The sequence below is a fragment of the Musca autumnalis genome, unplaced genomic scaffold, assembly GCF_047663935.1.
Source record: "Musca autumnalis isolate F117 unplaced genomic scaffold, ASM4766393v1 scaffold_2, whole genome shotgun sequence".
Lineage (NCBI taxonomy): Eukaryota > Metazoa > Arthropoda > Insecta > Diptera > Muscidae > Musca > Musca autumnalis.
The window spans coordinates 89,252,620-89,317,423 of record NW_027411755.1 but is presented as its reverse complement, the minus strand read 5'-3'; the positions used below and the strand labels follow the sequence as shown (position 1 = coordinate 89,317,423).

Sequence of the window (64,804 nt, the reverse complement as noted above, 5' to 3'; positions counted from 1 at the left end):
TCTTGTTTTTCAATTTGGCTAAAGTAATGGAATTCCAGGGTGGCCCTGAAGAACGTTGGGGTAAAGTTTTGGGAACGGATTTTGCAATACAATCGTAAAGAATTGAGTAAAATGTATTTATTTGGATGTCAAAATCTTGATTAGATAAAATAACAGACCAGTCAACAGTTGAGAGTAAGGAATTCAACTTGCAATAATCGGTCTTCGCAAAGCAATACTGACGATTTGGCATTGAAATAATTCTACGCGACATAATTGACTTTATAATTCTCAATTCAATTGTGGGATGAAAGCGGTCTTCGGGTTGCGTTAGAGGGTCGCATGAGTTAATTGACACATCTAAGGGATTGTTGACAAAAACTAAATCCAAAAGCTTACCAGAAATATTGAAAATATTATTTACTTGTGACAATCCAAGATCATACATAGAATCAACGAAATCTTTTGAAGAACTATTTAATGTACGGGGAATTAAACAATTCATATCTGTAGCAATGTCCCAATGAATTGTAGGGCTATTAAAATCACCGAGGGCAATCAGAGTATCACATGCTTTCGACGAGCTAAAAGCTAATCTAATAGCAGTTGCGTGTTTTACATAAACATCAATATTTGAATTGGGAGGGATGTATGAACATGTTAGAAATATGGAAGAGTTACCAATTCGAATTTTTACTGCAACAAATTCAATATCAGAAACTAAGGATAAAATTATTTCTTCTGTAGCAAAATCGGAAGAAACTGCAATAAGTACCCCACCTCCAGTTTTCTTTGAGGTATCGGATCGATCGCGTCTGAAAATATTATACTTTTTACACAATATTTCGGAATTAAAGATGTTTTTCTTAAGCCATGTTTCGGTGAATACAAGAATATTATAATTGAAATCAAAACTATCTATATATAATGAAGTTAATTTAGTATTCAATCCTCTTACATTTTGATAGATTACATTTAAGTGTTTCAAAGATGGAAAGTTAATTAGTTTTTTGAGGGATTTGATAGCGGAGGTAAAACGGCGGCATTAGTAGTAGGGCGATCTTTGTAGATATACTCTAGAATTATTGCTTTCGATGGCCAGAATTCAGGCTTCACAACGGTTTCAAATATTTCTTCAGGGACAATTACCCTAAATGATACTTTTCTTCTCTTCGTTGCATAATTGAATTTGAAAACTTGGATGTCGATATCATGATTAAATTTGGACTTAACATATTCAGTTACTTGCTCAGGAGTAGTTTCAGAAGCAAAACGGGCGGCAAAAATAGTTTTCATATTAGGTACGACTTTTAATGTGTTATTCAACGATTTTGAGGGAGTAAAATATGGAGTAGTTGATGGCGGGAGGTGTTGCTTTTGTTTCAATGGCGTTTTTGTTGCAGTTGGTCCAGGTATTTGATTTGACCCAGAAGGTATAGCATCACTTGGTCTCGATGGAGTTTGAGATACATTTTCAAGTTGTCTAGACTGAGATATTGCGGTTTCAGTGCTATTTGGTAATTGCGTTTTTGAAGGAGTTTGAATAATAATTTGAGGGGTTGAGACAGGATCAATCATAGAAACAACAGATGTTTTTTTTCTCTTACGAGTATCCGAAGGAGATTGAAGAAATTGTTCTAAACATGATGATTTATCAAAAAACTCCTTATACTTGGAAAACTTTTCAGTAATGGATATTAGATCATTTTGTAATGTAGTAAATTCAGTACGTGTTTTCCTAAAGAATGAATAAAATTCCACATCATAAATTTTACATTGTCTACAGCACCAATGAAGCCCTTTATCTTCTCTTAGGTTGTCCACTGTTCGAGCAGCAAGTTCAACACAACTAGCATGATAGCAGGAAAAACAGATCCAACATGTCACCATCGGCTCTTTAAAATTGGCAGGATCAATTTTACAGTTAGGCTTTGAACAAGACATATTTGTATTTTTTTGTCTTGGTAAAAATTATTCGAATTGTTGAAAATGTATTATATTATTTATTTTTTTTTTATTTTTGTTTTATTTTATTATTATTATTTTTTTTTTTTTTTTTTTGCCCACTGTAAATTGTGGTGAACAAATGGATGGTAATTATTGTGGTGAGAAGTGTTTATCTAATTCAACAACCAGGTGAAAGAAGCAGATCGAGTAATGACGGTGATGATAACACAGCAACAACAGATGACAGAGTGACGTTTATTCGTGTATGTGTATAGGAGTAGTTTTGCTTACTTTGTTTTGTTTGCTTTGTTTACTCACAAAAACAAATATAATGCAAATTTACAGCCAATTGTCGTAGGTAATTTCACAAATTCACTGCGTTTGCCGTCAATATGTGTACAAAACGAATGGTTATTCGATTTCTGCGATTATTGTAGAGTCAATTACTGATTTTATTATTGCTTAAAAAGCGAATTATTTAGGAACTTTTCAGAGCGAGTTTCAAACACGTCCGAACAGAACAATTTTACCACAGGTACGTCCTTGTCTCCTGATTACAAAAATATACAGTTTTTCAGTTTTTTATGTTGTCAAAGTCAGCTGTGTGGTTATTTTCAAGGCAATGTTGCGCTAGTGCTGTTGTTTGTTTTCTTTTCTGTATGTCATTGTTGTGTTCATTTGCTCTCGTACTTAAGCTTCGTTTTGTCGTCCCAATGTATAGTCTGCCGCATTTTTCTTCTTCATTTCCTTTACATGTTATCTCGTAAACAATCGCTTTGTTCCAGAACCTGCAAGAATCTAATATTTTTTACTACGATAACAATTTTTCCTTTATGTTATCGGAAAAAATAGTAAAAATTAGTAGATTCTTGCAGTTCTGGAACAAACCTAATGTTATTTTGATCCAGTTTATCTATTTTAGATTTTGTTTTGCTATATAAAGTGGATATTGTTTTGTATGGTTTGTGTGCTAATTTGATTTCATTTTCATTTATTATTTGTCTTATTAGATTTGTTTCTGTTAGTTTTTAAGTTTGTAACGAATTTAAAAATTGTATGTTGATACCGAGTAATTTTAGTTAGGGATTTAACGAGTATATCGCTAGTTTTTCTTATTCCTAATGATCGCTAGAACTCGTATTTTGCATATTTTTAAAAAAATTCAAAAAGATAAGTTCGGATATTTTTCTCGATTATTACATATTTTTGCTTGTTATTACATATCGTCACCATAAATATCCGAAGACGTATCTCAAAAAAAAAAAAAAAAATAATAATAATAATAATAAAATAAGTTTGTGATTGAATCTAAAACTAAAACACATGCCCTTGCAAAATTTCAAGCTTCTACGTTCAAAAATAACGATCCTATTTAAGAAAAGGCATTTCGGAAAATGGAATAGCATTGCAATAATTTGGCATATATGTATGTACGCCTGTGATCTTTGTCGTGTCGTTGAGGAGACTAACACGTTTTCAATAGAACGTTGGTCGTCTGATTTAAAAAACCCGAAAGTTATATTACGAAAATGAATAAAAGTTGTAAAGATTGTATATTATGGTTATTTTCCAATATATTTTAATAATTATTGCCAAAAATTCTTTTGAAATTGATTTGTTTTTACTTGTTGTTCTGCGTTAATTCAATACATATGGTCTGTTCCAGAACTGCAAAAATCTACTAATTTTTACTACTTTTTTTGTTTTGTTCGATAACATAAAGGAACATTTTTTATCGGTGTAAAACATGTTAGATTCTTGCAGGTTTTTGTATCATATAAGAATATGCAAAATCCGAAGTCTACTAATGACATATTTTACAGTACATTTTGTATGCTTTTATTAAGCAAACACATGGCGATTATAAATATTTGCAATAATTTTGTCGTGTAGATGTCTTAAAATATGAAATTTCATAAAAATATGAAATTTCTTGAATTTTTTTTTTCAAACTCCCACACTGTTTGCTGGGGAGATTTTTCCCACAAAAAGACACATATACAGCCCTATTCTGAACGCATGGGAGTTGGGAATTTTTTCCCATTCCCACATTTTCGTATTCTGAACAAAATTTTGTGGGAGTTTTTTTCCCATTTCCCATCTCCCCTCATTCTGAATGAAGTTCGAATTGGGAATTTGTTCCCATGGGAAAAAAGTATACATTCTCTATCTTGAATTGTGGGAGAATTTTGTGTCTTTTTGTGGGAAAAATCTCCCCAGCAAACAGTGTGGGAGTTTGAAAAAAAATTTCTAGAAATTTCATATTTTTATGAAATTTCATATTTTAAGACATCTACACGATAAAATTATTGCAAATATTTATAATCGCCATGTGTTTGCTTAATAAAAGCGTACAAAATGTACTGTAAAATATGTCATTAGTAGACTTCGAATTTTGCATATTCTTATATGATACAAAAACCTGCAAGAACCTAACTGTTTTACACCGATAAAAAAATTTTCCTTTATGTTATCGAACAAAACAAGAAAAAGTAGTAAAAATTAGTAGATTTTTGCAGTTCTGGAACAGACCATATGTATTGAAATTCTCGTATTTCATGGTTGATTCTGTTAACGCAGCACAGCAAGTAAAAACAAATCAATTTCAAAAGAATTTTTGGTAATAATTATTAAAATATATTGGAAAATAACCATAATATATACAATCTTTACAACTTTTATTCATTTTCGTAATATAACCTTCGGGTTTTTTAAATCAGACGACTAACGTTCTATTGAAAACGTGTTAGTCTCCTCAACGACACGACAACGATCACACAAACGTACATACATATATGCCAAATTATTGCAATGCTACTCCATTTTCCGAATGCCTTTTCTTGAATAGGATCGTTATTTTTGAACGTAGAAGCTTGAAATTTTTCAAGGGCACGTCTTTTAGTTTTAGATTCAATCAAACGTGTTTTATTTATTTATTTATTTATTTTTTTTTTTTTTGAGATACCTCTTCGGAAATTTATGGTGACGATATGTTAACACGCAAAAATATGTAATAATTGAGAAAAATGTCCGAATTTATCTTTTTGAATTTTTTTAAATATGCAAAATACGAGTTCTAGTGATCATTAGGAATAAGTAAAACTAGCAATATACTCGTTAAATTTTTAAATTCGTTACAAACTTAAAGGTTCCGATTACTTTATACACAAAAATTATTTTTGCCTACTAATTAAAAAAATGCTTACACAAATTCGCACATTCTGAAGAAAATGTGCTTATTAGAACAACATCACACATCGCTGACTCCATTCACTTAAAAATCCATAAATCAATGCACGGTTGTTGAATTAAGTAAGCTGTGCTTTTGCTTATCTAATTCAAAAACCGCGAATTCAATGCAAATAGGCATTTTGTATTACAAAACAAAATTACAGCACCCCAAAAGTATGCTATCATAATTTGGTGTAACTAATTTCGAATTTCGAAATTTCAGCTCCCATGGTTTGTTCTTCCCACGTCGTTTAGAATATGGAAAACGTGGGAATGGGAAATTTCGCTCCCATGGGAAACAGTTCCCATGGGAATGTTCAGAATAGGGCTGATATACTTTTATACTTTTTTCCCATGGGAACAAATTCCCAATTCGAACTTCATTCAGAATGGGGGGAGATGGGAAATGGGAAAAAAACTCCCACAAAATTTTGTTCAGAATACGAAAATGTGGGAATGGGAAAAAATTCCCAACTCCCATGCGTTCAGAATAGGGCTGTATGATTTTAAGAAAATATTGTTCCCATTCCCGAAATCTGCACCTGTCCATAGTAGAAAGTCTTAAATCCCGGACGAATGCCGGCTATTTAGAGACAAATTTACAATTTAAAGAAAATATTGTTCCCATTCCCGAAATTTGCACCTGTCCATAGGAGAAAGTTTTAAGTCCCCGGACGAAGGCCGGCTATTTAGAGAAAAATTTATAATTTAAAGAAAATATTGTTCTCATTCCCGAAATTTGCACCTGTATTAAATCTCGAACGTTGTCTATCGATTTCGTATTTGAGTTAAAGGGTATTAATATAATATTCTGCGTGGGTCGGCACGGGCAAAATTGTTCAAGAAATTTTTATGAATTTACCGGCAGCGAGAAGTGGTCTTCCGTTTATAGAGGTGGTGCCAGATTGCCTTTGATACCTTACAGCCAGGTTCGTTGTTCCAGATCTGACCAGACTTCTCCCTGTATACTTGTTCTAGGAGCCGCATGAAGTGACACAAGGGTGGCTTGATCGATTTCGATGTCGTTTGACTCAGATCCGCGACGTGCCAGTTCATCCGCCTTTTCATTTCCCTCGATGTCGCAATGCCCCGGGACCCAGCACAAGGTAACGATTGATCGTAGGGCCTCCAAAGCTTTCCTGCAGTGCAAGACCGCAGCAGATTTGATTGAATGGGATCTAAGTGATTTTAGGGCCGCTTGGCTATCCACATAGATAGTCACCGGTCCAGCTATATCCCCTTCCATGTTTTTAATCAATTCTGCTGCTTTCGTGACCGCAAAGATTTCGGCTTGGAAGACGCTACAATTTTCGCTTAGCTTGTACGAGATCCGTAAGTTGAGGGTATCGCTGTAGACGCCCGCTCCTGTTCCCTTTTCCATCTTGGATCCGTCGGTATAAATCTCTATACCGGGTAGAGGTAGGGAGTTGTGGGTCCAGGCTTCTCTGTCAGGTATCCGAACTTCAATGTTTAGATTCTGAAGTGGCTTCAACACAAACAAATCACAGCACCTTAATATGGCAAAACCCCCTCACTCGCTCTTCTCTCTCTAAAATAATTTCTTAACTGTCTTTCAATCCATAGCACTTAACTATTTTTAATTACTTACTTCTTCCCTCGATACCTTCCATGCAATTTTATTTCTTTTCTTTTATCCAACCCACACTATAGGATGAACACAATTGACCATAAGGTCTCCGAGTGGAGTGGCTGTCCAAAACGACAACTGCGCGTCCTTTAACCGAACTTGTACAGCGGTACAATTAGAAAGGTAAATGCATCGTTTTAGATTCGATCAGCTGGGCTGAGGCATCTACCTTTCATGGTACAATTACTTAGGTAGATGCCTCAACCCAGCTGATCGAATCTAAAACGTCAAAAAACTTGGAATTCGCTATGAAAAATCAAAACAAAAAACCATATGATTCGGTAAGTAAGAGATAGCATGTGTTCACTTCACTGTACAAACCCAAGCAATAAAAAGAGACAACAAGAAACCATTTGGCGAAAATTTTGACAGTTAACATTACAAAAAAAGTTGCTTTGTTGTAGCAATTCGCCGATGTTTCTACCTAAGTAATTGTACCATGCTACCTTCTTAATTGTACCATGGAAAAAATGCAACGGAAATATTGGCGGGATTGTTAGGACAGTGATGCCACCTCAAGACAGTGTTGTCACTTCAGGACAGTGTTGCCACTTAACGATGGTGTTGCCACTGTAAAGTCTACCTTTCTCTAGTTAGTCTGTGTTTAGACACACAAATTTCTCGGGAAAGTAAATTGAGTTTTTGGGAGAGAGCGGAGAGGAATAAGCTCCTCAATACTCTTTCCTACCCCCTATTGCCTAAAAACTGAATTTACTTTCCCGTGTGTCTAAACACGGACTTAGTTATTTGTTTACTAAAGCTAATACTATGTTTACATTTACGAAATCCACTCGATTTCAACTGTCAATTGCATTGCTCAAACGTCAAATGAAATCCAATCGATTTCAGATGAGTTTTCATTTGACGTATACACAAAGGAATTGACAGATGAAATCAAGTGGATTTCGTAAATGTAAACATAGTATAAGTCGACCAACTGCCAAATAATTGCACTGATCTCCTCAACAATCTGGAAGGGGGAGGTCAGCAATATTTTTCCGAGACGTCGTGTGGATCTCTGTGAGTGAGTCTGGCAGGAAACTAACATCAAAGGAACCACTGCCACATTGACGGCTTCGACACCGATATCAAGGTACCTGTGGTGAAAACAAAAATTAAGAACCCAATCGTTAGCAAGTGGTAAACTTAAGGTAAATCAAGCTTATTGATAATATGTGTGTTCGTTTACTTGGCGTTTACACAAGGCAGACTGTCTGCAAATACAACTCTGATTTACTAATACATACAAACATTTGGCTAGTTGCCTCGGCACTGTCCGGTAATTTTTGTACACAGCAAACATGGACATTTTTGAACAAATGAAAAAAAAAAACTATTTCAAATAAAAAAAAAAGACAACAGAACTGGGATGCAACAAAACAAAAACAAAATATGTGAACAGAAAACAAAAAGAAATCGACGATTTTCATTCATAATTTTACAACTGTTTTTGCAGTTGTTGGGACACCTACGTCACACAGGCAAGTTTTGGGATTTTGACAATCAATACATGTACTCAACTGTCCTGTCATGTGTAAACGCAGGGTAACTCAAAATTTGTACAAATTGTTACTGGATGTTGTTCGTTTACTCTACAGTACCATGCAAAAGTACATAAGCTGCCGCGCCTGGTTGCCTTGCTTTCCTACTTAATTCCTAACGTAATAAGTCCATATTTACATAAGGCAATTTTCCTTGCGGCAATTGTCAGTTTGAAGGAGAGAGGGGTGAGGCATATGGTAACCCTTTGCCTCTCAACACCCTCTCTCATCGACAAACTGACAATTGCCGCAAGGAAAATTGCCTAATGTAAATATGGACTAATAGCCTATTTAGATATTCCTTCATTAGCCGGATTTAGCACATTATCAGGTTTTTTTTGCTAAATCCAGCCAAAATCTACCAGCTTTCCAATACAAAAATAAATCCTCGTATTGAGTGGATTTGTTTTAAATCTGGCATAAACCCTCGTATACAACTCTGTTTTTTGCAACATGTTGCTAGAAAATACAAAAAGTTGCAAGCTGCCACAAGAAACAAGGTAGATGCGTCGGTCAATTGCTACACTAAAAATAATTTAATAATAATAATTTAAAAACAGTGGTGGATATAAAATTCTTTAGTTCGACTCAAATTGTAGGGTAAACAGCTTTAGGGCCATACAGCAAATTTCTCATTTTATTTAATTTGCTAGATGGCTTTATTGACCTGTTTATCGATACAGAGTCGGCGAAAAAGGGAACTGATGAATTTGTTTGGTGACAACTGAAACTATAGTATTCCCTACCCTTCGCCCGCAACTAATCAATTTCATATCCACTTTAAAATATTTTGTTGTTATTCAAACAATTGAATTACAACAAAATATGGACTAAAGCTGAAATAAACACAAAGATGTAATAATTTAAAATGTTAAACAAGGAGGAAAAATTTAATTTGTTTTGATGTACAAAGTTGATTTTAATCAACCAAGACTAATATTTATGATGTCTAAACGATAAAATAATTCGTTTATTCATTTTAGATGGTCAAACTGCGATAAACTAATTCTTTATTTGCTCTTTATTTAGCATTAGTAGCATAATGTGCTAACATTTTCAGTATTAAACAATAAATTTGTAATTTGACGTATGTTTTTTGAGACGAATTCAATTTACAAAAAATTATTTTGAAGTATCACTTTCGATCAGATGGGGTGATGCATCTACCTTGGTAATTGTGCTATGAACAAAAATCAGCTGACTGCTAATTAAAACCTCCAAAATGTATATCTAAATGCAATGAGATTTGTACTGGTTTTATTAAATCCAGTTGAGGATTTATGGCTAGTCTAAATAAGTTATAAAAGAATAAAGAAGGCCGAGCAAATTTTATGCCAAGTTTACACCTACGCTCCAAAATCCACTGGATTTCACGAAATCCTGAAATACACCCCGTTGTTTACACTTATTTTTTTCTTGATTTCAAGCATATCACAATAATCAAGGTAGATGCATATGCGCAGCTGATCGAACATGAATTCTCAAAACAAGTTGTTGTAAAATGAATTAGTCATCAAAAATATACGACAATATAGAACTTTATAACTTTACAGCTATAGCTCTGTTCCTTTACGTGCAAGAATCTTCAAGTTTTACCACTTTTTACTCGAAAAGCGTTCCTTTACTTCAGACACCATACATTTTATATGGGAGCAGTTTACAACTTTTGCTACTTTTGCCGGTTTTACCATTTTCAAAAGTAAAGGAACAGACCAATACCTAATTTAAGTCGTGACGTACAAAAAATATTCACCTACCTACCACAACAACGCTCTCTGAGCGTCCGTATTACCCAAATACGTTAAATCCGAAATCCCATTTAAAACACAAAAACCGCGACAGAAACTTTATTAAATGTTTTCATTCGTAAAACAAACATTTTTCCTTTGCAATAAATTGTATTTCATGTTTTCTTGGGCTTTTGTTTTCAAAATACAAAACACACACATACATACATACAATAACATATCGTACGTTCTGTCAAAGTTGGAAATGTTCAACTTAAAAAAGTATACGCTCGACGTATTTCGGTAGTTCTCATAAGAATACATGTGTTCTACTTTTTTCACCTCATACGTTTTTGGAATACGGTCGTATTTAGGCATAGCAGTTATTTCGAAAATTATTGTAAAATTATCTACATATCGTATTAATTGTACATAGTAACAAATGAAAAAATGCGTTTCTAGACTGAGTTCCATAGTAGACTGAAATCACGAATTTGCTGTAGTGTGGAATTCGATCTAATAACGCCTAATTTCATGACATTTTTTAATGAAATTTATGCTAAGTTTACATTTACAAAATCCACTCGATTTCAACTGTCAATTCCATAGCTCAAACGTCAAATGAAATCTCATCTGGATTTCATTTGACGTTTAACCTATGGATTTGACAGTTGAAATCGAGTGGATTTCGTAAATGTAAACCAAGCATTACGCTAGTGTCGACCGGAACTTAATGACATATTAGGTTTTAAAAATTCCTTAGCCCATCGTTTTATAAAAACTAACTAGGCGTTTACACAAGACAGACTGTCTGCAAATACAACTCTGATTTACTAACACATACATACATTTGTCGTTTGTCTCCCAGCTGTCCACCATTTTTTCAGAGACAGTAGGCTTAACAAATTTTTGACGTTTTTGTAACAAAGAAATGAAACGATAATTGAAATGTCTTGAAAATAAAAGAATATGAACAAAAACAAAATATGTGAACAGAAAACAAAAAGAAATCGACGATTTTCATTCATAATTTTACAACTGTTTTTGCAGTTGTCTGGACGCCTACGTCACAGAGGCAAGTTTTGGGTTTTTGACAATCAATACATGTACTCAACTGTCCTGTCATGTGTAAACGCAGGGTAATACACCATCATGGTAGAACAATAAAAGGTAACAGCAATACCCAGCTGTCTGAACTGGGCTGTAATGTTAGTGTCAAATTCCATACGACATTTTATATATTTATTTCTATGTTCGATTATATTAGGGATATTTTTGAAGAAAAATTTATTCATCCGAAAAAAACTATTTCCCATAAAGACTTTTTCATATAATTGACATGTAACCTCTTCCAAGTACGAACGGCGTGCCGCACACAAAAGCAACGCTTATAGAGGCGGTACAATATTTGTTAATATGTGTGGTATTTTGTTAAACTTGAAAAAAAATAAAGCCCTAATAAACGTGTGATATTTTGTTTTCAAAAACAAAAGATTGAAACAGCTTCTCCTTTTTCGATGAATTACTAACGACACCAAAAATTTTTGCAAGAATTCTACTTTCTGCGTGAAATTATGCATTTAGTGAAATGATATGGAAACATTCAAATTGAAAATCTAAAGAGTTTTCATTCATGTTTTCCAAAATATTCAATCAAATGTGAAAAAATATTAGGTTTTTAAATTCCAATAATTTATAGACATTTCCTTATTTTTTATTTTATTTACATCAGTATTCACCAACAAATACAAATGCAACCGCTCCGTTTGTGTTGGGCACACACACGAGATTATCCCCTGCAAACCATTGGAAGATTGTTGGACGATTTTTCGACCAGATTTTTCTTCAATGCTTCTTTCCGGCGATCTTTATGCGAATTTTTATATAAAATTCACCCATGCGAGTAATTTGCCAATTGTAGACAATTCTCAAAAATTATTGTTTATAATCAATCGCTACGACAAATTACCTGTTATGCTTCTCGGCGATCTTTCCGCGCAATTGTGTTATGTTCCGCTATTGTTAGAGCAGGCGAATAATATATTATTCTTCCGAAACCCGATCACGCGATTGTTACTAAAATTTTAGATTTGGTTGCTTATAATTCTCATATACACATTCTGCATAACCTTGGTATAAATGGCACGTATTATATTATGAGTATTGACAAACATAGTACATGTCTGGGTTTTGCCAAGTGGAATTAAGAAAGGCCCGAGAAGCAGTATGAACCACTATGTCATTAAGGAATGATAGAAAAATATAACAAATCAGAAAATAAAACAAAAAGTATAAAAATCAAAGACAAAAAATGAAAGAAACAAAAACAAAGAAAAATGAAAAATAAATTTTCTTTAATTTTTTGTTTATATTTTCTTCTTCTCAAGATCTTCCAAATGATTCGTCAGCGAATCTTGGTCGCGATTTGCATTCCATAAACACTTACTTTAGGTTGGTGTTACGCAGAAGATTTTTAGGCGATATCGCCTGCGAAAAATTATTCGCCCAGGAAAATCGCGTATTATTCTTAGGCGATAGAAATGGTTTGCAGGGTCTATCCCTCTCTAGATAAACATCGTGTGCGTTGATTCATTGCTAAAACAAAGAAGCCCTGCAAACCATTTCTATCGCCTAAGAATAATACGCGATTTTCCTGGGCGAATAATTTTTCGCAGGCGATATCGCCTAAAAATCTTCTGCGTAACACCAACCTAAAGTAAGTGTTTATGGAATGCAAATCGCGACCAAGATTCGCTGACGAATCATTTGGAAGATCTTAAGAAGAAAATATAAACAAAAAATTAATGAAAATTTATTTTTCATTTTTCTTTGTTTTTTGTTTCTTTCATTTTTTGTCTTTGATTTTTATACTTTTTGTTTTATTTTCTGATTTGTTATATTTTTCTATCATTCCTTAATGACATAGTGGTTCATACTGCTTCTCGGGCCTTTCTTAATTCCACTTGGCAAAACCCAGACATGTACTATGTTTGTCAATACTCATAATATAATACGTGCCATTTATACCAAAGTTATGCAGAATGTGTATATGAGAATTATAAGCAACCAAATCTAAAATTTTAGTAACAATCGCGTGATCGGGTTTCGGAAGAATAATATATTATTCGCCTGCTCTAACAATAGCGGAACATAACACAATTGCGCGGAAAGATCGCCGAGAAGCATAACAGGTAATTTGTCGTAGCGATTGATTATAAACAATAATTTTTGAGAATTGTCTACAATTGGCAAATTACTCGCATGGGTGAATTTTATATAAAAATTCGCATAAAGATCGCCGGAAAGAAGCATTGAAGAAAAATCTGGTCGAAAAATCGTCCAACAATCTTCCAATGGTTTGCAGGGAGATGATCGGTGGTGAGAGTAACGTTCAAACTCACCACAATTGAGATTGTGTGTGTTCACACAGGCACGACTCGCGAGCCCAGTGGTGATTAACACTGGTTTACATTTACCGATGACAGTAACATTACAAACAAAAACAAGTTTCTATGTGGTTGTCGTTTAGTTGTATTTGTTGTAGTATTTATTTTTTTTATTCACCATTGATATATAGTAATGTGATATGCGATATGCATGAGGCTTTCATACACGATTACAGACCACTTCCACCAAATATTTTGGATGCTATTACTCCTACATATATACAACGATCTAACTCTGTTACATGCTGAAACTTTCATACGAAACTTTCCCATTATTTTGGCGTTCTTAGGTCGAGTTCCCCATTGCAGTAATTTCATAAAATTACTTTTGTATGGAACTCGATCTATGAACGCCAAAATAATGGGAAAGTTTCGTATGAAAGTTTTAGCGTATAACATAAGTGTAAGTAAAGAGTCTTAACTGGAAAGATGCGTCGGCGGCTTCAATCAAAATAGCAAAGAAAGCTTCAATCAACTTATTTGGAAAATTTGCCCCAAAACCCTTTCAAGTGGAGCACTCGTTGTAATTTAGCAGCTTACATTGCGATTGGTCTTTTCAACGAAGGTACAAAACAGAGATCATCAATGAGTTACGTGCCCCCGTAAAGCCCTCGGCACATACGGTCAGTTGTGCGTCGCGTTACAACAACCACATGAAAACTTCAAGAACAAACTTGGCATCACTTACACTTTTTCCATGTGGTTGTTGTTTTCAACGCTTGACGCGACGCACGACGGATCGTATGTGCCGGGGCCATAAGCCAATTGAGCACGCACAAGTATTTTGGGCCTTTTGCTTTTTAATACAATTGTTTTCTTGCACACAGTATTTTTTCCACCACCACAAAAAACAATTACGATGCATCAAGTCCGCTGCTTGTGCGTAATAAGTAAAACAAGTGTCCATCGTATTTTGCACTGTTACAAAACTCGCAATCGTAGATAGTTTGCCAAGTGACTCATCAAGTGGAAGCACACACACAACATTACAAAAAATAAACAATTCTAATTTTATTTGTTGTTGTTTCGTTTGTGTATGCTTTTCTTTATTTGCTTGGAATGTTATGTATGCTTTTGCATTTTCTTTTAACGTTTAAAAATCAGTGTTAGAAAATGATCTTAGCTCTCACTCTCTCGGAGAGCACGATACAATCGGTTGAATTACAAGGGTTGAAAACAATACTTGATGTGCAATGAGCAAACAAGTAAAGCAGAACATGTTATTACGTATTTAAAACTACTTGGCAAAGCATACGCAAGTGTCAAAAAATATCCATTTTTAAATAACTTATTTTTTGGGTGGCTAGCCACACTCGTACATATTTTGAGAATGGCAAGCAATACTTGCATTTATTTTTTAGAGTAGCAAGCCGCACATACGCTTGTTTTTTAGCATGTGGCTTATGAGTGTCAAAATCAGCTACTTACGCAGTTCTCTGGTACAAAATCATTGTTATTTTATTTGAGCTCGATCGGTGTGATCTGTGGACAAAACGCACACGAATATTCTAAAAAAATCGACCAAACACGAATTGTACTGGCAGAGAGACATGAGGCCGAGTGAACTCGTGAAGGAAGCATGTTGCGAAGGCAACACCAAATTTCCATTTTACATGCTGCATGGTCGGCGGAAGAGGTCCTGTATGGACCAGGAATAGGTGACTCCTTGCAATTTTACCAAAAATACATTTTTTATTAATTTAAACTAGGCCTGTTCAAAGGGCGCCCTTCTGCTGTCGGTGTGTGTCAATTTGCTCACGCATACAATTAAAAAAGAGAGCTTTTGTTTTTGAAATTACAACTTTCAATACACATTTTTTGGCAAAAGACAACCTAGCAAGGGCGCCCTTCTGCTGTCGGTGTGTGTCAATTTGCTCACGAACACAATTAAAAAAGAGAGCTTTTGTTTTTGAAATTACAACTTTCAATACACATTTTTTGGTAAAAGACAACCCAGCAAGGGCGCCCTTCTGCTGTCGGTGTGTGTCAATTTGCTCACGCACACAATTAAAAAAGAGAGCACTAAAATGTGCTTGGTTGTCTTTTGCCAAAAAATGTGTATTGAAAGTTGTAATTTCAAAATAATATTACAAAAAAGTTTTTAACTGCTTGTGTAATAACTAGAAAATGATCAGAAACGGTATCCCATGGAAAATATTTAATATGTACGCTTATTGTAGGCTTTTCCTTTAGAAGCAGAACATTTTTATAAATATTTTTTGTTTTGGTATTTTATAAAATGACACAAAATGGTAGGTTGGGATACTATGGGAAATATTTGTATTTTCAAACAAACATAATCTCAAAATATGTATGTAGTTGTATGCACAGGCCTAACCCAGTCCCAGTTGTTCAATAAATAGCAATTGTCTACTTTGGCATAGTTATGTAACTAGTTACTCATTGATCCTAGTTACTTTACACCCAAAAATGGCACACAAAATAGCCTATAGCCTGCTTTTGCCACTGGAAATAGGCTTTCCTGCCTATCGTGTCAATTCACTAGTTACAGGTAATGCGGCGTGTAATATATTGACTATTTTATAGACTACCGATGGATAGTGTAATCGACAATGTTTCTCTCTTGTATTCTCTCTTCAACATTAGAGTGTCTTTTTACGTGATAATTTGTAATAATTATTACTAAATGCTGTCTTTTTACACAAAAGTTCAGTAAAAGACAGCGAAGTGAGAGAACAATTTTGACAGTTGTTTGCTGAGAAATTGCTAAAAGTTACTGAAAGAATTTTTCCCAGCAACATTTAGCAAGTTCGATCAGCTGTTTTTTAATCATCTGCTAATGGTCAGCTGCTCAATGTTTACCTTATTTTTATGGAAAAATACTATAAATATTACAATTCAGCTATATTTATTGATTATTTTATTAATATATTAATTATTTTTTATTTATTTTGCTTAAAATTGAAGAACTTTTTCATTGCTTTGGAGTTAGTTTTTCTTTCATGCATTGGCGCCAATGATTTTGTTTTGGTCATCAACTGTTATCTTGCTAAAGTTTACTAAATGCTGTCTTTTTACTTTTTTCTCTATTTTCGTATCAAAGAGTAAAATCTCTCTTACTCTCTGAAAACAAGTTACTGAATAATTATTACTGAAAAAGTAAAAAGACACAACTATTATTATTTCTTTTTTAAACAAAATATAAAAATATGTTCTGTCATATTGTTTATTCATAATTAAAACACGTATTTTGATGCGTTTGTTGTGCAAAAATTAAGGATGCCAAAAAAGAACTTGTTACGACCTAATTCATGGAAAGGATGAACAATTTAAGAAGAATATTTATAATATATCTGTGGTAAGTATTGATATCTATCTTGACGGAATACATTATCGCGTCATTTCATTAAACTTGTATACATTTTATTTCAGAAACTTTTGAATGATCTGAAGGACACACGAGAAAAACATTCCAAGGACCAAATAAACATAAGTCGCGGTATCAAGTAGTATTGCACTAGTTCCAGTATCAAGGATCAAGATAGACCTGTCATATCCATATGTATACAAGATTATATTGTCATTTGTAAAATTTTTGCACACCATGCAATAAAATAAAGTGTATCTAATGCATATACAGTTTGTCAAGTAATTGTTTTCGAACCAAGAAAACTAACATTTTTCCGTATAAATTTATGAAAAATGACTAATAATTGTGATAAAAATGTCGGGGTTTTTGCAAAAATTACTCTTATGTTACACGCTAAAACTTTCATACGAAACTTTCCCATTATTGAGGCGTTCATAGATCGAGTTGCATACAAAAGTAATTTTATGAAATTACTGTAATGGGGAACTCGATCTAAGAACGCCAAAATAATGGGAAAGTTTCGTATGAAAGTTTTAGCGTGTAACATAAGAGTTATTTGGTCGACTTATTTAAGACAAGATAGTAGCTTTGTTCCTTTACTTTTTTAATGGTAAGGGTGGTAAAAGAGAAAAGTGTCAAAATTGCCCTCTCATCAAAATTTTTACCAGAAAAGTAAAGGAACGGAAAAATGGTAGATCTGGCAGCAATGTCAAAAAGAAACATAAAAAATCAATTTTCGTCTTTTATTTCACAGTTTTTAATTTAGTTTTGTCAGCGTTCGACTTTTTCTTCTGTTTTTCGTCCACTTTCTTTTTCATTGTGAAATAATCGTCAAACAAAAGTCGAAAAATCAGTTCTGCCATTTTTTACCTGCAGAAATTTTGCTGGTAGCCTGTGGTAGAAGAGAAAGCCATTTTCGCTCTCTCTTCACTCTCTATTAAAAATTGCTTCCAGTTTTGCCACTTTTCGGGGTTAAGGAACGCTTTGCAGGTTAAAAATGGTAACAAATGGTAACCTCAGGTAAGTAAAGGAACACAGCTAGCATGTATAAATAAAAAATTAACCCATGTAGTCCAACAAAAAATAGCGAAAACCGATAAATACCTGTAATGCAAATTGTCAAATAAATGTTTTCGAAATGCAGTGAAGTTCCGAAATATCCCATATTATTGGTATTTTATTTATTTTTAATAAATACTAACTACTAACAAGTATCAACAATATTAGGCATAGAATATCCCTACTAGGAGGGTTACCATATGGACCAAGGGAGTACCAGGTCATATTACATGTAAACAGGGTCCTATAGGTCTTAAACCGGGAATATCTGAAAACTAAGACGTTTTATATGTTTTTTAGTTCACGAGGAAGAACTGTCATCAAATACAATAAATAATACCTTCAGCATAATTAGATCAGAAGGGTTGTCAGATCGAAAAAAAGGAACCAGGTTATATAAACAGTGAAAGAGACCACCTGGGACCCAAAACAGGCCACCGAAGTTTATTTTTTTACTTAAAATTAATTAAGAGATATTGGCATTTCACGAAACAATCGGAAAAATCGCAGTTGGATACCAATACTGCTTAGAAATGTATGGGGTTTCGAAAATTTCAAGAAATGCATACTACTACCTATTGGACACATTTCGCGTACTTTTATGTTATATTTTGGTTTATGTTGGAGAATTCCCTTATCCCTTAATTCAATATGAATTATATAAACAAATTTTAAGCCCTGGTTATGGATACACGCGGCCTCGTTTACTGTTTATATAACCTGGCACATTTTTAGTAGATCTGGCAACCCTCCTAATCTAATTATTCTATAGGTAAAATTTATTGTAATTGATGGCAGTTAGTTTTCTTGGTTCGAAAACAATTACTTGACACCTGTATGCATTTACCCATTTATCTGACTTCAACTTACTAGTAATTTTGACTATCATTTCTGACTACCGAATTGACTGGTTACTGGTAATGCACTGAGGAGACAATTGCCCTTCACACGACTATCGAATTGGGTAGTTACTGGTAATGCAGTGAGGGGACAATTGCCTTTCATATGACAATGAATTGGGTGGTTACTGGTAATGCAGTGAGGGGACAATAGACCCCTTCCTATGACGTCCTCATGTTAAATTCACCAGTCTAAAGCATTGCGAGTAGATTGGGTGGTAACTAGTTGTGTTCACCGGTAACCAGCAAAATTGCTAGTTATTCCCTAGTTAAACGCGTTTTTCTCGAAATGCCATTTTTGAAGTCTGTACCAACGATAGCTCGAAAACGGATAGACCGATCTTCGTATATTTTGGTGAGCTTGTTAAATACATAAAAACATTGTCTTTAAGCGAGACAGATATTTTTTATTTTTTGGCCGATTTTTGGGCAACAATCGGTCCATTTTTTTCGTTTCGAAATTTTCAGCCTGTTTCACTATGTCGAACGAAAGAAAAACAACTAAAGCCCTAAAGACATCCAACGTTTGAGTAAAGTTTTGTGTCATTCCTGGTAGAAGAATAAAGACAAATTGAAACTTGGCAGCACTTTGTCTTTTATTCATCTACCAGAAATCACACAAAACTTTACTCAAACGTTGGATGTGTTTAGAGCATAAACTCGTGTTTAATTTTTAAACTTTGTAGTTGTTTTAAAGCAAACACAAAGTCAGTATTGCCATGAAACCCAAAGTTTGGGTGTTTTTCGTTCGCAATCATTTTCTTTCAATATAGTAAAACAGGCCCTTTGACTTTTACAGTAGTGGAATTCTGTAACACATTTTTCAAGTTACAATTATCGTTAAAATTAAAATGCTTATAATTTCGGTAATTAACGAAAATTTTCGTAAGTTAACAACCAAAATAAAGCTGTTGCTAAATCCTACCGATAGCAAGAGTGTTGTCAACTATTATTGATACTTTTCATTCATAATTTTGCGTTTTAATGTAACCGATTTTTGTCGGTAGCTCAAATAATGAGTTACAGAATTCCACTATAGGTCACTATTTTTGTTAAAATAGATTTTTGAAAATTCTGTCTCGCTTAAAGACAAGATTATTAGGTTCTTAAAACGCGCACTTAAACAATATGTGAAGATCGGCCCATTCGTTTTCGAGTAAGCGTTGGCACCGCAAAACGCTTTTACAAAAAATGGGTTTCGCAGGTAGCCATTTACCACAAAACTGTGCAATATTTTTCATAAACAAAAATTCCAAAGGTAGTGTAGTTTAAGTTGTGCTATTTCATAGGAATAAAAGATTTACCTAAAAATATTGGTAGTTTTCTCAGAAAAAATTATGAAAATTGAGTTTTTTTGAATCTAAATGGCATACAAGGAAGAAACTATGGTGAAAATATACAAAAGAATTAAGACTTCATAAAAATTCTTAATACATTAAGCCTGTTCGATAACTTCGCAAGTAAATAGTATTTGCAAGTTCTTGCAACTACTTGCAAGACTTCTCAGTTCCCTTTTACTGAACATGTTTGTTATCGAACAGCATTTTGTAAAAGTTTGTACAATTTGTATTTAAATGTATACTATAAGTACAAACAATTGCTCTGTTCCAGAACCTGCAAGACGCTACTATTTTTACTACGATAACACTTTTTCCTTTATGTTATCGGAAAAAAATAGTAAAAACTAGTAGATTCTTGCAGTACTGGAACAGACCAAATGTTAATGTTGAAAATTTAAGAACCCCCGTTTTTAACTTCATTGAACGTTAGAAAATCAAAAATGAACTGATCCAAAGAAACCAAAGGCATTTTCCGTTTTGTTTAATAAAGGCGAATGCCATTTTATAGTGAAATTTGAATTAATTCTCTTTCGCTTTGAGCTGTTATAAACTCAAGGCCTCGGCACATATGGTCCGTTGAGTGTCGCGTTACAACAACTACGTCCCGGTCCACACTAGCGTGAATTTCATTTAAAAATTGCATGAAACTAGGTGTTCTCGAATCGAATTACCCACTACAGCAATTTTATGATTTTACTCTACCATGGAGTAAAATCTATGCGATCTAGAGACGCATAATTTCATGCAATTTTTTCAATTAAATCATTCTAGTGTGGACCGGGACTACATGAATTTTTTCAATGAAATCATTCTAGTGTGGACCGGGACTACATGAAAACTTCAAGAACAAACTTGGCATCACTTACACATTTTTCGTGTGGTTGTTCTTTTCAACGCGAGACGCGACTCACAACGTACCGTATGTGCAGAGGCCTTAAGAGGTACATTGAAAAATTGGGAACCCCCGAAGTCCCGCACATTCAACCGTTATGCTACGTTTCACAGGCATACTTAAGAGGCCGACAACCGTGTCACTTGGTTTTCGGAGGCCCAGGTTCAAATCCCAGCCTGGCTCATTCAGTACTCCCACAGAACCGAGTTAATATATCAGAACCCCTGCAAATATTTCGTGCAGCAAGTGTTATCTTTAACGATGGTTGTCAATCAACATGTGTGAATGTGTTGGTTTTTTTCGTACAGCCACATGCATGTGTAAATAGGGGATAACAGAAAATGTCGACTACCTTCAAGCGGAAAAACACATCCAACTTTTGAGTAAAGTTTTGTGCCAATTCTAGTAGATGAATGAAAAACAAAGTGCTGCCAAGTTTGAAAATGTCTTTATTCTTTTACCAGAAAAATCACAAAACTTTAAGTTGAAAACACATCCAACGTTTGAGTAGGTGTGTGTCATTTTTGGTAGAAGAATAAAGAAAAATTCAAACTTGGCATCACTTTGTCCTTTATTCGTCTACCAGAAATGACACAAAACTTTACTCAAACGTTGGATGAGTTTTTCCGCTTGAGTGTAGTCGACATTTTCAGTTATCCCCCGTTTACACATGCACGTGTCATTTCGAAAAAAATGAAGTTTCGACAATAATAGCTTTGTTCCAGAACTAAAAAGTTTTTACACATTTTGCACACTTTTCACCAAAATGCGTTCCCGTATTCCAAAAAAGTGGCAACATGTTCACTTCTCTTTGAACCAAAATGGCGCTGAATAGCTTTCCCTTTAGTCGATGGTCAGACTAGCAAGGTTTCTTGAAACCAATTTCGTTAAAGTTTCTTTTCAAGTTTCGTTAGTGTCCACACACGTTAACGTGAAATTTCAGATTTTTGCCTCTCCTCTTTATTTTACCCTTCGCGTTTGTTATGTTTCTCATACCAATAAAAACCAAACAAACATAAATGAACTAAAAAACAACACAAAATAATTAACATCAATAATTAAATTAATATTAATAGTTAAATGTTGACTCTTTCATTAATCAAATGTTTTTATTAAATCTTTTTATGTTTGTTTGTTGTTAACGTTTGCTTGAGAAAATAAAAATGAAAGAAAATGGAAGGAAAAAACTTGCAACGAATAACAAGAAGAGGCAACACCACAAACACAGAAAACCATGTACACGGGTTTCACTACTTCATACCCCTCGCCTATAAACTTGACGTCGCCATGTTGAAATCGTGCTAGTCTGACCATCGACTTAGAAACTTTTTACACGACAAATTTGAGCGAGCAAAAATGTGCAACATGTTTGCCGGCTTCTGATTGGTTGATTCGCCGACTTTGGCATTTGTTACAGTTTTTTAAGTTTCTGCCATTTTTCCGTTCCCGTACATTTTGGAAAAATGTGTATATAGAACTCATTCTCGACAGGTTGCTCTTTTGACACTTTTTTCATTAAAAAAGTACTGGAACGAAGTTAATATGTATAAGCAACTGTCCGCAAGTTACTTGCATGTGTAATCATTGGGTAAAGATGACACTGTGCTACACGAAATATTTGCAGGAGTTCTGATATATTTGGTCTGTTCCTTTACTTTTGAAAGTGGTGAAACTAGCAAAAGTAGTAAAAGGTGTAAACTGCCCCCATATGAATTGTGTGGTGTCTGAAGTAAAGAAACGTTTTGGATTAAAAAGTCGTAAAACTTGAAGATTCTTGCACGTAAAGGAACAGAGCTATTAACTCGGTTGTGTGGGAGTACAGCATGAGCCAGGCTGGGTTTCGAACCAGCAGGACTATTCGATTGAAAAGTTGTTAAAATTTCTTGTTTTTGTAACAACTACAAAACAAACAAATGAAATTGTTATAAAATAAACTATGAGTAAAGTTGTTAAAAAGTTACAGAATAGGCCCCCTGGGTCTCCGAAAACCAAGTGATACGGTTGCCGGCGTCTTAAGGCTTCGGCACATACGGGGCGCGTTAAGCGTCGCGTTGGAACAACCACATGAAAAAAGTTTAAGTAATGCCAAGTTATTTGAAAAAACAATATGGCTGCCGCATTAAAGTTAAACATAATTTAACTTTTTTGAGACTCAACGCACCGTATGTGCCGAGGCCTTTAATCGTTTGTCGATTTGCGTATTCCCGTGAGAGGCGTACTTTGTTGTTGATTTGATATGGGGGTAAGTAAATAAGTCTTCGAAAACCAAATTTATTAGTTGTGGGTAAAGCCCTGCTGCAATAAAATCGATATTACATATTAATATTGCTCATGTTATTTTTTCAGACCACCAAAAAGAAGTCGAAGAGGGGTAAAACTCGCAAGAGGGCAAGGGACAAAACTCACAAGAGGACAAGGGACAAATCAGCCACAGTGGACAAAAACGAAAAGCGTAAAGTTCGCAAGATTGCAAGGGACAAATCATACACAGTGGACGAAAACGTTGTACGCAAACAGGAAGAATTAATGAGAGTGTTGCATGCAAAAACCTCCCAGTTGCAGAATGGCAACCTTTCATATTTAGAGTATATTGAGTTAAGGGAGGAGTTGGCTCGGTTAAATGCACTGAAAGATACGCTTACGAATGTTATAACAATAAATTAATAGAACTAATTTTTGTTTGTTTGTCACTCAACAGGTATTTTCGAAATTGCAAATACATACATACATATGTATGTGTTTGCAACTATGCAACAAGTTTGACATTTTTTCGAAATAGAGATCTAAGATGGGTATATAAATAAATGGTAACCATGACGAAATAAGCTCACTTGCTGGGTTTCACCTTTGTTCCCACCATGATGCAGTAAAAAAGCTGAACCAGTTTCTAAAACGCGATTATGACTGACTTTCGAAACGTCAGTTGCTTTGTAGTCGTCCCTGAAACTGTTGTTTCTTAGATAGGTCCCAATTTACATTAGGCGAGTTTACTTGCGGCAATTGTCAGTTTGTTGGTGAGAGAGGGTGTTGAGAGGCAAAGGGTTACCATATGCCTCACCTCTCTCTCCATCAAACTGACAATTGCCGCAAGTACACTCGCCTAATGTAAATTGGGACTAGAGGTCCCCACTACTGAAATTTCATAAAATTACCCTAGTATGGAACTCAATCTAAGAACTCCTAGTTCATGATACAATAATAAGGTAGCAGCAACTGCCGTTTTTGGTAACATAAGATGTCAAAATTGGACATAAATTCAATGCAATTGACACATTATGTTACCATCAGATGGGCTTCAGCTGGGCTGATAATGCTACCTTCTTATTGTATCATGTCCTAGTTTCATACGACTCTAAAGCAACTGACGTTTCGGAAGTCAGCCATACTATCAGGGCGATCATGAATGCAAACTCTCCGTGAGTTTTGCCTTTCTGCCGCTTCAACTTAAGGGAGAAAGTGAGAAAACTCACGGGGAGTTGTTGTTCATGATTGGGCTGTATGTATTACCACTTATTCTATTATTCTTTAATTTTTTTTTTTGATTTTCTGAAGTTTAAAAGTGGGGATCATACCTTAAATACATACCATATGTCAGCATTTGCTTAAATTTGGTTTATTACAAGCTTTGTTTTATTATTTTTACCCTTTTTCACCTCTCTGCGAAAAAAACCGTTCACGTACTACAAAATCTAGCAGAACTTGCATTTGTATGTAGAACTAGTAAGGAAAGCATTAAAATAGGGCGGATATGATACCCTACACCACCAGGATTTTAATATAGTTTGGCGAAATTTTTTCTACATTTGCGTTACATTTTTCAAAATATTAAATATATAGCGTTCTTCCTATGGCAAAAACTTGTACTTGTAAATCGACTCAGAAAGTAATTCTAGGTATGTATATCCCCAAAAGGAACTATGGGTTTATCTTTATTCCAAATACACAAATACAATACCCCTTAACACAATTTGATGTGGGGTAAAAATATGGCGCTGAATAGAGTTCCCTTTAGAATTTTTCATTTTTGGGATTTGAATTGTAATGACGAATAGGAAATCTCACATTTAAAATGATTTAAAAAAGGTTGACGAATATCCAAGAAAAGTGACCAGTACCAAACATTCTGAGCTTTAAATTGTTCCATGGGCAAATACTAAGGGCATAGAAAAATATGTTCAAGTATCCCAAATTCCAAATTGTGGAATTTTATTTTCATGGTGGAAATCTCCACTACTAGGGAACATACTCTAAGTGAATAATCTGAAAATACCAGATGTGTTGGTATTGATGGTCAAATACCTGAGTTTTTGCAATGTTCAGCGTAAAAAGTTTATATATCGCACATTTTCAACAAAAAGGTTGTAACTCAAAATGTCTTATTTTTCAGTAGAGACAAAAAAACTGTTGATACATTACTAGTAACTCTGAAGATATGAAGAGTTGCATAACGGCATTTTTTGACGAAAGACTAGTCAAAATAATGGGAGACTTTTGCAGTGGGTTTAGTTGAGCATTATTTATCGTTTTTTAATAAAAAGTGAACAGGTGTGATAAGTGAAGGGATAGTGTGTAGTGGTGTAATGATCTGACCCTATTATAGCGTTTGCTCTGCAAGAATCTACTATTTTTTAATTTGTTGACTGTCAACATTTGAAAAGACCATCGCTTATACATATCATCGATGTTATACATATCAAAATTAAAAGAAATTTAATGTCTTATATTAAAAAAAAATTTGATTCTAGCACGGGTTTACTTCCTAGTAATAAATAACATTCACGAAATAAGCAAATCAATTGTAGATAAAAATCCATATTTACAACACAAATATTTGCCTCCATTTAACGCCCACATCAACTCATCACCTCCAACAAACATCTACAACTCAATAGCCCGAACTTCGTCAAAGCTGCCATCCACAACTACACACTCATCTGATCTACATCAACACATCCTCTCCAAGTACACAACACCCCTCATCAACCAACCAATCATAAGCAGTCTCACAAAGCAATAGTCCAAGCTCCACACTAACGATCACATCGATATTCATCTCTACATTTACACAATATAAAATATTCCAGATGACCACAATGCACTTCAAGGTCTCTCCGAGTGAAGTAGCTGCCGTCAAAACAGCTGCGCATCCTTGTACCAACCAACCAACGCCTATTTATAAAATATGTATAGCCTCGAAATATGAATCTGTATTTTTATTGAAATGCATGGTTATACAGGCAATATACAATATAATGAAATGAGAACATGTGAGACCATTTATTTTTAAGTTAATATTCTAGTCATTTTTTAATTCTTATTTTAAATGTTGTGAAATTTGTATTAAGATACATTTGTGTTTTTATTAAGGTTGTTGAGAATAGATATGCTAGAAGTTAGGAGAATAATAAAATTCACAGAATTCAAATTCACTATACCAACATATTGTGAGGATGAAATTAAACAACAAAAACATTAATTCGCATCCTGCTTGATCGGAGCAATACATGTGACATTTAAAATGAAATATTTTTCGGCACGCCTTACATATTTGGTTGTGTAAAAAATGTTGTTATGGGTTTTGTTATAACATTGGGTTTACGTGCATTTGATGATGCGTTTAGACTTTTACGATTTATTCCTGATATAGGTTTGATAACATCTACTTTATGTGCGTCCAATTTGTTCAGTTCTTTTTGTAATTCTTTGGCTAAATGAAAGTCTTTGTGTTCAGCCATATCATCAGGTTTAATGCGAGCATTGCAAATGCTGCATATTTCACCAAAATTTTCGCTACTTTCTTTGATCAAAGTTTCATTCGATATCAGGGATGCCGATGGTTTTAAAAACTTTGTTATATCCGAACTTATTGTTTTTTTATTCATATTTTTTGTGGGAAGCTTCTTTGTTTTTATCTTGGAATCATTGTCAGGAGATTTTGCAGAATTAAATTTCATTCGAAAATGTTCTCTAAATTCATTTCGTTGTTGTTGGCTGATTTCATGGGCAAAGTGGTGGTCATGGTGTGTCTGAATGGCAACTGGATCGTTATAAATGTTTGCACCACATTTACTGCATTTGGTGTATAACTCCAATTCCGTATTACATACAGGCAGTGCATATTCAACATATTCAGATCTGTAATCTTTTGTGTCAGATTGGTCGATAATTTCATCAAACTTTCTTTTTTTATTGGGTCTTATTGAATTAGTAATATTTTCTGTTTCGCTTTGAAATGTTTCCAAATCTTGTAATAACATATCCAATTCACAATTATCGTTAGCTTTTATGCCGTCTTCCACTTCTACGGTGGAATTAGAGGGAGATTTATTATTTTCGTTGTTTAAACCCACGAAAGTACTGCCTTTTGTTAGTAATTTATTATTCAAAACTTTAGTATTCTCTCCCACTGACTCGTTAGGATAGGAATTATTTAACATTATATCCTCTTGACATGTTACTAATTCCTCAAAGATTTGCATTTTTGTATTATTCGAAGACTCGTAATCTAAACTATGCTTTTCGTTTGTCACTATCCCCACATTTTCTGTTTTCTTGCCATTTGTAGAGTCAACAAAAATTTCAGCAATCTCAGATATTGGAACTTTATCGGTAACATGTTGCACGCCAATATTTTTAGTTTCGCTATTTACTTCCATGCATGCATTTTCAGGTTTTTTATTTACAGAATGCTGTGATAGCAAATGTTTAATGCTGCCTTTGGGAATTGGTTCAATATTTACATTAGTGTTTCTATCATCATTTCTGGCATCATGGTCTTCCTGTTGTTGCTTCGAAATGACTTGCTTCTGTGAACTTATACAATTTGTTAATTTATTTTCATCTCCTTTTTGTTTTGGTTTTATAAATATATCACTGGGGATAGAATCGTCTTGAGCATTTTCTTCATATCCCGAGCTTTTATTTTGTATGTCGTTTGAAATGATAATGTCCTTATTGAGACCTTGGCTTTCGATTGGCATCTTTTTTTGCTTTGTTTCTAGTACAGCAGAATTATAACATTCATCATTTACTTTCTGTTTTGCTGGTTGCTGTGCAAACATTTTCTGAATAGTATTTTTAAAAACAGGCTTCCTCCCATTCTCAAGTTCATTTTTTATCTTTTCATTCTGATTTACTGGTTCATGTTTATATTGCCCTTCATTTTCAACTTGATGATTTTTAGATTCATTTTTCGTCAATGTTGTGGATTCATTTTGATTATTTTCAGGTTGTGTGACGTCATTTATTTTTTGCCGTTTCGCAGCCTGCTGCGCAAACATTGCTTGAATTGTTCCCGATTTCGATGAAAGTGTTTCAAATTTTCCTGCATTTATGCCTAAAAATTTTATAGGATTATTAAGAGCACCATTGGATCCGGGACGAAAAAATACTTTCGTGTTAGTCTTTATTAATTCCATACATGTTCCCGCTATAATGTCAGCTTCATAAGATTTTAATGGGGATGACCTTGAGCTGGATATGTCTTCATTGTTGATTTCTTGGACAAAATTCAAAACCATATGTTTGGCTAAGCGATTGTTCTGAACAATGTCTTCTTTCAAGCGATCACTTATTTCATTTGCCAGCTCCATGAGCCAGTGGTTCAGCGTTTTAACACCGGAAATGCAATTTCTACCAGGAAATTTTTTACAACAGCCAATGCTTTTTGCGTAGAATCGTGGCGTGATAATTTCTAAATCAATTCCGCGGCAAATGTTATATAACCAAGTTCTAAAAAATATAAACGAAGATAGATTAGTTTAGAAAGTTTAAAAATATAAGTATGCACTTATGTATGTGGTTCACTCATATTCATCTATAACATTATTTTTATTACTGTTGTAAAAAACATCCCAATACCCTCCACCAATTACGACTAGTGTGCCCCTCAATAGATCCGCCCACATACATATGTACATGAAGGAATTTCATCATGGGTCGATTTTTCAAAATTTCTCCAAAGAAACCCTAGGTATTAGTATGATCTGATAGTAGACCCTATGACATAGTTAAATGTACCTGACCTATACAGCTACCCCCATCAATTTCGCCTAGTGTATCCTCAATATGTCAACCACATATCGTCGGTGTTATGCTTAGGTGTTCCATACGCCATTTTCCGTTTTGATATAATCACATTATTACGTTTGCGCCTCAACTGCGTGATAATAGTATACAGAACACATTTGCAAAAATTAAGAAAAATATCATTGCTCTGTTCCAGTACTGCAAGAATCTACTAATTTGTACTATTTTTTCGATATCACAAAGGAAAAATTGTTATCTTAGTAAAAACAAGTAACAAAAGTGTCAGTCGGCTTTGCCGACTGATATATACCCTCAGCCAATGTGAAGCGAAACTTTCACCTCCGGACAGATCGAATGAATTTAAGATCTCTTCAGAATTTTGTGGCCCTTTTTGGACATTGGAACATGTCGACAAAATTTTGGATTAGGAATTAACCGCACTAAGACACAAATGTTGAACTTTTGTAGGGCAGGTACCCTTAGGGAGGGCCGATATGGGCCATTTTAGAAGCTAAACTAAATTTTAGGAGATCCAAAGTTTGGATCAAATTGGTTGCCCCATTCAAGTGATATCGTCTTAGCATTTTAGTGACATTTTTTAAATATTGGGGAGATGTACCGAAAGTTGTGCACCGGTATTGGCCATGAAACTAAGTTTGGATAAAATATGACGAAGACCAAATGTTGAACCAAATCGGTTGAACAGTTCGAGAGTTATCGTGCTCTCCGACCGCCACATATGCTGACATAGGGGTTTTTTAAACCTTTCGGGCTTTTTTCCCAAGAAATATGGACTTGCCCTGAAAAAAATTTTACCGTCGTAATGGAGGTAGCGAATGCAAATCGCTTCAACAAAAATTAATTTGATTCGAGAGCAGGTCTTTAAGTGAACTTATACGAAATTTTGTGTGAGAGGTACTAGAAGGAGTAGACAAATATAGTCCATATTCGAACGTGATCTATATCTGGCAGATATATTAGGATGTGAAAAGTATAGATTACGTCGGTCACTCCCTTCAAGGGTTAACATCATGAATGTCTGTCACTTCCATTACAACTTCGTAAATCCTTCTTGTAATATAAATATATCAAATATCCCACCGACGTAGATAAAACGAAAATACGTACAGTGTTGTGCATATCAATAGCAACAAATCGAGGATTTTGCAGCAATTCAATTTTTGGATCCGTTATAATTTTTAAAAATTTAATATATTGTGGCCAGTTGTTCTTTATTATGTACAGAGAGCTTCCAACAAGTTGTTTTTGTACTTTGTCGTTGGATGGGATAACAACAACAATAATATTGGCTGATCCTCGAGAACGTGGATTGCAAAACAAAAGCAACAATAGAATATTATTAAAAATTGTAGTGTCATCGGTGTTAATTAACTGTACTTTTGACTTAAATTTGCCTTTTGGGGCATGGTAGTGTCATCTTAGAAAGGATTTGCATTTGTTATCCTAACAGGGTTGCCACTTTCTACCACTTTTCCCATGGTCTGGGGAAAATCTTACAATACCCTCAATGTTAAACCCTGTTTAACAAATTAGTTTAACAATATGAATTTTTATCTGAATTATAAGCACTTGAATTTCCCTTAGAATTACGATCAAAACTTTATCAATCTGGTAACATTTCACTTATGAACTAAAAGCGCTTTCACTCATTCTTTTAAATGCATTTGTATCTAATTCCATTTGTTTCATGTAATACCATTTAAACAAAATGTCTTCAACCACAAAACATAATGTATGATATCTTGTTCACTTGGATTAAAACAGTCGTTGCATTAAGAACACAAAAATAAAGCCTTATTTTGCGCAACCGCACAAATTTAACCTTAACCTGCTAAATCTGTTTTTATTGGTTATAATTACATCCGTGGGAGTTGCCACCGCTATCAGAAGAAACTATACAGTCCACTCTAGGCCAACGTCCACGAATGTACACTCAAATCAAAATTTTTTTCCCTCATATAAACATTTAAATTTTAAAATATTCATTCGGAAAGTGGATTAATATGTTAATATATATATTTGTTTGCCGCATAATAAAAAAGTTAAACAACCGAATAGTGGTAAATACGATACATCCTGGTGTAAACCCCTTGAGGCCATTGACACATTGTGGCTAGAAACGTTGGGGAAACTTTAAAAATAATGCGAATAGAAGCACCCAAGTATTAGTTGGGGCACTTATTTCCGATACATGGACCAGAGTACTTCGCAGAGGAAGTTTTGAAAACAATTTGAGAAGTTATACAGCTCCCAACTCAAACAACACAACGGTCAAGAACCCAATAACCATATAAAATATTGCATTTTCTACCAGTGTTTCATAAATTGTCTTTCTTTGGGAATGTCTATGGTTTCTTGGCCAGTATATAACTTTTCAAATTGTTTTCAAAACTTCTTCTGCGAAGTAATCTAGGTCATATATCGGAAATAAGAGCCCCAACTAATTCTTGGAAGTTCCTATTAGCGTTATTTTTAAAGTTTTCCCAACGTTTTCCGCCAAAATGTGCCGATGGCCTTAAGGTGTTTACACAAGAATGTATTGTGTTTACCAATATTTGAATATTTATATTTTTATTATGCGGCAAACAAAAGAACGATTGATATTAATCCACTTTCCGAATGAATATTTTAAAATTTAAATGTTTATATGGGAAAAATTTTTTGATTTGAGGGTATTGTGATATTTTCCCCAGACCATGGGAAAAGTGGTAGAAAGTGGCAACCCTGTTAGGATAACAAATGCAAATTCTTTCTAAGATGACACTATCATGCCCAAAAGGCAAATATAAGTCAAAAGTACAGTTAATTAACACCAATGACACTACAATTTTTAATAATATTGTTACGAATGTAACTGATAGGTTTAAGTTAGTTTAGTTTAATTTCCGTTAATTTAAATATTTGAATTGTAACGTAAAGTTTTTATTACGCAGTTACTTTATTTAAGCAACAACAACTACCATGTAGAAATCTCTTCATCATTCTAGTTCTTTACCTTTCATTAATGTGTTTTTGTTTTGCTTTGCCATAGTCATGTAATTATTGTTTAGTTTGTCACCTCTTTATTTCTTTGCACTTGTTTGTTGTTGTTACGTCATTACTGTGCTTGTATGTATGTGAGTATGGATGTTCGCTTAGTGCGAATGTGCGTCTGTGTGTTCGCTGCAGTTGTTGCCACATTTCTAGATATTTCTAGACCAAGGAGATTTTGGGTATAAATAGAGTTACGAATGGCAACATTGAGTTGAGTTGGGTTTTAAGCGTTGAACTGAACAGATCGGTAAAAGAAGTGCTGCGTGCTAACTAGATACAAGCTGTGTGCTAGTAATTAAAGTCGGTTCCGAATAAGTGTAATAAAGTAAATAAAGCATTGTAGAAACGTAATCTAAAACGAACCCTGTTTTATTTGGTACAAATCGTATCGGGGAATAAAACAACGTCTACACGGGCATTAGTTAAATCTAATTCCGTAACAATTGGTGTCAGCAGTGAGATTACGATCATCCTACAATGAAGTTTAAGGATCTGCGAGTGGAAGACTTGAAGAAGGAGCTAAGTAAGTTGGAGTTGTGTTCTACTGGCAACAAGGCCGAACTACAAAAACGCTTGTTGGAAGAGTTCGAGCGCCGTGGAATGAACATCGATGAATATGAGTTCGACGATAAGGAGGAAGTCGAGTTACCGGCAAAGGGCGAATCCACTGTTGAGGAAGTTTCATCGGTAGCTGCCAGGGGTGACGATTTGAAATCAATGCTGGCTATGATAATGCAGGAATTGAATAAGAAAAGTGAAGAAAATTCCAAAATGATGGAGAAATTAGATGCTAAAATGGACGAAATGAAAGCAGAAAATTGCAGAATGGTTGAAGAAAATTCCAGAAAGAGTGAAGAATATTCCAGAAAATTGGAAGAGAAATTAGAAGTAAATTCTAGAACAATTAACGAGAAACTCGAGAACATCACGATGGTGATTGAAAAGAGAGTAGAAAACGTGGAGGTACAAATGAAAGAGTTGGATAAAAAGATTTTGTCTGTTGACGAGAAAGTTCTGGCCCATGATGAGAAATTTGTGAACCTTGAGAAGAAAATGTCGGAACTGGAAATCAAAGGCGGCCCAGTGAGAGCTATTCATAACACGATAAAAATCAAGCCTCCAGTGTTCGACGGCTCAACCTCTTTAAATGTGTTCAAATTACAGTTCGAGACATTGGCTGCTAGAGATTCTTGGAACGACAACGACAAGGCGGTATCACTCCTGATGGCATTGAAGGGTGATGCTGCTGACGTATTACAGAGTATTCCCGCCGCTTCTAGGAACAACTATGGAGATATAATGGCTGCTCTTGAACGTAGATACGGTAGTGAACACAAGCAAGAGATCTACCGAATGGAACTTAGGGGAAGAGTTCAGAAGCCAAATGAGCCCTTACAAGACTTTGCGGCTGATATAGAGCGGTTGGCGCAGTTGGCATATCCAGGAGAGACACATCCATTGGTGGACCGCATAAAGATTGAGACATTTGCAAATGGTATTCGTGATCCAGAGATAAAATTTGCGACGTATGCGGCACCGATAGGAACATTTGCAGAAACCGTGTCATTTGCCCTGGGCCAAGAAACCGCGAAGATGCTGGTGAAACCTAAAGCTTACAACGTGCGGAGGCTGCAAGTTGAGGGCAACAATTCCCAGACCGTTGTCGACCTGCTGAAAGATGCACTGATGCGTGTGAAACGAGGGGCTGCTAGAACGAAAAAGACTTGTTATAACTGTCGTAAAGCTGGACACATTGCACGAGAATGCATATTGGGACGACCAAGGCCCAGATCCACCTCACCGCCTTCAAAAAGCGACGACCAACCGGTGGCCAAGAATCTGGAAAGAGAGATATCAGGTGAATCAAATAAAATGAATTCCGTCGATCACGAGGCGCCGATGGCAGAGGATGAAAACGATGGTCCCACAATTTCTATAGCCATAGTCCAGCAGAAGAACCACAACTTAACGGTGAAAGGCTTCGTCAATGGTGTATTGCGTACCTTGACATTGGACACCGGTGCAACAAAGTCCATTATTAGAACGGATTTGGTAAAAGGGAAGGTATTGCCGTTAAATGGAGTCAAATTGCGGACGGCCACAGGCGAGACTACAACGGTGCATGGAAAGGCCTACCAAAGGCTGAGCATGGGTAGAAAATCTGTAAATTTCGATTTTGTAGTGGCCGATATTATGGACGAAGTTATACTTGGTGTAGACTTCATGATTGCCTTCGATATAAACCTGGACATAAAGCACCGTGTGATGACTTGGTCCAATGTGGAAATACCGATTAATGTGGGCTACAAAGAGAAGAAAAGCAAACATCGCCCAAAGGCAGAATCCGACGAGATCGCTGTAGATGTCCGTACGCTGAAGGTGGAAGCCGCTGACAATTGGCCCGTAGGAAAGTGGAAAAATCTCGCGACGAGGAGGAAAAAGAGAAGATGTACGTCGAGGAAAGGTCTATCGAAAAGCGGCCGTACAGCAAGGAAGGGCAAGTCCGAGGAAGACCAGGTGGCACTTAGGAAGGTGACCACGAAGAAAGAAGGTATAGCATCGCGATTCCTGGAGAGAAAGCAACGTCGTCCAGAAGAGCAAGAGTCCAAAGCTGACGCAGTAGAGGGTACATCTAAATCGGTTGCCACCACTACAGAACGAGAACTGCATCTAGTCAAGAGGAACAGGCTTAAGCGGGAGGCAGTGTTACCAATGCCCATACCACCGAGAGGGAACTGTGCCTATTCGGGACGAACAGGCTTAAGCGGGAGGCAATGTTACGAATGTAACTGATAGGTTTAAGTTAGTTTAGTTTAATTTCCGTTAATTTAAATATTTGAATTGTAACGTAAAGTTTTTATTACGCAGTTACTTTATTTAAGCAACAACAACTACCATGTAGAAATCTCTTCATCATTCTAGTTCTTTACCTTTCATTAATGTGTTTTTGTTTTGCTTTGCCATAGTCATGTAATTATTGTTTAGTTTGTCACCTCTTTATTTCTTTGCACTTGTTTGTTGTTGTTACGTCATTACTGTGCTTGTATGTATGTGAGTATGGATGTTCGCTTAGTGCGAATGTGCGTCTGTGTGTTCGCTGCAGTTGTTGCCACATTTCTAGATATTTCTAGACCAAGGAGATTTTGGGTATAAATAGAGTTACGAATGGCAACATTGAGTTGAGTTGGGTTTTAAGCGTTGAACTGAACAGATCGGTAAAAGAAGTGCTGCGTGCTAACTAGATACAAGCTGTGTGCTAGTAATTAAAGTCGGTTCCGAATAAGTGTAATAAAGTAAATAAAGCATTGTAGAAACGTAATCTAAAACGAACCCTGTTTTATTTGGTACAAATCGTATCGGGGAATAAAACAACGTCTACACGGGCATTAGTTAAATCTAATTCCGTAACAATTGGTGTCAGCAGTGAGATTACGATCATCCTACAATGAAGTTTAAGGATCTGCGAGTGGAAGACTTGAAGAAGGAGCTAAGTAAGTTGGAGTTGTGTTCTACTGGCAACAAGGCCGAACTACAAAAACGCTTGTTGGAAGAGTTCGAGCGCCGTGGAATGAACATCGATGAATATGAGTTCGACGATAAGGAGGAAGTCGAGTTACCGGCAAAGGGCGAATCCACTGTTGAGGAAGTTTCATCGGTAGCTGCCAGGGGTGACGATTTGAAATCAATGCTGGCTATGATAATGCAGGAATTGAATAAGAAAAGTGAAGAAAATTCCAAAATGATGGAGAAATTAGATGCTAAAATGGACGAAATGAAAGCAGAAAATTGCAGAATGGTTGAAGAAAATTCCAGAAAGAGTGAAGAATATTCCAGAAAATTGGAAGAGAAATTAGAAGTAAATTCTAGAACAATTAACGAGAAACTCGAGAACATCACGATGGTGATTGAAAAGAGAGTAGAAAACGTGGAGGTACAAATGAAAGAGTTGGATAAAAAGATTTTGTCTGTTGACGAGAAAGTTCTGGCCCATGATGAGAAATTTGTGAACCTTGAGAAGAAAATGTCGGAACTGGAAATCAAAGGCGGCCCAGTGAGAGCTATTCATAACACGATAAAAATCAAGCCTCCAGTGTTCGACGGCTCAACCTCTTTAAATGTGTTCAAATTACAGTTCGAGACATTGGCTGCTAGAGATTCTTGGAACGACAACGACAAGGCGGTATCACTCCTGATGGCATTGAAGGGTGATGCTGCTGACGTATTACAGAGTATTCCCGCCGCTTCTAGGAACAACTATGGAGATATAATGGCTGCTCTTGAACGTAGATACGGTAGTGAACACAAGCAAGAGATCTACCGAATGGAACTTAGGGGAAGAGTTCAGAAGCCAAATGAGCCCTTACAAGACTTTGCGGCTGATATAGAGCGGTTGGCGCAGTTGGCATATCCAGGAGAGACACATCCATTGGTGGACCGCATAAAGATTGAGACATTTGCAAATGGTATTCGTGATCCAGAGATAAAATTTGCGACGTATGCGGCACCGATAGGAACATTTGCAGAAACCGTGTCATTTGCCCTGGGCCAAGAAACCGCGAAGATGCTGGTGAAACCTAAAGCTTACAACGTGCGGAGGCTGCAAGTTGAGGGCAACAATTCCCAGACCGTTGTCGACCTGCTGAAAGATGCACTGATGCGTGTGAAACGAGGGGCTGCTAGAACGAAAAAGACTTGTTATAACTGTCGTAAAGCTGGACACATTGCACGAGAATGCATATTGGGACGACCAAGGCCCAGATCCACCTCACCGCCTTCAAAAAGCGACGACCAACCGGTGGCCAAGAATCTGGAAAGAGAGATATCAGGTGAATCAAATAAAATGAATTCCGTCGATCACGAGGCGCCGATGGCAGAGGATGAAAACGATGGTCCCACAATTTCTATAGCCATAGTCCAGCAGAAGAACCACAACTTAACGGTGAAAGGCTTCGTCAATGGTGTATTGCGTACCTTGACATTGGACACCGGTGCAACAAAGTCCATTATTAGAACGGATTTGGTAAAAGGGAAGGTATTGCCGTTAAATGGAGTCAAATTGCGGACGGCCACAGGCGAGACTACAACGGTGCATGGAAAGGCCTACCAAAGGCTGAGCATGGGTAGAAAATCTGTAAATTTCGATTTTGTAGTGGCCGATATTATGGACGAAGTTATACTTGGTGTAGACTTCATGATTGCCTTCGATATAAACCTGGACATAAAGCACCGTGTGATGACTTGGTCCAATGTGGAAATACCGATTAATGTGGGCTACAAAGAGAAGAAAAGCAAACATCGCCCAAAGGCAGAATCCGACGAGATCGCTGTAGATGTCCGTACGCTGAAGGTGGAAGCCGCTGACAATTGGCCCGTAGGAAAGTGGAAAAATCTCGCGACGAGGAGGAAAAAGAGAAGATGTACGTCGAGGAAAGGTCTATCGAAAAGCGGCCGTACAGCAAGGAAGGGCAAGTCCGAGGAAGACCAGGTGGCACTTAGGAAGGTGACCACGAAGAAAGAAGGTATAGCATCGCGATTCCTGGAGAGAAAGCAACGTCGTCCAGAAGAGCAAGAGTCCAAAGCTGACGCAGTAGAGGGTACATCTAAATCGGTTGCCACCACTACAGAACGAGAACTGCATCTAGTCAAGAGGAACAGGCTTAAGCGGGAGGCAGTGTTACCAATGCCCATACCACCGAGAGGGAACTGTGCCTATTCGGGACGAACAGGCTTAAGCGGGAGGCAATGTTACGAATGTAACTGATAGGTTTAAGTTAGTTTAGTTTAATTTCCGTTAATTTAAATATTTGAATTGTAACGTAAAGTTTTTATTACGCAGTTACTTTATTTAAGCAACAACAACTACCATGTAGAAATCTCTTCATCATTCTAGTTCTTTACCTTTCATTAATGTGTTTTTGTTTTGCTTTGCCATAGTCATGTAATTATTGTTTAGTTTGTCACCTCTTTATTTCTTTGCACTTGTTTGTTGTTGTTACGTCATTACTGTGCTTGTATGTATGTGAGTATGGATGTTCGCTTAGTGCGAATGTGCGTCTGTGTGTTCGCTGCAGTTGTTGCCACATTTCTAGATATTTCTAGACCAAGGAGATTTTGGGTATAAATAGAGTTACGAATGGCAACATTGAGTTGAGTTGGGTTTTAAGCGTTGAACTGAACAGATCGGTAAAAGAAGTGCTGCGTGCTAACTAGATACAAGCTGTGTGCTAGTAATTAAAGTCGGTTCCGAATAAGTGTAATAAAGTAAATAAAGCATTGTAGAAACGTAATCTAAAACGAACCCTGTTTTATTTGGTACAAATCGTATCGGGGAATAAAACAACGTCTACACGGGCATTAGTTAAATCTAATTCCGTAACAATATTCTATTGTTGCTTTTGTTTTGCAATCCACGTTCTCGAGGATCAGCCAATATTATTGTTGTTGTTATCCCATCCAACGACAAAGTACAAAAACAACTTGTTGGAAGCTCTCTGTACATAATAAAGAACAACTGGCCACAATATATTACATTTTTAAAAATTGTAACGGATCCAAAAATTGAATTACTGCAAAATCCTAGATTTGTTGCTTTTGATATGCACAACACTGTATATTTTCCCGCCTACGTATGGGTCACGCCATCGTCACACATCAACATCTTCTGTCCCAATGTCCCAAGTGCGGAAATATCGGTACTATTGATCATTTTCTATAGTCTTGTAATGACTTCCCCAATTTGCGCCAACTATATTTCAACAACAATGGAATAGAAGTCCTTATGTCACCAACTACAACAAATATAAATGCTATGTACAATTTTATAACAAATTTTCATTTAATTATATAAGATAAATTAATTTTAACCTGCAAATCTATTGTATTATAAGTATTGGCTGATGGCCTTTGTAGCCAATGCTATGTCTTATTAACATTGTATGTACATATTTACTTCAAGTTAATATAATACTAATAATAAATAAATATATAAAATGTCGTACGAAATTTGGCACTAACATTACAGCCCAGTACAATCAGCTGGGTATTTCTGTTACCTTATATTGTGCTACCATGATTTGTAGTAGTATGTGTAATTTTTTCAAAATATTAGAATGTGTGTTTCGAGAAACATTTTTTACTTTGAAAATTAGTTTGTTTCAAATAATAATTTGTGTTTTTTTTTTCAAATAATTTCGATATATCGCACCTGTTCAACAAAAGGGTAGTAACTCAAAATTTTCTACTTTTCAGTAGAGACAAAAAATGATTTATGTTAATGTTAAAGACATAATACACAAAAAAAACTATGCCATCGTAAAGATATCTTTTTTACTACACTACAGCACTGGATTTCTTTTTATTTCATTAAGTATTTGGTCATATTTCTAATCATTTTTCGAGTTACTACCATTTTGTTGAAACAAATGTTTGTTTTAGTAGAGAAATTATTTCGACTTGTGCCCCTTTAACTGAAAAAATGGGCCGCGATTAATAACATAAAGAGGGAACAATTCGAAATACTACTCATTTCCTGAAAAAATCGCGATGTAAATGCCTGAAACATGTGGGCGCAACTTGAAATAAGTCTCTTTTGTCGATACAGAGTAGTTATTCTGAAGAGATGACAATTGACTTATTGGATATTTTTTGACAAAAGAGTAGAAAAAACAATGGGATTTTTTTACAGTAGGCGGAGTTGATTATTATGTATCGTTTTTTGATGAAAAGTGAAAATTTCAAAATTTTGAGGTACTACCCTTTTTTGAACAGGTGCGATATGTAAATGCTACGTATGACTCTTGTTCACTTGTTGTTCGAGTACAGACGTGTGTTTTTTCTTTCGCAATAACAAGTGTCGTTTCTTAGCAAATATCACACAGTTATCTTTTGTTACTTAAAAATAAATACATACAACATCTGGTCTGTTCCTTTACTTTTGAAAATGATAAAACCGGCAAAAGTGGTAAAAGTTGTAAACTACTCCCATATGAATTGTATGGTGTCTGAAGTAAAGGAACGCTTTTCGAGTAGAAAGTGGTAAAACTTGAAGATTCTTTCACGTAAAGGAACAGGGCTATCATTAGGCGCTCTCGCGGTAAAGAACCCGTTACTCATGGCTCCAGCATGAGTAAGAAAACTAAACATTCCAACTCTCTGAGAGCAGAGAACCAAAACTATTTTCAGCCGTTACAAACGATTGATGACGATAATGATGACGTTGAAGCCGCTGAAGAAACAATTATCGATAATAAATCGATTAAAAAGGTGAGAATACCACCGATAACCTTACATAAATGTAAAATCGAACAGTTGCATGAAATGTGCAGGATGCTAAAAATAACTGACTATTTAATTAAAAAAATTTCAATTGGGCATAAACTGTTTTGTTCCAAGGAAGAAGATTACAAATTAATTTGTGAGAAAATCATCGTCTCAATTTGAATATCAATATTTCACCTATGGAACGAAATATGATAAGCCGTACAAAGCAATTCTTCTAAATTTTGAAAAGAAGGACCCTAAAATAGTTAAAAACCTACTTGTTGATAAAGGCCTAAAATGCATCGATGTTAAAATCGTTATAAGACGTATAAATAATGATGAACATGTCATTTATGTCGTTTATTTCGAAAGGAAGTCCATTACCCTGAAAGAGTTAAGAGAAAATCATTCCACAATTGAACGTTCGAGGATCAAGTGGGAATACCAAAAACCGAAGCAATCCAAACTTAAGCATTGCCACAACTGCAAAATGTTTGGACATGGATCTAGTAGATGCAATGTAAAAACTTTCTGCTTAAATTGTGCTGGAAACCATCTAACAGCTGAATGCAAAGAAACTATTTCGAAATGCGCCAATTGTGGTGGTGACCACAAGTCTATTTTTGCTGAATGTCCCAGCAGACGGAAATATTTGGAAATAATGGAACGATTAAAGCCAAAGAGGACTATTCGACCACAACCTGTTTTTCTTGTTCATCAACATTTTGAAAATATATTCCCAAACAAACTAAACCAAACATTGCCTACAACAAATGATAGGTCCAACTCAAAAAAAGCTGAAGGTGGTAACCTTTTTTCAGTTGAAGAATTACAAACTTTAACATTAGAGCTAATTTCTAAACTAAGAAATTGCAAGACAAAGGAAGAGCAGTTCGATGCTGTAACTCGCGTTGCCTTTAAATTTTTAAAATGGTTAAACAATTAAAAATAATTTCTTGGAATTAAGGAATTCGAAATAAGAAAGATGAATTATTTAATTTTCTCAATTCACATGAAATAGACATATGCCTTATTTGTGAGACATGGCTAACTGCAACCGTCTCCATTAAAAATCAAAACCATATTTGTTACCGCGACGATCGCAAGAAGAAGAGGTGCTGGAGTTGCAATTCTTATTAAAAAAGGTATTCACCACAAGTTGATTCGGCCTAGGAATACCAAGCTTATAGAAAATATTGGTATCAAAATATATTCTGATTGTGCCGAAATAGATATTTTTTTGCTACTTCCCCGGAGGTTCTCGTGAAACAGAGCGTAAAATGAATTTCTTATCCGATATTCATAAATTAACAAATACCAAAAATTTCATTCTTGGAGGAGATTTTAATTGTAGACATCAGCATTGTGGATGCCAAAGGAGTAATGTTTGGGGGAATTTACTCTATGATAAGTTAGTAACAAGCAGTTACCATATAATGTTCCCACCTGATTGTACCTATGTACCTGCTGATTCTAGGAGACAATCATCAACTCTAGATATATTGCTTACAGATATACCTACATTTATTCACTCTATAAGGGCACTGAAAAATTTGTCTTCTTATCATCTGCCTGTTAAATTTGAGATTAATTTCAATGCTGCGAAGTCTGAAAATTGGTTCTACAACTTCAACAGAGCAAAATGGAATCTTTTTAGAAAATATATTTCAAAAAATTCTGATATAAGACATGGTAGAATAAGAAAAGGTAGCAGCAATACACAGCTGACTGAACTGGGTTGTAACGTTAGTGTCAAATTTCATATGACATTTTATACATTTATTTCTATTTCAATGTACATTAGGGACATATATTTTTTGAGAAAAAAAAAAATATATCATTCGGAAAAAACCATTTTCCAGAGAGACTTCTTCATATTAATGATATGTAACCTCCTCCAAGTTCGAACGATAGCTGCGCAGTAAATCCCGCTTGTAGAGGCGACACAACGTTTGTTAATATGTGAGGTATTTTGTTAAAATTTAAAAAAAATAAAGCCCTAATAAACATGTGCTTCTTTGATTTCTAAAACAAAACATTGAAACAGCTTCTCCTTTTTCTATGAATTTCCAGCGACCCCAAACTTTTCTGCAAGAATTCTACTTTCTGCGAGAATTTATGCATTTAGTGGAATGATGTGGAAACATAAAAATTGAAAATGTAACGAATTTTCATTCATGTTTTCCAAAATATTCAACCAAATGTGAAAAATTATTAGTTTTTTAAATTCCAATAATTTATAAACATTTCCTTGTTTTGTTTACAAATACAACTGGCACCCAGCGAAAAGTTTGCCTCCAAAGAGGCAGTTAAATGATATGTACAAGTGATTTGGAAGTGCATCAAATTATGCATTTTCACTCATGATTTTTACAAGGGAGTGACACCGGAAAGAGGCACTCCATTGCACTGCATTTTAACTGACCCTTTGGCATTGCATTTTAACTGAACCTTTGGCACTGCATTTTAACTGACCCTTTGGCATTGCATTTTAATTGACCCTTTGGGGTAGAATAGGAGGCAGTTAAGAGCACGTGCTTTGAATAACAAAATAAAATGCATTTATTATTTGTGCAAAACAAAAATATTACTAACTTTATTAAATTAACACAAATTATGAAAATTCTCTATTGAATTCAATCGCAAGCATGTGTGTTTCCTCCGCTCTTCATTTAATCCAAGCTTAAGTGCTTTTGCTTCATCTGCTAAATGGGTTTGATATTGTCTTCCCATCACCAGTTAAGATTTCGACATGTACTCCAACAGCACTCCATTGGGAAATTTTCTTCTCGTGAGTTACCGGAAAAATGTTCACAAATTAAATATTATTTAGTTTGTATTAACAAATGTTTGGAAATGTTAACACGATTATCTCTTTTTGGAAATATATTCCGCTGCCTGTAGAGATGTACAAACTGATTTATGTACATGTAGGGATCTCTAACAACTGCTAATAAAATGTAGAGAACGGAGTGCCTTTTTCACGACTCCGTTTGCACTGCATCCAGATGCTGTTAAATTGTGAGGAATTGGAGTGCCTTTTTCACGACTCCGTTGAACTGCCTCCGGATGTTGTTAAAATGTGACAAATGGATGTGATTCTTTGGATTGCATCCAAATGATGTTAAAATGTGAGGAATGGAGTGCCTTTTTAACGACTCCGTTTGAACTGCATAAAAACATGCCGTGAAAGAACTAGTCTACATTGCACTACTTCCAATTTATTTTGCTGGGCAGTAACGTTACAAACAAAAACAAATTCCTTTGTGGTTGTTGTTCGAGTTGTATTTGTTGTAGTATTTACTTTACCTTATATTTGTTCTACCATGGATATAAGACAAGTTGAAGATATATCAGAATCAATCATCGATGACATGGTGGCCAATTTTAGAAATATTATAAAAGATGCTATCGAAATAAGCGTACCCAAATGTAAATTCAAGACAAATTAAATCAAATTCCTCAACACATAAAAGAAATGATTCAATTCAGGAATATTTACAAGCGAAATTGGAAACGGTATAGAGATCCTCATGACAGATGTCAAATGAATATTATTAATAAAAGGATATCTGTTGAATTATCAAACTTCCGGAATGAAAACTGGAATAGTATGTTAACAAGTTTGGACAAAGCCTCGTCGCCATTTTGGAAAATAAGTTACTTAAGAAAAAAACCAATATAATTCTTAATCTTAGAGTGGGCAATGAAAGATATACCCAGGAAGAAAAATGCGAAGCATTACCATCAAATTTCCTTTTAAATCATTCAATTTCTTCGTCACTTAGCGATGTATATACTATTAGAGAAGTATTGAGCACAGTGAACTTAGTCGATGCATCCCTACCAAGTTCAAACGACATACATTACACGACATGCAGTAAGCTTTCTACGTATATAAAGAACCAGAAAAATAAAAAATCACCAGGCAATGATGGAATAAACAATAAATGCCTAAAAATGTTGCCGAAGAAGGGAGTTATGTTTTTAACAAATATACTAAATGCATGCTTCAAATTGTGCTATTTCCCCAAAGAATGGAAACTTTCCAAAATAGTTCCAATCCACAAAATAAATAAACCATTTAAAGATCCAAAATCATGTGTCAGCAAAATCGATGAAAAAGTAATACAGTAGCAGATTAATAATTTCATAGAATGTAACAATATATTACCTCAACAACAATACGGTTTCCGAAGGCAACTCAACACCTGTCACCTCTAGTGAAGATTACGAAAATGGTGAAAAATAATTTTTATGATTCATTATCTACGGGTATCTTTTAGATATAAAGGCGGCATTTGACGGAGTGTGGCATAATGGATTAATCTTCAAGATGCACAAGTTTGGTTTTCCCCTACAGATTACAACAATTATAAATAGTTACATAAAAAATAGATGTTTCCGTGTTCACATCGGAAACACTAAATCTAGGCAGGTATCTATACCAAATGGATGTCCACAAAGATCATGTTTGTCGCCCATATTATACAACATATACACTTCTGATATCCCCGACCTTAATTTTTGTAATATATCTGTCTTTGCTGACGATACAGCAATAATATGTTCCGGAACACATTCTAATATAATCTCAATGCATCTTCAAGAAGGACTAACCAAACCGAATGAATACTTTAATAAATGGAAAATTCTAGTTAATCCTGAGAAAACTCAAGCCATTTATTTTACGCGGAAGCTTAAATCATATTTCCTACCTCAATATTCTCTTTGTTTCTTAAATCACAACATTGAGTGGAATGCCAATGTAAAATATTTAGGAGTGATTCTGGGCCGTAAATTAAATTTTGGTGATCATATATCTTAAGTCCTCTATAAATCAAACAAAATAACCAGAATGATGTATCCGTTAATCAACCGTAAATCGACTTTAAATATTGAGAACAAGAAGCTGATTCTTAAATCCATATTCCTGCCCATAATTTTTTTATTGTGCTCCACTCTTCTCATCTGTAGCAAACAGCCATGTAAAGAAACTACAAGTTGTCCAAAACAAACTGCTCAAAATGATATTTAATCTTCCTTGGCGTTATTCTACACAAAGGCTGCTTACTCTGTGCGGATTCCTGCTCGTGAAAGACAAACTAGAAATATCTAGAACCAAATTTGAAGCAAGATGTATTTCTTCTTGCTATGTTCACATCAATGAACTCGTTTCATAAAAGGATTCTTTTTTATTCTTTTATCAGAAGCAAGCAAGCATGGTAAGCAGGCGAGGCAGCTTATGTACCCAGGCCTTAAAGGCCTCGACCCATAAGAAGCATGGCATTCTTGCTGAAGTCATATCTGATAAAAGACTAAAGACCAAGTTCGAACTAATAAAAAGATTTCAGAATCACATTTGAATTCGGTCAAACTTGGTCTTTAGTTTAGAAAATTGTTTTCAATGTGCACAAACATAAATCATCGAATAATTAAAACAGCTGATTTATTGTTTGCAGGAAGAAGAAGCGTTACAAGTGCTTGCTAGAAGAACTTTGCCCAGCAAGAATTTGCAACCTCTCAGTCAAAGAACTGTCAAAATGTCTCTCTCGATTCGCTCTCTTTTGCTGGACCTTTTTGTTAACAGATGACTTCCAGCAACAATTGGTACAAATTGTTACAAATTTTAGGGTAACCAGACACACCTAATGTTTATCAACAGTTACATATCGAGTCGCAAACATAACAAAGAAAAGTTTTTCGACACTATCGTCATTCATATTGGAAATCGAAGGTTTTCCTGCCACAAACTGAGCGACGAATGAATCGTTTTTTATTTATTTTCGTGTGTCGTTCTCGAACAAAATATATAGAGGAATATTTGAAGATTTCGGTTGCTGATTGAATGCTTTGCTACACACTTATCAAGCTCACAAGGTTACATAAGTTTTTTTTTTTTTTTTTTTTTTGCCTTGTTAGCTCACTTCATTAGGATTTATTTGACGTTTGCGCTATAGAATTGACATTTGAAACCCAAACCCACTGGGTTAATCCGGTTAAGTGTAACCGGGGTATAAGTTATTCATCTTTACATATTTATTTTTGATAAAAAATATTTTTTGTTATATAAATTTGCCTTGGGTAGAACAATATAAGGGGCCTAATTACGACATTCGATTCTATCGAGCATTTGTTCCTGAATGAAAAATCGAACTATTATAACCTACGCGTTTTCTAAGAACATTAAGAAGGTATATGGTAAAAAATGCGTTTATTTTTAAATAAAAACTAAATTATTCTTTGAAAAATGTAAATATTTGTTGAAATCGTTGAAAAATGTACGAAATTATTTTTGTAAAACTTTTTGAAATTATTGTAACAGATTGCTTATGTATCATGGTACAAATACACAGGTAGTGGCATCGTAAAATTTTGAATATGTTATGTCAAAACTTTCTTTATGTTGTTGGGGAAATTACAACAAAAATAATTTTTTATAAAGGGATTTGACTTTTCATATTCGATCAGCTGGTGTGATACCACTACCTGGTAGTTCTGCCATGTTATGTATCTACCTTAGTAGTGGGTACTTTACACGATATGTTTTTTTCATATGGGTTGTCACTTTTTACCCAGCAAAATTTGACGGAAGGGGTTCTTTGCGATGACGTGATTTCATGTCATATTTTGCATTGGTTCAAAGGAAGTCGTGAAAGATCCGATCTTTTCATTAGGATTTGAACCAATGCAAAGGAAGTCGTGAAAGATCCGATCTTTTCATCAGCATTTGTACCCATTCCATCGATCCAATAGAGATGATGTTTGTATTTTTATTTATACACCTGTTTATTTTCATTTTGGTATGTTCCCGTACTGCAAAAATCTACTAATTTTTACTATTTTTTCCGATAACATAAAGGAAAAATTGTTATCGTAGTAAAAATAAGTAGATTCTTGCAGTTTCTGGAACAGACCAAAGTTGTTAGAACTGTCGTCGTGATGTTGTCTTACATTTCCTGCATATCAAACAACTAAAAGTTCTAAACAATTGGTATTATATGAAGTCCCAACCATCGAGCTAAAAATAGAATCGGACTGCACACATTGCTATTTTAAAAGTTCCCTTGTGTGTTCTAAATCTGACATAGAATGAAATCAATCAAATCTCGCTTCTTGGAATTTGAAAAAAAAAAAATCCGAAACGAAAAGGAACAAGAATCTGAAAATAAAGAAGAAACTACTTTTGGAAAGAAACAATTAAAAATAAATTAATTAAGCATAAATGGTATTTTCCATAAAAAGTCTCTCCTCCCCGTTCGTTACATTTTGTTCTTAGAGATCCCTAAAGCAAGCCGGGTTGTAGATCCCTACATATTTCCGTCACTAAACAAAAGAGTATAAATTACCAAAATGTAATGTTGTTATAAAATAACAAAATTATAAAATAAAAGTAATTTACGAAATAAAAATACTTAAAGGAGTGCATTTGGAGTCCATGTCGAAATCTGAACTGGTGATGGGAAGATAATTGAAAAAACCTTTTGTAATATGAAAGAATATCAGTTGCGGAGAACGGAGGAAGTAATCTTTTGCGTTGCAGCGGTGGTGATTACATTGCAATTTTGGATGTAAACTTTTGAAAAACTAAACTGATAAATTAATTGTAGCTATTTCATGAATTCGTTTGAATTAATAAAGAGTTTTGTTTTTCATGAAAACCATATTTCAATACAGCATTTCCATTTTCCAAACAAGACATGAAAATTTCATGCCAAGGGGTTGGTGAAAATGACATGGCAAAGCATTGGTTAAAATGACATGTCAAAGCATGGGTGAAAATGACGTGTCAAAGCATTGGTGAAAATGACATGTCAAATCATTGGTGGAAATGACATGCCAAAACATTGGTGGAAATGACATGTCAACGCATTGGTTAAAATGACATCCCAGCAAAATGTTCGATGACAGATCATGAGTTGAATCATAGGTGCAAGTGACTTGTCATAGGTGCAAATTTAGGTGAATCACCGATGAAATTTACAAGGGAGTGACACCTGATTTCACCTGTTCATTGTCATGGCATTTTGCACCAGTTCATTGTCATGACATTTTGCACCAGTTCATTGTCACGGCATTTTGCACCAGTTCATTGTCATGACATTTTGCACCAGTTCATTGTCATGGCATTTTGCACCAGTTCATTGTCACGGCATCTTGCACCAGTTCATTGTCATAGCATCTTGCACCGGTTCATTGTCATGGCTTCTTGCACCAGTTCATTGTCATGGCTTCTTGCACCAGTTCATCGTCATGGCTTCTTGCACCAATGCTTTGGATCCGGATTTTTGCCAATCAGAAATAAAATTCGCAATACAATTATGTAATTTGTTGAATTAATAAGAATACAATGCGCAGATGATTTGTATCGCCAGATGTTATTTTTCTTTATTTTGTATGTAATTTTCAAAATTATATTATATTAATCTGCAATATCATATTTATCTCTTCCGATGGCTGCAAGATACTTCTTTCAACTTGGGGGTTCCGTTTTTCCAATATTCGATAAATTATGTGTCAATCTCTGAACCAAGCTCATCGTTTGGGAAATCTAGTATAAATTTGAATTCTGTTATTTTATTTCAAAAGAAAAAGCTTATCCTGTAATAGTTACCACGTTATGGTCTCTTTTATACTTATTTTACCGATCTCCTACTTTGCTTCTCTCACTTTGCATGCCATGCTTGTGATATCGTGATCTTTCCATTGGAGTTTTGTTCCCTCGGGTCGCATAACGTCAAATGGCTCGTATTCATATGCCGGTGGCATCTTTATCCATCCTGTTAACATGGCCCAACCAACCCAATAATTGCAGCTCGATATGTTTTACTATATCGGTGTTGGTCGGCTGGGGAAGCTCGTGGTTTATAGACCGGGTCTTTTTCATACTTCTTTTTAATATCCACAAAACGAAACAGGTTTCCAAACACAAAATATATTTTTCTTTTGTTTTATATCAATTTACATTGTATTTTTAATTAAAATATATAAATTTTGCCACTATCGACCACTTTCATCTGACTTTTATTTTCATTTTAACAATTACTTTTGCAAGTACACAATTATTCGGGTATATGAGTATTTGATAATTTATTGTGCGGTTACTTATCAATTTATTTGAACTCATGATAACATTGTGACAAAGATCGGATCTTTCACGACTTCAATTGCACTTATGAAAATTCGATGAAAAAGATCGGATCTTTCATGACTTCGATTGCACTCATGAAAATTCGATGAAAAAGATCGGACCTTTCACGACTTCAATTGCACTCATGAAAATTCGATGAAAAAGATGGGATCTTTCACGACTCCTTTCGCACTCATGCAAAAGAACCAGTGAAATCATGATTTCACATGGAATCACTTCCATTTAATTTTGCTGGGATGCTTAGGATCCAGAAAAGAAGGTCATCTTTTGGGGTCCACGCTCATATAAAATTCATCGATGAAGATGCTAAAAAGATGACATGCTAGATCACTTGCACCCATGATTGAATGTTATCTTTGGCATCGAACATTTTGCTGGGTATATACAAAATGTATATGCAAAGTGACAACACATATGTAAAATAACATGTCGTGTAAAGTACCCATAAATGTACTGTTGGTGGCGCGAATAGGCTTTCATAATTCGATTTTTTCATTCACGAGCAAATACTCGATCGAATCGAATGTCGTAATTAAGCCCAAGGTAACAGAAATACCCAGCTGATTGAAATGGGCTGTAATGTCAATGTCAAATTCCGTACGACATTTTATATATTTATATTTTCGTTATATATTAGAGATACATAATTTTTAAGGGAAAAAATATATCATTCAGAAAAAAAATTTCCATAAAGACTTCTTCATATCAATGACATGTAACTTCCTCCAAGTCTGAACGACGTGCCGAACACTAAAACACAGCTTATAGAGCCGGGACAACATTCGTTAATATGTGTGGTATTTTTTTAAGTTTGTCCCAATTTACATTAGGCAAGTTTACTTGCGGCAAGTCTCAGTTTGTAGGAGAGACACGTTAGTGGAATGGAAATGGAAAAAAATTGCTCGTACCGACAATTTTCATGCAATTCCTTTTATATTTTTCGTTTTTGATATTATTTCCATTGTTTTGAAAACAAAACTTGCCGAAGCAGAATTGCCTGTATAAACGCAATTTTCTCGTTCACTTTTAAACTTGTGGCAAGGAAAATCGCCTAATGTAAATCGGGAATTTGAAAAAAAAAAATAAAGCCCTAATAAACATGTGTTTTTTTCATTTCAAAAACAAAAGATTCAAACACCATCTCCATTTTTGATTTTCCAGCGACCCCAAACATTTTTGCAATAATTCTACTTTCTGCGAGAAATTATCCATTTAGCCCAATAATATGGAAACATTCATTCATGTTTTTCAAAATATTCAATCAAAAGTTAAAAATAAGTGTGTCTGCGTACTCGATAATTTGTAATAATTATTACAAATTATTACTGAAAGTTGTTTTTTTACACAAATGTTGAGTAAGAGAGAATGAATTGAGAGACTTGTTTGGACATTTTTGTTACTGAGAATTTATAATTTTTACTGAAGGAATTTTGTTCAGTAACATTTTGTAGATTTAGCAGTTGTCAAAAATATTAATTTGTTGGAAAAAGTGTAAAATAATCAAATATATTAGCCAATTTATAACGTTTGTTTCGCATTACTTTCATTTTTCACGATGGAAGAACAAAATGTATGTATAAACATGGAAATGGTTGTGGTATTTAAAATATTTCATTTTTTGTACTGAATGTTGTCTTTTTACTTGTTTAATTTTTTCCTTTGAAAGAGTATAAAATTCTTTACTCTCTAAAAAGAAGTTACTGAGTAATATTTACTGAGAAAGAACAAGGACAAACCTAATATTAGTTTTTTTTTTTAAATTCCAATAATTTATAGACATTTCCTTGTTTTGTTTACATATACCAATGACACCAAGGCACCATGGATGACACTAAGTCCCAATTTAGTCCCGATTTACATTAGGAGTTTACTTGCGGCAATTTTTCTCGTTCCTTTTTAAACTTGCCTCTTGCATTTATAAAAGGCAATTCTGTTCCGACAAGTTTTGTTTTCAAAACAATGAAAATAATGTCAAATACGAAAAATATAAAAGGAATTGCCTGAAAATTGCCGGTACGAGCAATTTTTTTTCCATTTCCATTCTCTTTACGTGTCTCTCCTACAAACAGAGTCTTGCTGCAAGTAAACTTGCCTAATGTTAATTGGGACTATCATTAGGCAAGTCTTCTTGCGGCAAGTCTCAGTTTGTAGGAGAGACACGTAAGAGGAATGGAGGTGGAAAAAATTGCTCGTACCGGTAATTTTCAGGCAATTGCTTTTATATTTTTCGTCTTTGACATCATGGAATAAGTAAAGAGGTAGTTTTAAATGAAAACAATCTATAGAGCCCTGCTTTTTCCTTAATTCCCATTACTTCAAAATTAGTAAATACAAAAGCAACAAGTGGGTTTGTTTATAATACCTTATTTTGAGCATTTTATAAAAAACGCGAAAAATGAATGAAGTGTCAAAGTTTTTCCACATAATCAGCTGAAGAATTTCTTCCAAAACAATTTTAAAAATCATTGAATTCGATTGTTTTTAAAATTGTTTGGCATATTTTTCAAACAATACACACACATACACAGATTGTGTACTTTGTTTTGACATTTTAGGAACATGCGAATGAAAAAAATTAAATTGACAGAAAGCTTTGGCTAACATTTCTTACACTTCCGTTACACATGCCAGTGAATTGGTGCCAATTGAGTACATGTATTATACTCAAAAATTCCGAAAAAGTGTTCGACTGGCATGCAGTTTTCTTGTGTGTTTACACATACCAGTGCAAGTTCAATTTCAAAATTATTTTAAGCCGCATTAACACACAAAAGTGCATTATATTTCAGATTTAAAACCCAATTCACAACATATTTTATTACTTCATTCAAATTAAACAAAACAAGACGACGACGATAGTGAAGTCTATCATAGTTATAAGTAAACTTGACACTAGTTTTATAAGTTATAAATATTTTCCCTGAAGATGCAATTTAAAGGAATTGCGAAATATTGGAAATAATAAAAACAAAAACATGACCTCAAGCTCGAAAACCACTTGTTTAATTTGAATACAAATACAAAAGGTCGAACAAATAGCACAGGAGAAACATATTTTATTACTTTTTATTTTATTTAGTTTTAAAAAGATTGTTTTCAATCATAAGCATAATGTATCTGGTATTGCCGCCTTTTCAATATTGTATAATCCCAGAGGGGAAATTATTTATCAACCTATATATGCATGAAAAACATCAAAATTATGTCTTTACTAACCACTAATAGAATATATTGCAGCTACCAAGACGTATTATTCCTAATCTTTTTGAAAATATGCATTAAATCTTTGCATTCTTAAAAGAAACAAAAATGTACATGGATTAAAAAATAGTCTCGGCAACTCTTTTTTTCATTTTCGACATATCACTGGCAGCCAGCTCAAAATTTTTCTGGCATGAAAAATTTAGTGCCAGTGGAGTCGACAATTCAAAAAATGTAATTGTGGTAGTAAAATATTGTGTATGTATTGAATTTTTCGAACTGTCACTGGCATGTGTAAAGGTTGGGTTATTAAACCATGTTTGACATTATTTCCAATGTTTTGAAAACAAAACTTTCCGAAACAGAACACAAAAACATTGTTCCACAACATCCCATACGGGACAAGGGAGACTTCTCTCATATCAATGAGTGCACCCCGATTCATATTTAGCTCAATGATATGGGACCTACTGTTTATCGCCGAGTCCGAACGGCGTGTCCTAAGACACCACTTATAGAGAAGTTTTTCAAGGCTGAAATACTCAGGAAATGTCGCCAACATTACTGAGGGGTATTTTGCCACCGTTGAAAAATGTTTGGTGTTGCCTGGCCGGGGAATCGAACCACCGACCTTCTGCGTGCAAGGCGGGCGTGCATACCATTGCACCACGGTGGCAACCTTCCGAAACAGAATATCTTGTATAAAAGCAAGAGCATGGCAGAACTACCAGGTAGTGGCATCGTAAAATTTCGAATATGTTATGTCAAAACTTTCTTTATGTTGTTGGTTTACCGCAAGATCGTAAGACATTCAGTGGCTCCTTAATCTGTTATAAAAGAAAGTTATTTGAATATTTCAATCGGAGTGATTTTGAAGATTAATAATTTTTCGACTAGTACAAATTTTTGTTATGATTGTTTATGTTCCTTATTTTTAATATTGCTTAGCTGATTTACTAAACAGATCTTCATATTTTCTTTAATTACATCCTGTTAATGAATTTTAAGACTATTAAATTTAATGTATTGTTAGTTTTAAGCTTTTGGAGTAGTGTATGTTTTGTAGCTTTTGGAACCGCTCTTGGCCCTATGGGCTAGGTTCCCATTTATGAAAATAAATTGAAATTGAAATTACAATAAAAATATTTTTTTATAAAGGGATTTGACTTTTCATATTCGATCAGCTGGTGTGATACCACTACCTGGTAGTTCTGCCATGAGCAAGAGGCAAGTTTAAAAGGGAACGAGAAAAATTGCCGCAAGGAAAATCGTCTAATGTATTGTAACATTACAAACACAAACAAATTTCTATGTGGTTGTTGTTGAGTTGTATTTGTAGTATTTACTTCACCTTGTTCTACCATGATCTTTCGCCTTGCTTTTCCTCAATAAATTCAAAACTTCTAAATAAAAAAATTGAATTTTTAATTTGTTGATGAATTTGTTGTTATAAAATATGCAATGTCTGTTCCAGAACCTGCAAGACTCTACAAATGTATACTACGATAACAATTTTTCTTTTATGATATCGAAAAAATAGTAAAAATTAGTAGATTCCTGCAGTTCTGGAACAGACCAAAAATGTCGAAGAATATATTGAAAATCTTCTAAAATAAAACAGATTTGAATTAAAACCTATCAAGTGTTTTGAGGAACCAATTTTCGAATTTCTAAATTTGATTAGTAGATGCTACCTAACTTAGCTTTTAAAGATTAATTTTAAATAAATACATACCCGTTTTTTTCATCAAATTTTCGCTGTAACTCTGCCTCCTTGAATTTTTGTATTTCACCAACATATCGAATTCCGAGTTGTTGACACACCTCTTCACCAAATTTTGCACCAAGTCCTTGTATCTTCGATAGCGGTAAGGTAGCAAACAGCTGATGGATGTGTGTAATTGGCAGAATTGTTTGTTTATTAGGTTTGTTTAATCCGCAAGCCAATTTTGCTAACATTTTGTTGAGTGATATTCCGGCTGAGCACTCATATCCAGTTTCCTTATACACAGCTGCCCGAATTTCACTTGCAATAGAAGCGGCAACTAAAAGTTTTATATTACTTCTTCGCAACGTCTGAATTTCTTCTTCAGGGAATTTGTTATACATTGTTTCTTCTGGCGAAGGAAATAAAAAATCGTTTGTTATTGTAGTGACAAAATTGCCAATCGAAGGGAAGCCTACAGCATAAGTTCCAATCAGTTCCTGGGGTTTCAATATAAATGATCCCTGAAAAATATAAAAAAGGCATAGAGAATACTGGAAAATATATCTGCAAATATTCAAACATACATCATTCATTGCCGCGAAGCGTTTATTTACAACATCGGTTATATCAAGATAGGCTTCGTCTACAGACGCCCTTTGAAGTACTGTGGTAAAACGTTGTAGGACGAGTGCAACGTCTTTTCCAGCATCTCTGTATTTAGTCAGATCGGCCTTTTCCCGAATACTGGGAACCGCAATCAACTGAATCTCGGGACACTGTATTTTGGCTTCGTCTCCCCTCATGTGACGAGTAACACCTTTAGCTCGAGCTGCATAATTAACCGCAATTATACTGCAACAACATTAAAACGTAAACAAAAATATTTTCCTGGAAATGTACATGAAAGCCTAGGCTTAATGGCTATATTACACCATATGTTTTTCAGATGTATGACATCAGCTGGTCTGTATATTACTATACCCAAAGTGACAACATACATATGTACATGTAAACAAGCATATAGTGTAATATAGCCATAAGATGGGTTAACACGCACAGTCCGGATTATTTAGATTTCTTCATTTTTACAACAGGTACACATTGTTATTCCGATCACAACATACATTTTATTGGAGGAAATAAACACTTCACGATATGTGGATGTTTAAGTTTACGAAGAATCGGTCGAATAGATTTCTGGCTGATTTTGAATCGTTCCATAGGTGAAAGCCTTAAGCATGAACGAAGGCCAGATATTCAACGAGATTCGAAGAACTTCAAATAACAGCAATTCCAATTGCGCGTGTAATCCCGTATTTCCCGTATTATACCTAAACCTACCCTCCTCCTTTCCAAGCATTATATTGAACGACAGCTAACGGTTTACCCTTCAATGAAGGGTTTAATTTCTCTACAAAATTTGAAAATCATTTTGTAATTTTCTGACGAATCTGCAAAGACATGTACAGAACACTTACCCTCGACTTGACAATAAAAACAATCCATATCAACCAAAAGGACGACACGGTCGTACTTGTTTGCCATTGGCAAATATTTTTTCGATGATGCACTGTTTGTAGACATGGTGAACGATCAATTTCATTGATGCTGTTAAAAATGTCCTATTTCTTGAAAAGAAGAAACTTATAAATTCACATGAAATCGCCCCGCAAATAAGCGCGAAAATATGTTTACATTCACAATATGTCTGTTGGTTACTTACTACCCAGTACCCATTTCTGACTGGTCTACCTAAACCAATGATGCACAAAATAATTGGCCTGTTCCCGTACATTATAAAGTGGTAAAAGTCGTAATCGATTTTCATATAAATTTTGTGTATGGGAACGCAAAATGTGTAAAAGTGGTAAAAATTGTAAAAACTTTTTAATTCTGGAACAGTGCTAAAATATGTTAAGGGCTGTTTACACCATCTATCAATGTCATATGAGCTGTCATTTCTTTCACCCATTCGACATTCTCTGTTTGTCAAAATTGACGTCATCCATACAACTTTCAATTTGTGCGTTCATACCTACAAGTGTTATTTTCGTATGACATAACCTATAAATATAAAAACAGCTGTTTTTGTCGTTGTTTACATTTATTGTTGAGTTACAAATTTGCCCAAATTTTTAATTTTGGTTGAAGGAAATGAATATCTAGCATGTTTTTTGTGGTAGAATAGGTTTTTGGGGTTATAGAGACATTCATGTTTTGCCACAAAGCAATAATTTCCAACACTGCTCCTTTCGACCAATCGATCGGAAAATAACAGTATAAACACCCTTTATTTACTTTTCTAAATACTTAAATATACATAACTTTCCATTTTCTTTTTTAAAAGATTTTGTTTTTCATTTTTTTTTTTTTTTTGAGAGTGCCAGAAAACAGCTGATAAATTTATGTTTACATACGAGAATGCCGTATCAAATAGAGCGCTCCCCAAATGAAATATTGACATATGAGTTGCCAAATCATTTTGATAGATGAAAATTTTCATAGTGGTCACACTATTGGTCTGTTCCAGAACTGCAAGAATCTACTAATTTTTACTATTTTTTCCGATAACATAAAGGAAAAAATGCAATCGTAGTAAAAAATAGTATCCTCTTGCAGGTTCTGGAACAGAGCATATGTGTACAACATTGGCTGGTAGAAAATTTGACATCTCATACGACATTGATAGATGGTGTAAACAACCCTTTACTGTAGTATTTGTGCCATGAATCGACGCTAGAGTACTGCTTTGTTCATAGCTGACCTAAACCGACGTGGTTTTCTTACCGTGCGTTTACACATGACACAGTGATATTACGTCTCCATATCATGGTAGAACAAGAAAAGGTAACAGCAATACCATACGACATTTTTATATTTATTTCTATGTTCGATGTATATTAGGGATATATATTTTTTGATGAAAAATATTTTCATCAAAAAAAAATTATTTCCCATAAAGACTTCTTCATATAAATGGTATGTAACCTCCTCCAAGTCCGAACGACATGCCGAACACTAAAACACCGCTTATAGAGGTGGTACAACATTTATTAATATAATGTGCTATTTTGATAAGTTTGAAAAAATTAAAGCCCTAATAAACATGTGTTTTTTGCAGAATTTAAAACCCAGCATCTTAAAACATTAGCTGTACACTTCAACTGCTATACAATAGCTTTGTTCCTTTACTTTGTTAATGGTAATAGTGGTAAAAGAGAAAAGTGTTAAAATTGCTCAAAATTGCTCTCTCGTGAACATTTTTACCAGAAAAATAAAGGAACGGAAAAATTGTAGATCTGGCAGCAATGTCAAAAAGAAACATAAAAAACAATTTTCGTCTTTTATTTCACAGTTTTTAATTTAGTTTTGTCAGCGTTCGACTTTTTCTTCATTGTGAAATAATCGTCAAACAAAAGTCGAAAAATCAGTTCTGCAATTTTTTACCTGCAGAAATTTTGCTGGTGGCCTGTGGTAGAAGAGAAAGCCATTTCAGCTCTCTCTCCTTTCTAACTCTCTTAAAAATTGCTTGCAGTTTTGCCACTTTTCGGGGTTAAGGAACGCTTTGCAGGTTAAAAATGGTAAGCTCAGGTAAGTAAAGGAACACAGCTAATATTCACACACACGGCTAAATAAGCAACCGATCGCATATTTTTTGTACATTTTTGCTTATTTCGTTTTTTACGCCTAATCTTTTTTTCGTTAGGCGTAATCGTCAACCACGCTACATATTTAGCAGTCGGCTGACCATTCGTCGCAGCGAATTAGCCACAGAAGGTGTTTTTAGTGATTAGGGTTGCCAACGCAGTAATAAAAAAGTGTAATTTAATGTCAAAATGTCCCTATCATATGGTTGAACCTAAAGAATACTAATTATTATTGTTTAAAAATAAAAAATATATATTTTGAACGGCTTCACCAAAAATGCACATGTACTTTGAACGAAAAAGTGGAATTAATTATATCGTGATTTGTAATGCATTACACTGGTAACCCTGTAGTGGGATTCTGTACATGGTACAATTTTTACAGGTAAAAGCAAGTGTTGTTGTACAACAATCGATACAACAACCACATAGAAATTTGTTGTTGTAAGTAATACTAGTGTCAATGTAATTTTTCAAAAATGTAAACAAAATATGAAATATAAATACATACATATGTTTTGAAGTTTCATAATTGAAATTTATAAAAACTAATTAAATTAAAATCAATAACATTTCTGCGTGGTACGTTCCGCGAAAATGTTGACAGTAGTAAGTATTAATGCATCTAAAAATCCAGAATAAAATAATTCATAGTTTATTTCAGATGGGACATTGAAGAACAGTTTTTAAATCATCCTAATCCTAAGATATTATACTATGCTTACATTTACGAAATCCACTCGATTTCATCTGTCAATTCCTTTGTGTATACGTCAAATGAAAACTCATCTGAAATCGATTCGATTTCATTTGACGTTTGAGCAATGGAATTGACAGTTGAAATCGAGTGGATTTCGTAAATGTAAACATAGTATTATATGCTAAGGAAACGCCAATTCCATGGCACAGGATAAAATGTACTAACATTAACACCGCTAGAAAAAATCAAGAAAGCCGGCGGTGAAGACAGTATGGCAGTATCATTAAGAGAAAACGGCATACCATCAATAATAGGAAATGTAGCCTATATTATTGTCAGGATAAGCGAGCAGCTCTATCTTTTTGGTTCCCTTATAAGACATAAATAAATGAAACAACTCAATTCGAAATATAAAATATATTTTGTGTGTAACATGTAAGAACTAGAATGATGAACAAAAATTCTACATGGTAGTTGTTGTTGCTTAGAGGTAGTTTACACTATCTATCAATGTCATATGACACGAAATAAAAACATTCCATATTTACCCACGGAGGCAGTGTGGAGACGTAGTTTTTTTTACATTTTTGCTGGTATGGAAGCACAGAGTAAATGGCGCAAGGAAAATCTCCAATATTACACATATTAGCGAATATATAACGATGGAAAATTTCATGTCATATGACATTTACATATAGTGTAAACTACCCCTTAAGGCGGTCATCAGACCATCTGCTTTTTCGCATGTATGTTGTCACTTTGGGCATGGTACAATAATTCATAGGTAGGCCACAGCTAACAGCTGATTACAATTTTTTTTTGTTATGGCTTAATCTGTCAAAACCGTGTTGACATGCAGAGTTGATATTTATTATTGATCAAAAAATTCAACTCTGTTTTGTTTTCATTTAAACATTTCGTTCTTCTTCTTCTTTGTTTACTCATCCGTTATCATTTTTGCGTTTTAGTTATTTCATTAGAAAAACTAATTTGTTTGATAACGTCTTAATTGGAAAAGTGTTTATTGCAAAATAAAAATGAGGTATTGTGTTTTATGTAAAAGAACTGTTTGTATTCAAAAACGTTTCTTCAGAGTTTCAGCGGACAAAGAAAAAAGGTTACGGTGGTCTGCAGTTAGTGGTATTTCATTTGGGTTGAAAGATCGCGTTTGTGAAGACCATTTTCTTCCAGGGGATATAATTCTTCGGAACAAAAGATACTCGTTGATGCCGAAGGCTGTTCCAATTGTTGCTGCAAAAAACATTCCGGAGTAAAGCGCTCGGCACATACGATGCGTTGAGCGTTGCGTAACAACAACCACATGAAAAAAGTGTAAGTGAAGCCAAGTTTTTTGAAAAACAACAATATGGCTGACGCATTAAAGTTAAACATAATTTAACTGTTTTGGGACAACGCGTGTCCCAACGTGTCACTAAACGGACCGTATGTGCCGAGGACTTAAGGCCGCCATCAGTCCATCTGCTTTTTCACATGTATGACATCAGCTGTTCTGTATATTATAGCTCATTTAGACTAGCCATAAATCCTCGACTGGATTTAATAAATCCAGTACAAATCTCATTGCATTTAGATATACATTTTAGAGGATTTAAATGGCAGTCAGCTGATTTTTGTTCATAGAACAATTACCAAGGTAGATGCATCAGCCCATCTGATCGAATTTGAAACGTAAAAAAAAAAAATTTTGTAAATTGAATTCGTCTCAAAAAACATACGTCAAATTAAAAATTTATTGTTTAATACTGAAAATGGTCACACATTATGCTACTAATGCTTAGTAAAGAGCAAATAAAGAATTATTTTATCACAGTTTGCCATCTAAAATAAATAAACGAATTATTTTATCGTTTAGCCATCGTAAATATTAGTCTTGGTTGATTAAAATCAACTTTGTACATCAAAACAAATTTAATTTTTCCACCTTGTTTACAAATTTTTACATTTTAAATTATTTTTAGTGTAGCAATTCACCGATGCATCTACCTTGTTTCTTGTGCCAGTTTGCAACTTTTTGTATTTTCTAGCAACATGTTGCAAAAAACAGAGTTGTATACGAGGATTTATGCCAGATTTAAAACAAATCCACTCAATACGAGGATTTATTTTTGTATGGGAAATCTGGTAGATTTTTGCTGGATTTAGCAAATAAAACCTGATAATGTGCTAAATCCGGCTAATGATGTCATATCTAAATGGCATATTAGTATACCCAAAGTGACAACATACATGTGAAAAAACAGATGGTCTAATGGCGGCCTAAGTATGCAGTATATGTATTGTGTTTAGATAAATATTAACGACGTGTTTCCAGAATGATTGGCCAGCACTTTTCGCAGGACGAAAACAATATGGAAGACTTCACGAAGTAATACTATGTTTACATTTACGAAATCCACTCGATTTCAACTGTCAATTCCATTGCTCAAACGTCAAATGAAATCCAATCGATTTCAAATGAGTTTTTATTTGACGTATACACAAAGTAATTGACAGATGAAATCGAGTGGATTTCGTAAATGTAAACATAGTATAAGCTTTCCAAAATGAGTTTGACGAAAAAGTTATAATCTGATATATGAAATTTCAATTTAGAATGGAAATGCTGAACTTGATAGAGCGAGTCAGACCATGGTACAATTATTACAGGTAGTTGTTGTACAACAATCGATGCAGTAACAACATAGAATTTTGTTGTTGTACGTAATACTAGTGTCAATGTAATTTTTCAAAAATGTAAACAAAATATGAAATATAAATACATATGTACATATGTTTTGAAGTTTCATAATTGTAAATTTAAAAAAAAATAATAATAAAAAATAATTAAATTAGCATCAATAACATTTCTGCGTGGTACGTTCCGCAAAAATTATGACAGTGGTAAGTATTAATGCATCTAAATATATCCAGAATAAAATAATGCATAGTTCATTTCAGATGGGGCATTGAAATTTTTAAATCAACCTAATCCTAAGACATTATATGCGAAGAAAACGCCAATTCCATGGCACAGGATAAAATGTACTAACATTAACACCGCTAGAAAAAATCAAGAAAGCCGGTGGTGAAGACAGTACGACAGGATCATTAAGAGAAAACTGCATACCTGCAATAATAGGAAATGTAGCCGATGTTATTGTCAGGATAAGCTCTATCTCTTTGGCTCCCTTATAAGCCATAAATAAATGAAATAACTCAATTCGAAATATAAAATATATTTTGTTCTATGTACGTACATATGTTTTAAATAAAATCAGTGTGCTTGGACACTATCCCTAAAAATTTTTGGCTGAAGTTCCTAGATACAAACTTGGTTCACTATTTTTATCCCACAGGTGTACGGATAAAAAGTGGTAACGAAAGGAGAGTGTCAACGTGCATTATAGTAAGTTTAGATTTACTAAATCTGAACGTGATGCCAACCACAGCAACATCTGAGACGAAACTGCTGTTCTGATACCTCTTCCTTAGCAAAAGGGGCCTGCTATCGATATTTTGAACTAATCTGCTTCGCCATAGTTAGCCAAAATAACACGGCTGAGGTTCCATAATAGAAGGTTAACCATACTCTGCAATTATCTTATTCCGTATAATTCACAGTGCATCCAATATATTGAGATTCCATTCATAATGTTTTCCATCAGATCCTTGTCTGCAATGAGATATTTTTACGTGCATAAATACCCATTTTACCAGAATAAATATAGCACTGACCTGTATCCTCAAATTCCTGACACACCATTTTAAACGGCCTTTTGTTCTCTTACACCATCCTTACAGATATTCGAAAGTTGCATCCTGTGGATCTATTTATTCGAAGTTCGCATGTACGTATTAGCCGTGAAGTCTATAACTTCAAAAATATGTGTTTTATATTTGTTTATCAGAAAGTAAAAAATATATGTAAATATTAATTGACAATTAACGAAAAGAACAAAATGTATTAAACTTCATTTTGTTTTTGACATTAGTATTACGGGTGAATCTAATCAGCTGGGACATGCTTTTACCTGTATTATTGTACCATGGAGTCAGACAGAGTAGAGTCAGAGTACCAAATGGAAAACCAAGGAGAGGAGTAAGTCCCAATTTACATTAGGCGAGTTTACTTGCGGCAATTGTCAGTTTGTGGGTGAGAGAGGGTATTGAGAGGCAAAGGGTTACCATATACCTCAACTCCCTCTCCATCAAACTGACAATTGCCGCAAGTAAACTCGCCTAATGTAAATTGGGACTAAGTTGCTAATATTGCTTCACATGTATTTTTTCATAATATGCACACATGTGTCCACTGTTTTCAGTTTGGTCAAGTTTTGACATAAGCTCTGTTCCTTTACCTGCCTGAGGTTACCATTTCTTACCATTTTTAACCTGCAAAGCGTTCCTTTACTTTAACAAGCATACAATTTATATGAGACCAGTTCACCACTTTTACCATTTTTTGCCACTGTTACCATTTTTTTAAGTAAAGGAACAGACCAATAGACACCATGTAAACTTTCTGGTACTTTGTTATTTGGTATTGTGCGGTCACAGAACATAACATGAATATACATTCATATATTTCCCATATTTTTGATTGGATAAACTAATGTGACATTTCGAATCTTCTGTGGACTTCCTTACTAGAACCGTAAATATGTATATGCAATCCAAACGTCCTTGAAATTGTAAATCCGCACGAAGATCACCCCAAAAAATTGTTTTGTTCTTATTGGTGAGTGTGAGTTCGATATGGCCAACTTTTTTTGGTCATTAAGATTACACTCAGATCTACGTCTATATAGCAGATATCGTTTAAGAAAACTATTTGGGAATGTTTATTTCGACGTTCTATTCATTTTTGCACATAAGAATCTTCAAACTCGATTCCGTTGAAAAAATATTCACTTATTTCTGTTTCAACAAAAAACCGAAGGAGAATTAAAGGTACTAAGGTACCTTCTTCATTTAGACCTTGTAGTCACGTGGTACAATGGTAAGCACACCCGTCATCCACTCTGTATGCCGGGCTGAAATGTCAGGGTCGGTATCCCCTGGTCACACTTTCAACGGTGTCAAAAATACACAGCATAAGTCTTTTTTTCAATTCATTGTGAACTATATGTAAATGGCAACAGTGAACATAGAATTAATGTCCGTCCGTTTGCCTGTCATATTGGATTAGTTGCATATGTAAGGGAATCTGATGCGGTATACCATTGATATAAAATATATTTTCTGATTTAAAAAATACACAACATCTACCCAACGAAGATAAGATATCTCATATGCGAATCAGTCTACAACAATGTTTCCCAATCTTCTTCTATGAAATATCATTCGAATTACTACACTTTTACGTCAAACTAAAGCCAGAATATACATATCGCACCTGTTCCATAAAAGGATGGTAGTTGAAAATGTTCAATTCCTTGTTTAAATTGCTCACAGTGACACTTAAAATATTGAGCCAATTTATGTATGTTCCTCACGGTGCTCTTGCGGATTCTGAAACTACAATGTTCATAGATGAGAAAAATCAAAAAACTAAAAAAAATCGCCGGAGAGCTTTTTAAATAAATCGCGATTCAAGTTTACATTTTAAGGGGTTGTTTATGTTTTCACGATTTTGCTTGAAAACCGCAAGTCCTATCAGAATAGGACTAACGAAAATGTTGTAGCTATTAGAATTCTCTACAAGATTGATCTTTATGGTACTTTCGTAGGTTTTACCATTTTTAAGATATAGATGTTCAAATTGGGACAATGCACTGACTGTATCGACCCCTTATAAAACAATGTCATGAAGGGTGCGCCTTAACTAACTTTTAATGAAAACCGTTTGCACAGGGAAAGTTTTTGTGAATTCTGAAACAGCAATGTTCATAGATGAGAAAAATCCAAAAACAAGAAAAAATCGCTGTATGCGGCAAGTCTTATCGATATGGGACCTGAGAAAATCTTAAAGCTGTGAAAATTCTCTACAAGACTGGCTTATGTAACTTTTCCTAGG

At 34.7% G+C, this 64,804-nt stretch overlaps 2 protein-coding genes and 3 long non-coding RNA genes across 5 annotated transcripts; 3 read left to right on the top strand and 2 right to left on the bottom strand.

Annotated features, from left to right (window-relative positions):
• Positions 1-7,914: 7,914 nt before the first annotated feature.
• On the top strand, positions 7,915-17,025 carry LOC141392934 (uncharacterized). Its single transcript, XR_012409917.1, has 3 exons — positions 7,915-7,956; positions 16,759-16,838; positions 16,913-17,025. It is a non-coding gene; the product is annotated as an uncharacterized lncRNA (long non-coding RNA).
• A 5,831-nt stretch (positions 17,026-22,856) lies between these two features.
• On the top strand, positions 22,857-23,704 carry LOC141394943 (uncharacterized). Its single transcript, XM_073970121.1, has 2 exons — positions 22,857-23,282; positions 23,387-23,704. Exons 1-2 carry the CDS (start codon positions 23,277-23,279, stop codon positions 23,702-23,704), a joined length of 324 nt encoding a protein of 107 aa, XP_073826222.1. The 5' UTR covers positions 22,857-23,276.
• A 2,536-nt stretch (positions 23,705-26,240) lies between these two features.
• Positions 26,241-56,162, bottom strand: PolH (DNA polymerase eta). Its single transcript, XM_073968182.1, has 5 exons — positions 55,920-56,162; positions 55,783-55,852; positions 55,026-55,293; positions 54,469-54,962; positions 26,241-28,771 (listed from the first exon to the last, which is right to left on the bottom strand). Exons 1-5 carry the CDS (start codon positions 56,023-56,025, stop codon positions 26,581-26,583), a joined length of 3,129 nt encoding a protein of 1,042 aa, XP_073824283.1. The 5' UTR covers positions 56,026-56,162; the 3' UTR covers positions 26,241-26,580.
• LOC141394218 (uncharacterized) lies at positions 30,959-38,723 on the top strand. Its single transcript, XR_012410283.1, has 3 exons — positions 30,959-31,016; positions 31,783-31,885; positions 38,549-38,723. It is a non-coding gene; the product is annotated as an uncharacterized lncRNA (long non-coding RNA).
• A 5,846-nt stretch (positions 56,163-62,008) lies between the features above and the next one.
• Positions 62,009-62,887, bottom strand: LOC141394217 (uncharacterized). Its single transcript, XR_012410282.1, has 2 exons — positions 62,524-62,887; positions 62,009-62,461 (listed from the first exon to the last, which is right to left on the bottom strand). It is a non-coding gene; the product is annotated as an uncharacterized lncRNA (long non-coding RNA).
• Positions 62,888-64,804: the final 1,917 nt, after the last annotated feature.

Bases quoted from the DNA above. Each gene is read 5' to 3' on its own strand.
- PolH (XM_073968182.1), bottom strand. From the start codon at position 56,025: ATGTCTACAAACAGTGCATCATCGAAAAAATATTTGCCAATGGCAAAC. The intron at 55,294-55,782 runs GTAGGTTTAGGT...ATGTTGTTGCAG, and splicing joins AATGCTTGGAAAGGAGGAGG to TATAATTGCGGTTAATTATG. The intron at 28,772-54,468 runs GTATGTATTTAT...TATATTTTTTAG, and splicing joins AAATTTGATGAAAAAAACGG to AACTTGGTTATATAACATTT.